This window comes from Macadamia integrifolia, chromosome 14, assembly GCF_013358625.1.
Source record: "Macadamia integrifolia cultivar HAES 741 chromosome 14, SCU_Mint_v3, whole genome shotgun sequence".
Lineage (NCBI taxonomy): Eukaryota > Viridiplantae > Streptophyta > Magnoliopsida > Proteales > Proteaceae > Macadamia > Macadamia integrifolia.
The window spans coordinates 18,050,931-18,116,034 of record NC_056570.1 but is presented as its reverse complement, the minus strand read 5'-3'; the positions used below and the strand labels follow the sequence as shown (position 1 = coordinate 18,116,034).

The 65,104-nt window shown below is 41.1% G+C and overlaps 2 protein-coding genes across 3 annotated transcripts; one reads left to right on the top strand and one right to left on the bottom strand.

The window, feature by feature from the left end:
* The first annotated feature begins 5,664 nt into the window (after positions 1-5,664).
* On the top strand, positions 5,665-33,993 carry LOC122060388. Its single transcript, XM_042623468.1, has 4 exons — positions 5,665-5,729; positions 5,814-5,879; positions 33,432-33,588; positions 33,701-33,993. Exons 3-4 carry the CDS (start codon positions 33,433-33,435, stop codon positions 33,746-33,748), a joined length of 204 nt encoding a protein of 67 aa, XP_042479402.1. The 5' UTR covers positions 5,665-5,729; positions 5,814-5,879; position 33,432; the 3' UTR covers positions 33,749-33,993.
* Positions 33,994-39,888: 5,895 nt separating this feature from the next.
* Positions 39,889-56,197, bottom strand: LOC122061683 (phosphopantetheine adenylyltransferase-like). Of its 2 annotated transcripts, XM_042625098.1 has the most exons (8): positions 55,273-56,190; positions 55,119-55,183; positions 48,632-48,764; positions 48,451-48,522; positions 43,424-43,483; positions 41,900-41,994; positions 41,092-41,161; positions 39,889-40,419 (listed from the first exon to the last, which is right to left on the bottom strand). In XM_042625098.1, exons 3-8 carry the CDS (start codon positions 48,761-48,763, stop codon positions 40,279-40,281), a joined length of 570 nt encoding a protein of 189 aa, XP_042481032.1. In that variant the 5' UTR covers position 48,764; positions 55,119-55,183; positions 55,273-56,190; the 3' UTR covers positions 39,889-40,278. The 2 variants fall into 2 exon arrangements, with proteins under 2 accessions (XP_042481032.1, XP_042481033.1); XM_042625099.1 differs by lacking the exon at positions 43,424-43,483 and having other exon boundaries at positions 55,273-56,197.
* Positions 56,198-65,104: the final 8,907 nt, after the last annotated feature.

Genomic DNA, 65,104 nt, shown 5'->3' with positions numbered 1-65,104 from the left:
ACCGTGAGTACTCAGAAAAGTAAAGACAATGCCGTCCACCGGCTCTCAACAGAAATGTAAATGACTGAAAATAAAGGTGCTGACTCCAGCAATTTAAAAGCAGTACGATTGGCCCTCTTGAATATACCACCGGGGTTGCCGACTGTCCTACATGACTTGTCGGGCGTAATGCCTAACCGCCACAGTGTCCGACAACTGCGACCCCTGCTTCCCCCCAAATGGCAACCCAACACCTTAACCCCTGTTGGGAAGGGTCGTAGCACGGGATGGTGAGAATCCTAATACCGCATGCTCCTATATGACAATAGTACGACTGCATAGTGCCTCCGTGTCCCATTCCACGGGCCACCAATGCATTCGTTTCCAAGCCGACTACGGCATCTAGTCTATCAATGCATTATGCACCATGATGTCCACATTCAACATATAAACATCTCATTCAATTGGCATTTGAAAAATAAACATAGCATATATGCGCATCAATGTGTGGAATGACTAATCTATATAGCATATTCATGATGACATGACTAGATTAGATATAATTAAATGAATGCCAAACAAATGTCTTGAAACAAGGCCAAACGTCCTCTCCCCACTTACCTGTAGCGTACAAGGATTCCCGTTCGGTACGGGTGAGATCCGGAGCGAATCGGGTAGGATTTGGTGAACCTAACATAATTGAGCGGGGTTAGTACTTCACCATTTTAGAATCAAAATTAATGAAATCCGATGTCAAAATCGTGTTTATAACATCAAAAGAAGGTCACACGTCCGATTTGGGTTCGATCGGACATAAGGATCACCTTCGGGGCCACATGGGTGGGTCAGACAGGTGGGCTGTCTACCCACCGGTTTTACCCGCCGGTTATGACCGGCGGGTAAGAGCCCACCGGTAGTACCTACCGGTTGTACCCGTCGGTTGGGCCAGAAGGCCCCTGCCCTCTCAGGTGGGTACCACAGGCGGGTAGGGGCCCACCGGTTGTACCCACCGGTCTTGGCGGAAAAGACACTGTTTCTTCCCCATTTTCTCCATTCTTTGGGGAATCAAATGGGGCTTTTCCCCACCCATTCTTCACACCCTCAAGGTCCTATAGGATGGTTCTAACCTAGATCTAGGTTAGATTCAAGTGAGGGAAAACCACCTTACCTTCTTTGCTCAAGAACGACTTCAAACCCTCCAAATCACTTCAAACTCACAATGCTTCTTCTACCTTATCAATATCTCTTCAAAACCTTCAAGATCAACACATAAATCATCTATTAAACCTTAGATTCATCATTTCAAAGGGGTTTTACAAGATCTCAAGAAACCATACTCGAATCAAGGGTTTAGAGCTTGGGTATGGTGAATGTTCACAAAACCCAACTTTTCTTACCTCCAACTGTAGATCTAGAGTTGAAGATCACTCTCCCAGCACCGGAATGGGAAGACCGAGCTTCGGCGCCGCTGAAATCCCCCTTTTCTTCCTCTTCCTTCTCTTCCTTTCTTCTTCCCTTTCTTTTCTCTCTCCTCTTTACTTTTCTCACCAACGTACGAGGGTAATAAATGGAAAGAAAAGAAAATCATAAAGCCTTATATACCATTCCTAATTAAGTGAATAGTCTTGGATGGGTCACTCAGGTGGGTGGGTGTACCCACCTGTCCTACCCACCTGAGAGCCAAAACTTGGGATTTTGATCGGGTTCGGACCTCGGCGCGAACCCCACCCTAAGCATACGATGTAGCATACGTATATACCTTAAAATACGGATCTAATACCTGTTTTATCCGTACATAGCCTTATGGTAGGTGCACGTACACGGTTTGGGCACTCCCGTCTCTTCTGGCACTGGCTCGGACTTGTCGGGCCAGCCGGTGTTTAAGGTCACCCGTGCCATCATAGCCCACAAGGAACCTGCTCTAATTTCCTCTGGCTCGGCTCCTGTATAGTTAAACCGGTTCAACCGCGAAATCAGACCGGGTTTAAGAAGCGGGGATTACACTTAAGGTCCAACAAGTGATATCAGAGTAGGTCACGAGTTCGAGTCTTCCTAGGTGTAGGCTTAGGACTCTTTGGGGGGGATTGTTGGTGCCCATATCGACTGTATGGAGAAGGCCCAAAGTCTCTGCCCAGATCCTGCCTCAACTCGTGAGTGTTCAGTTGCAAAGGGGATGCTATAAGTAATAAAGTGCACACCTTCTCTCAAGGCATCTTTTAGGGGATTAGTAGCAGCTTTACACTTAAGGTCCAATAGTGATAATGTTTATGGTGTTAGTCTTTGCCCTTATACCAAATAGGGAAAGCATATGAGCTAGGTGGATTAAGTGTCTTGGTCGTTCTATTCGAGTCATCCTGGTCAAATTTTTTGATAAGTTCATAATGTTCCATAAAATAGTAAAGCATTCCCAAGGCCAATGCGGTTGCACTCCTTCCTTTTGGTTGAACCAGTCAACCATGTTATGGGAGTCTGGCCAAATCTCTCTCTAAATTTCCTAGTGAAATTGCCCTGATGATGCCTTATTAGATCCCTCTTGCTTTTGATTTATGTGTTCTTCTTGTATAACCAAAATCAATATTTGTCAGTTTGAACTTAATGTTTTTGCAAACCAAATATGTTTTGTAAGCCTTTTTTTTTTTTTTTGTTATTGGAGTTCTTTTTCTGCAATTTGATCAAGCACACCATCTGGTTCTTGAGTGGGGATCTCTCGTTGATGGATAAGATTTTTAACTTTTGGGATAAGAAATTGTTGGAGTGGAATCTAGATAAGCTTCAAAAGTACGGCATACTCTAGCTCCCACCCGAACCCGACCTATGGCATCGTTGCAACTCCCACTTCCCTTTGTAGAAGAAGCCATATGCTTCTATTCTTCTTTGTCTAAGTATCATTTTTTAAGCTAATCGTAGTGGCTAACAACATTTCCTAGACTCATTCATTGTCGCCTCCTTGGATTGCATCGACAATCTTATGCAACAAATGATTGCCTTCTCCACAAGGGAGGAAAGGGTATGGGGAAGAACATGGGCCGACAAGGTAGCAAGGAGGTAGTGGTGGTTGGGTTCGGGAGGGAGGAGAGGGGTGGCAAGGGATTGATAAAGGGAAAAGAGAGCGGAGGTACGAAGTTGGGGCAGAGCTAAGGTGGGAGAAAGATCAGTTGGGAGATAGATGCAGAGGAGGGGGGGTGTGTGGGGAGAGAGGGAACGAGAAAGAGAGAGTATAATGGCGGTGGAGAGAATAAATTGTAACTATTGATAGGTTGAATTGACTAAGATGCAAAGACTAGCATGCAACATTCCATTACACTCCACTAGTGTATAGATCCCTCTCCCAAATCTTTTTTAATGGCAAAGATGTAACAATTTTTTTTTATGAGAAAAGAAAACTTTGTTAATTGATATAGTTGAGAACATTAACAATTAGTCCTATATCCAGAATTTTGACTTTCCTATGCATAGCTAAAGCAGCAATGTGCTTAAATAATAGCACACATTCGTTTGACAACTTGATACACAAATTGAATTGAGACACTGATTTATAAAGGCCATGATATAATCATGAATCAAGTTGTACAATTCCTTTTAATCACTTCAAACTTGTGTCATGTTCCACCCTTCCTCATTGGATTCCTTTAGACTGCAAAGAATGCTTCGAGACACTGCATCAGAATGTTTTTTTTTAGTCATTAGATAATCTACACAGAGCAAGACAATTTTTCCTCTAAGCATTATTCCACAAGCCTATCCAAAGTAATTTTGAGATCTATTAGAAACACATGTACACAAAAAAAAAAAAAAAAAAAAGAAGTCATGAAAAGGTGGGGGTGATTTAAGAGAAAATGTTTCATTTGGTTGCTCTAACTCTAAAGGTTCATGATCATTGTCAATGTCAAAAGAAACTGCCGTCCATCGGTTTATATTAGAAACAACCACCATAGGATTCGACTTAACCTTGGAATATACAATCTAATTATTGAGAATATAATTATAACACAAAAAAAATTGGTTTTATCAGATTCAGGATTACGACCAGAATTAAAAAAAAAAAAAGACATAATAAAAGGCTGAAAATATATGCTAGTTAGATTCTCAATACATAATACCAACAAACTAGAAACTGAAAAGCTTTTGACTGAAAATATATGCTAGTTAGATTCTCAATACATAATACCAACAAACTAGAAACCCAAAAGCTTTTGGAGAAATCGCATGAAGAGAAAATATGCCAAATAGAAATTGGAATGGTAGAGATGACAAGTACAATCAATGTGTATCCATTTCCCAATAATATCCTTATTTGGGATGCCATCTAGGACAAGTTTCCAAAAAAAGATCATCAATTTTAGATGAAGTTTCAACTTCCAAAAGAATCCCCATTAATGCACTCAAATAGAAGAGCATGAACACCTATTGGATAGTCCAACAGGGTTAGTAGAGTTGATCGATATAAATAATTTAGCAGCTAACTTTGTAGTGAGTGATCCTTTCCTAGAAAGAGAACACCACCATTTATCAAGCAAAGAGGAAACATGAATTTTAATGATTTTATCAACTATATTCATGGGCAAAGATGTAACAATTGTTTGTGACAATTGAATTTTATCACATTTCCCATATTTAAGAAACATGGATGGGTCCAAATGATCAAGGACCCACAACTACATTGATCAAGATTTAAGCTCAAAACTATGTGATGGACATGTAAATGTAAAATTAGAATTAAAAATAAAAATATTTTTAATAAAATTGAGATTTAATTAACTACAACAAAGCGGGTTACATGAATAGATTGGAGATCCAAACGCAAAGTAGATACAGTGAAAGGAGGGGGATCTATATCCCATATAAAAAATGGTCAACAATTGTTATACCAAAAGAGGCCAACAAATCTGCCACTGATTTCCTTTCACGATATATATGTACAAATTGAACTTGAACGAAAAAAGTAGTTGAGCTAGAAGCATTCTTCGATAATGCTAGAGACATGCCAAGGATAGTCAACATGATGGTGGTTGAGAAGATTAATAACTAGCGGATCATCTACCTCGATAAAGAGCACGATGTAGTGCTAATGCCTTAGCAATATAAGCATATAAAAGACCAACGTAATCAACAAAGTTGACAAGAAACCTTCCTTCATCATTGCAAAATACTCCACTAATACCAGAGGGACCTAGAGGGCGAGGACATGAACCATCCACATTTTTTTTTAATGAAATCCAAGGGAGGAGGGATCCATGAAAGAAGAATAGCCCACTTCAAAGGTTTAGAAGATGCGGGAAAAATTGTGCTATTCTTTTGCAGAACTAAAACTTGAAGAACCAATAGATGTAGCAAGAAAACCAAAAATAATAAGATGAGGCCTCTAGTATATAGAGAAGAGAATGAAGTTGGGAATTGATTATTAGCATGTTCTAGTGTAAAGGGTATAATTGTCTTTTTATCTTTTAACTTCACACCGTCAATTGTAAGGTATACAGTGTAATTGTTAATTCTATCGGAGATAATTATAACATTAGGATAACTTGCAAAGGAGGTTCCTACCAAAAAAAAAGAAAAAAAAAACTTGCAAAAGAGGCCACTGTAATTATCCCTTCTATTTTTTATTTGGTTAACTGTGATGATTTTGGTTCATGAGCAGATTTTTCAGGAACATCTGTTATGTTCAAAAAATAAGGGTAAATGGGTAACTTCCACTTACCCTATATTCCTGCTCTCTCGCTTTCTCCCACCGATCTGCCAATGTCTTCGCAGTAAGCGAACGAATCTCCGGCAGACCCTATTTTCTCAGGGGCGTTCTCTCTATCTGTTAATTGATTTCTCCTTTCTGGTTTCAGGATTTAAAGAAATATCGTCTCCTGGGTAAGCATACCAAGAATCTCTCGTAGACCCTATTTTATCAGGTGCGTTCTCTCTCTCTCAATCGATTTCTCCATTCTGGTTTCACGCGTAAGTTCTTTAATTTTTTTTCTTTTAGTTACATCGCCATTTATAACCCCTTGTTAATCTCTAAGTGTTTTGAATCCCATGGATTATACAACAGTTTGAACGGTTCAATATCAGGAAATTTTCTCTTGGATAGGTTGTAATTTAGATTCAAGGTCTTGTTTTCTATTAGGTTTGAATGCATTTCCCTGTTTCTTTCGTGATGTTGAAAGGGTTGAATGTATGACATTACTACATAAGTGGTAACAACTTCAAGATCAAGATTCCTAATAATGTCCATGTTTTCTTGCTATGAACTTGCTGTTCTTCTTTTGCAATTCACTCAATCAAATCGATGATATGTTTAGAATGATATCTTTTCCGGAGGATACAGGATTGTGTCTAATAATTCAATGTTAATGGTGTTGCTTCACCTTGCTTTGCTAAAATGTGCTTTTGAACCCTTTTGTTGATTTTATTGTCTCCAGCACAATTTGAATAGCTTCCTTATATTTGAGCTTCTAACTGTGTAATTGATGGAGCATTGTCACAAGCTAATGCTTGCAGTACTCATATATTCAATATTTGAGATTGAAGGTGCAATTTGTGTAGGAATGAGTTTGAACTCTACTGATCTACACAATTTCCAGTGAGGATCATGAGGCATTTTATAAATCATTAGAATTGGTTGTCTACTGGTGGTGGTATGACACAACAGAAAATTTTTTATTACTGATTTTTGGTGAATGGTCCACATGATTATCATAGTATTCTCTTCAGGGAAATTGTAAAATTTATATATTTCAAAATATTTGCTCTTCCCAGACTTATAGCAGCAAAACTCAGCTTTGTTACTCCCTTCTCTGCTACATCTAAGAACATTCTTTCCCTCTTGATCTGGCTTTTTATGAAATTCCTCCATATATCTGTTGCCTTCCCTGCAAATATGTCCTCATCCGAGAGACCTGCTTGTGGTAGATAGACTCTCACTCTTCTTGCACTGAAGCAAGGAAAATTGTAAGAATTATTAGAAAAGGTCAGGCGGTTCTTTGAGGCCATCGAACCAACTAGTTAAACTTTTCAGATGGTAACCAGATTGAATTAATATTGAGGACAACAGTATGTTTTTAAGTATTTCATAAGAATTAGTATAAGATTGGTCAGATCACACCAATCCTTCTCGGTAATGAAGGGAACCGATCCAATCTATCTATCATTTATGGTAGTTTGGCCAATTCAGTAGCAATGTCAAGATTTTTCTCACAGGATCTTCCAAACCTGGCAAAAATCCAGATTCCAATATTATCAATCCTCAAATCTTTGCTCCTTAGACAAGAGAATGTGAGAAACTAAACTCCACTACTAATCCCCACCCAAAAAAAGAAAAGAAAAAACTTATCTTGACAGGATGATGATATGACAATTTACTCTCAATTCATAATTTAACCACTTTCTACTAAAACTTGATTGGAAAGATGGGCATAAGGTCTTCTATCATGTGCACCCCATGCAACTGTCCAAGTCTAACAGGTAAAAGAAAAGTTGTGATCTTATGACATGTTTAAGGGGACTGGGTTTTGTGGGTGGCTGGTTAGATTTGCTACATGGAAGATCACGTGGGGTTGAAATTTTATAGACAAGGAGACCCGAACCTTGTTCACATATCAATTTTGTGCCCAATTGAAATTGGCCATGTGACAAGATAAATCATGGAAAAATCCAGGACTACCAAGAGGGTGCATAAGACTACATTTTGCCCACGTTACCTATATACTTGCTTTGTTCAACCCTCATTTAGAGGGTAAAGGTAATATGGTTTTATTACGTTAAGGTTAAGCAGGTTGAGTAATGGTGCCCCAAAAGTTCCATTACTCATCTTGACACCACATGAGGTAGATAATATATATATATATATATATATAGACACGCACAATTAGGGTGTTTAAAGTAAAAGAAGCCATAAGAAAGATGAAAGTAGGCAAGGCACAAGGCTCAGATGGAGTCTTGATTGAAGGGCGGAAGAGCTTAGGATTTTGTAGTGTATGAGTGTATCGTAGCGAACCGAATTGTTTAAGAAGATTATGGCCATAAATAAATTTTCTAGATGATTGGAGGAGAAGCACTGTGGTCTCGATTTTCAAAAATAAAGGGGATATTCGAAGTTACAATAACTATAGAGGCATAAAATTAATGAGTCATATGATGAAGTTGTGAGAGAGTTATTGAAATCCACCTAAGGTTGGGAACTATTATTTTGGAGAACTAATTTGGTTTTATTGCAGGAAGATCCACGATGGAGGATATTTTCTTACTGAGAAAACTCATGGAAAGATACAGAGGGTAAAAAGGATCCTTATGGTCTGTTATTGACATAGAAAACGATAGAGCCCCAAGCGAGTTAATCTGGCATATCCTAGAGAAGAGAAGGGTGCCATGTAAATATGTGGATATAATTAAAGATATGTACTATGGTGTGGTGACTGGCGTAAGAACTGTGGGGGGTCTAGGTTGTGAATTCACCATTACAGTTGGGTCATATCAAAGATCAGTCTTAAGCTCTTATTTCTTTGCGCTTTTCATTGATGATGTAACAAAGGCAGATTAGCCTTAAGCTCTTATTTCTTTGCTCTTTTCATGGATGATGTAACAAAGGCATTCAAAATGAGTTTCCTTGCTGTATGATTTTTGCTAACGATATTGTTTTGGTGGGTGAAACAAAATCAAAGGTTAACCTACGAATCAAAAGGTTTTGAGATAAGTAGATCTAAGATGGAATATATGGTGTGCAACTTTAGTAACACTAAGAAGGTTGATGAGGTGGTGAATATTAATAGGAGAGAGATTCCTCATAGCAATTATTTTAGATATTTGAGCTCAATCATAAATAAAGAAGGTGATATAGAGGATAATGTTGCCAAGAGATCTAAAATGGGATGAATGAAGTGGAGAGGTGTGTCTGGAGTGTTGTGTGATCTGCGTATTCCTGTAAAGCTTAAAGGAAGGTTATAGAGGACTATCATACTATCATACTATCAATTATAAATTTCGGTGCGGAATGTTGGGCAATTAAGAAGCATCATATAGATAAACTAAGTGTAGTGAAGATGAGGTTGTTGAGATGGATGTGGCAAAATGAGGATAGATAAAGTAAGGAATGACCATATTAGGGATGAGTTGGGTTGGGTGTAGCTCCGATATATGATAAGCTTCGAGAGAGTTTGATGCAAATTAGTTTCCTAAATATGCTTGTTTTATTAGGAATAAACCTAAGGTTGGATTCCATACATGTTGGGCCTTTGATCCCATGTGTTTTGAGTGTAATAGACCACTTTTATGGGTCTAAAAGGGGGGCTCTAAGATTGATTACGGGATTACAAGTTAGTTTCCTTTTTAGTTGGGTTTGATTTGAGTTATATTTGTTTCCTTAGGAGTCAAGTTATTAAAGGAGTCAAGTCATTAGTAGTTAGTTTCCCTTTTCAATTAGTTTCTAATTTCAGTTAGTTTTTAATTTCAGTTTTTAGTAACTATTGTATTAGGAGAATATTTGGTTTCCTTTTTGAGGAACCTTCTATTTTATAATTCCCTCCCCCATTATCATTATAAATAAAGAAGAGGGCTCTTTTATAAGCCACGATTTGACAATTAATCAAAAGAATTTCATGCTGTTGCCGCTGGGTGATCTCCATGGTTGTTCCTTGTGTTTGATCGAGGAAGAAGGGTTTGGTGTCTGATCCAAACGACTCCTTGCGGCGTGAAGTCCAGGAGGGCTCTACAAGTATCTTCATACTGCTCTTTAATTACTCGCAAGTTTTGTTTTCATAGATCTGCTACTGCACAGAACAGGTATGTTAATTTTTTTCTGCCCAGAAATTCTGAAAGTACCTCTCGGCCTCTTTTGCTGGAGCTAGTTCCAGCCCTTGTTTAGGCCTCAAATTGAGGTCGATTGTTCCCTTGACCTTCCTTGTGGATCGACTGGTTCTGAGTTGTCGTTTGGAAGATATTCAAAATCTTCGGATTTTTGTCCTGTAGTGCTTCTGTCAGAAATTTTGACCGAATCGATATTCTGAACTGTTCATTCTGTTATACTGTTTTCTGCTATTGTTTTTTGGACTGCTGCCTTTATTAATACTCTTGGATATTAGTCCTTTGGATCTACTGAAATCTGGGTTAGATAGTGTTGAACACTGTGATCGATAGTTGCTAATATTCTTAAACCTGTGGTCTGATTTTTCATTGCTAGAATATAAATCTGCCTTGGATTATTGTGGATATTATTTGGTTGTTCTTTGGTTCAAAAGTTCCTGCAGATTGAGACTTGGTTAGACCCCTACCCTAGTCTACATTAGAGTTGTTTGAGGTGGCATTACCACGCTCAAAAAAGGCCTTGGGATGCTTCAGTACGGAGGAATAATTTGATTCAGATTGGAGGAACTAAAAGAGCCAGGGGTAGGCCTACAATAACCATAGGAGAAGCGATGAGAAATGACAATTTTTTTTTTGCTAATGACGGGTATACAGGCCTTTGGCTTGACTAGTCTCACGGGCCCATACTGAACCGACAACCGCATGGACCGGGTCATATTGGGGTTGAGTGAACCATATAACTTTCACCTAAAGCAGTCGAAGAGCACTAAACAACCCCGTGTGAGTGGCCCCAAGGAGATAAGAGGGGTCGAACTCAGAACTAAACAGTGGTGAGGAGGGACATGCTTAGCTTAGGCCTCGTATCAGCTATGTCTTTGAATAGAGGTGATTGGAGAGCAAGTATCCATGTGGCCAACCCCATTTAGCTGGGATAAGGCTATGTTTTTGTTGTTATTTGCTCTGAATGGGAAGAAGGAATCGTGGAAATATATCTCTGCCCATGGGGTTATACTAGGGTTATACTACAAATTGAACCTGGTTGGATTATGTTGAAGGCTTCATGGTAGGTTTTGAAGAAAACATACTTGATTCCAAACAGTGGGGGTATACATACATATTGTGCCTATATGGATTAAGTTGAAGGTTTCATGGTAGGTGTTTATGAAGAAAGCCGATATTGTTTCCAAACAATGGTAGCTGCAATTGTGAGAATAGCTGTTATGCCACATCATAAGTATTGCCTAGATCCTATTGGTGTCAAAAGGAATAGATGTGTAGTTACTTCACTAGGATTCTTGCTTTTTGGGTTGTTTTTTATCAGGTCATATTATCATTTTTCAATACTAAACCATTAAAATATTTTATTTGGCTATAAAAGTGCAATATGGCAATACTGGTTAAAGATTTATATATGGATGGTGTTATTTGCATGCTACCTTTATGATATTTCTGGATGCATATCAGTATGGCATCATGACAACGTGTTTTTTATTATGCTTTAGTGTTCCTTTTCTTTTAGGAGGGCAAGAATTCTTGTACTCGACCCTATTTAGTTTGGATAAGGCTGAGTTGTTTTTATTGTTGTAGGCTAAGCAGGTAGAGTAAGGGTAAGGATTTTACTCTGACAGGCTTACTAGTTTACCTACCTACTTTAATATTATATAGGAAATGACATACAAAATATATAATATATACAATATGGGAAAAGATCCCCACGACACTAGTGTGAGGATTCCTTCCTACGCCCTCTCACATATTGACTAGTGGACCCCACATTGACACTCTCCTCTCCCACACCAAATGGGCTACCATGTATACGAAACCTTCTCCTATGCGCCTATTGGGTAGCCCTCCACACTGGCCTCATAGGAAGCCTCTACCCATATAATATTTTACAGTGAGAAGTGGTTCTCTGTCTGGGAGTGCGGCCTATGCCAACGTTCCCAGTGTCTATCACTCTCCTCCCAAAAATTAGGGGCAAAGATGTCTTTCACATGGGGAGGAGAGAGACAGACACATGGGAGCACTGGTATAGGCCACGCTCCCGGACATGGTTCTTTTTTCCATATACAATTTAGCCCATTCATGAGAGGTGACTATTTAGACAATTTCCTAGATATTTAACAACCAGAATTGCTTGTATCAATTCTCCACGTGATATAACCACACCCACCAACTGATTTTGTCATACATTGTCGACCACACAAACTTTCACCTTTAATACTCCTCTTTAAGGGAAAGATTTATTCAGAACACCAGAGTGCAATTTCCATCTCATGGTGTGTGTGTGTGTGAGAGAGAGAGAGATACCTTTTTAAGACAACCATTGGTGTGGCGTGTATATTCCTTCCCATACTGGCATCGTGGAGAACTCTCTCACTGTCTTCAAATATGAGGGTTGTGTTTGGTATGGATTTTTGGAATAGATTTTAGGTCTAGAACACATTTCAAAACAAGATAATAGAGAAGAATCAGGTTTTAGAATGCATTCTAAACCCAAAATCTATTCCAAGAATGCATACCAAACATAGTCTAAGAGTTGAACTGAATTTTTCCGTATATAATAAAAGTACAGCCGTCCTAATGTGCCTAATTCTCTAGCCTGCACTCACCCACGGCGAACTGACCAGAAAAACTGGTCCAAGCCCATTTCTTGAATGGACACCCACATGGCCGCCTGGTGCAGCAAAGAAGTTTTTCACCTTAGAGTAGGGGAAGCGCTAAGTCCACATGCCATTGTAATTCCTTATAGATTATAGACTACACTGCTGAGCTTCCACAGTGGGCTCCATAAGGATTATAAAGAGGGTTGCAGATGAATGGAAGATACTGAGAGATTTTGAAAATTAAAATTGAAATGGCATTGGCTAAGGGAAAGGTGGGTCTTCTATGGTTATCTTTGCTCATTCGGTTCCATTGAGATTCATGGAATTTGTGTATCCTTCAATAGTTATTTGTGTTGTGGTAATTTGTGTGAAGCTTAGGTTGCTGAGTATATTTTGTTGAATCTGTGGCCTCGAATGTTTGGGAATCACTTTGGTGTAGAAGCGGAGAATGAAACTAGTTCTTGCACCAGTTTGTGTCTTAAATTGTCAGTTTCACAGAACCATAAATTAATTCCTTTTTCGGTGGTAATTTGGAAGAGGTTGGGTTTTGGTAGTCTGAGACCAGTAGACATTTTTTTTTATTCTTCATAGAAGAGATATTTAGAACAGTTGGATTGAAGCGATTTGTGTAGGATGTGTTGATTCTGAACTGGCTGGATCAAGTTTGAGTGAGCCATGCATGTTTTTAGTTTTTGGTGTAATTGCTTGGTGTTGTCAAGGAGGTTAACAATAATTAATTGTGTTTACCTGAAGTCAGTATTAATGTTTGGTTTTAAGAGATTGTTGCCTTTTTCTCTGGAGCCATAATATCATGGTTCGATGCTTGACGATGGTGTAACAAACTATTTCAGTTTCTTTATTTTTATTAATAAAAAAAAAATCAGTTTTGGTCTCTTCAGTAGCCTGAAATATCAGTTACAGATTTTCCACTCCCTTGGCTCCTATGTTTTTGTACTTTTAGGGATGTTTTATAGGTTTGCCTTTTTGTGATATGCAATGCACTTTATCTCATATTGTTGTAATGAATTTGCATGGCTCAACTTGGGAAGTCATGTAAATAAATTGTTTGATTGATATAAATTACTCTTCTTGGTGTGTTGACATTATTGTGATTTGTAAGTTTATAAGAGAAAGAGGAAAGTGGTTTGGAGTTACTTGAAGTTTGAGTTAAAAAAAAAAAAAAAAATTGAGTCCTTGTTACAAAATTTAGTTGTTTGACACAATAAAGAAGTATTTCTTAACAAGACTTCTATTGTTGTTTGATGGTTGGGATCTTCACATTTGTATGGGATAACCATGTTATAGTCACATAAACCACATATTTCTATGAAAATCACAATCCGTTGGCTAGGCCTACTCGCCCAATTCATTACCCATTCGTTGAGTTGACTCACCGTCATACATACATTAGTCAAATTTTAGACCCTACTGTTGTCTGCGGGTTGACTCGAGTACATGCTTGTGAATTGCTGGCCTTGCCAGAGCATCCCTTGATTTATCAATGCCCTAGTCACAAAAAATACCTATTGTGTATGAGGAATTATCAAGGATCCTTGTAACATCCTGGCATTAGAATCTAAACAAATTCAACTAATTTCAAACCCCACAAATCTTAGTCTTTCAAAGCCTCCCTCATTCCGTATCTTGGCCATTGAAATTCTATAGGAGAGTTCTTGAGATGCATTTCTATGGTCTATGGTACTCTTAATACAGGATCATCCATTACTGCGAACACCAAGAATATTCAAGATGATCTATAGGATCACAATCCACGTAATCCTAAATTCTTTTTCGTTGCTTATTCAAAGCAAGTAGCACTACTGCAACATGTTGGTCACATGTTTTCACGAGTCAAGAAAAATCATACAACAAATTAAAAAGTTCCCAAGGCCATCCTACTATCCTAGTACTTGACAATCCATCCAGTCTACAGCATGCGTCCACCCCTGTTCTTTTGCTCCTTGCAGTCACCTAGTATACTCCCTGAATTTCTGATTCTTGAGAATTCCTAACAAAGCCATTAACCATGTAGGCTACAACAAAAAATGAGAGTGAAACAACAACATAGCAGTCCATCCTGCAGCTCCAGATGATGTCTCGTAAGTCATAACTGCCATCACAAATGACAAGGCATGAAATCCTTACTGATAAGATTTGGTACACATCATGGTTCCATACGACACTATACTGGTTTTGAGAAGTCGACTGGTGAGGATATATTAGGGAATGAGCTTTAGGTCCTAACCCATTGATGAGGCAAAATATGTCCCCTTCCTCAGCACGGCTGAAGTGTGTATGCAAACCTGAACAGGGCTGACTCACTACCTCGGCCCTCCATCAAGCCGTGTTGCCACCTTGGCATCTCATTAGGCAGTGCTGCCACCTCGGCCCTCCATCAGGCCGTGCTACCACCTCGGCCCTCCATCAGTCCGTGCTGCCACCTCGGCACTCCATCAGGCCATGCTGCCACCTCGGCATCTCATCAGGCCGTGCTATCACCTAGGCCCTCCATCAGGCCGTGTTGCCACCTCAGCATCTCATCAGGCCGTGCTACCACCTCGGCCCTCCATCAAGCCGTGCTGCCACCTCGGCTCTCCATCAGGTCTTGCTACCACCTCGTCCCTCCATCAGGTCGTGCTGCCACCTCGGCGCTCCATCAGGCTGTGCTGCCACCTCGGTGCTCCATCAGGCCGTGTTGCCACCTTGGCCCTCCATCAGGCCGTGCTGCCACCTCTACTCTCCATCAGGTCATGCTAACACCTTGGTCCTCCATCAGGCCGTGCTTCCACCTCGGCCCTCCATCAGGCCGTGCTACCAGTCACCTCGGCTCGGCTGACCTATCACCTCGGCTCGGCTGACCTATCACCTCGGCTCGGCTGACCTATCAAGTAAGGCACTCAGAAACGTGCACACATCCACTCCTACATTCAAGGGACGTGATCCTTGATCACGGGGGCAAGACTCTATCCACTACATGTCATCAGAGGCATCCACCCCTCTCACGATTTGCACCTCCGGTATTAATGGGGAATATTCCCAGAATATGCCCTGAAACCCGGAATATTTCCAGAATCACAGAGCCACTCCCCTCAAGGACTCTACGCCTGAACCGGGCTCTCCACAAACGCCCCTCCTCTCTCCATCAGCAGTCTATAAATACCAAGGTTTGCTATGTCTATAATAATTTTGATGAAACTATTAGTTTGCACACTTTTTCTTTTTCTATGAAAAAGATTACTAAACTACTAGGCAAATAAAATAGTTTCAAAATCCGATTTTAGAGAAGTCGAGAGATTATCGACTCTTGCTTCACTGTCCATTTATGAGTAATAGATACATCTTTCTTGGATCTCTTAACAAAACATACAGACTTAAAATTTTTCACGAGTCAAGAAAAATCATTCAACAAATTAAAAAGTTCCCAAGGCCATCCTACTATCCTAGTACTTGACAATCCATCCAGTCTACAACATGCGTCCACCCCTGTTCTTTTGCTCCTTGCAGTCACCTAGTATACTCCCTGAATTTGTGATTCTTGAGAATTCCTAACAAGGCCATTAACCACGTAGGCTACAACAAAAAATGAGAGTGAAACAACAACATAGCAGCCCATCCTGCAGCTCTAGATGATGTCTCGTAAGTCATAACTGCCATCACAAATGACAAGGCATGAAATCCCTGCTGATAAGATTTGGTACACATCATAGTTCCATACGACACTATATTGGTTTTGAGAAGTCAACTAGTGAGGATATATTAGGGAATGAGCTTTAGGTCATAAACCCATTGATGAGGCAAAATATGTCCCCTTCCTCAACACGGCTGAAGCGTGTATGCAAACCTGAACACGGCTGACCCACTACCTCGGCCCTCCATCAAGCCGTGCTGCCACCTCGGCATCTCATCAGGCAGTGCTGCCACCTCGGCCCTCCATCAGGCCGTGCTACCACCTCGGCCCTCCATCAGTCCGTGCTGCCACCTCGGCACTCCATCAGGCCATGCTGCCACCTCGGCCTCTCCATCAGGCCGTGCTACCACCTCGGCCCTCCATCAGGCCATGCTGCCACCTCGGCATCTCCATCAGGCCATGCTGCCACCTCGGCATCTCATCAGTCCGTGCTGCCACCTCGGCGCTCCATCAAGCCATGCTGCCACCTCGGCATCTCATCAGGCCGTGCTATCACCTCAACCCTCCATCAGGCCGTGCTGCCACCTTAGCATCTCATCAGGCCGTGCTACCACCTCGGCCCTCCATTAAGCCGTGCTGCCACCTCGGCTCTCCATCAGGTCGTGCTACCACCTTGTCCCTCCATCAGGCCGTGCTACCACCTCGGCCCTCCATCAGGCCGTGCTGCCAGTCATCTCGGCTCAACTGACCTATCACCTCGGCTCGGCACAGTCAAGTAAGGCACCCAGAAACGTGCACACATCCACTCCTACATTCAAGGGATGTGATCCCTGATCACGGGGGCAGGACTATCCACTACACGTCATCAGAGGCGACCACCCCTCTCACGACTTGCACCTTCGGTATCAATGGGGAATATTCCCAGAATATGCCTTGAAACCCAGAATATTCCCAGAATCACAGAGCCACTCCCCTTAAGGACTTTACGCCTGAACCGGGCTCTTCACAAACGCCCCTCCTCTCTCCATCAGCAGCCTATAAATACCAAGGTAAGCCTCCATCATGGGGGAGCGATCACTCACTTCTCTTACTGGAAAAGCTCTCTTGAGCATCTGCTGTGGAAAGATCTGACTTAGGCATCGGGGAGTCCCTCGTTGGATCAACCCGGCTCTCCCCTGTCATCTCTCCTGTGCAGGTCGGCCAAAGCACCAAGAACTGTAGGGAAGATCGTCCGGTCAATTTTTACTGTGTCAGATTGGCGCCGTCCGTGGGAACCAGTTACAAAAAGTCATCTGACCAATGCAATTAAGGAGTGAGAAGGTCGTTTCTTCTACGACAACACGAGTAAGATCCATCAGCGAATTACCACTTGGACATCCCCCTTCACCACCAATGGCAGAGCAGGAAAATGTCCCAACAGAGACCCCTCCACGAGGACCCCAGCAAACCAGGCCTGATGCGTAAGTTGTCCAGGGAGAGGGGGATCAGCGCGAGCAAAACCCATAGCTATCTCGCCATGTCCCATCATCCCAGGTAACTCACCCGAACATGGAAGAGCAGATGCAGAGCTTGCAGCTGCAGGTGTTAGCTACAAACACACTGGTGCGGGGTTTCATTCGCCAGTTCAGCTCGGGACTTCCTGTGCCACGTACTAGTTCAGCTCAGCCGCCTAGGCCGGTTACGGGCAAACAACTCAACGATGAATCTCCTGACCACAGTGTCACCCCTCAATCAACGGCAAGGAGGGGGTCGGCCAGAACGTCACGTATTGTTCACTCGGTAACACCCCGCTCTCCTACCGAGGGCTATAGGCAAGGTCTCGTTCCAGCTCAGGATAGGAGAGCTCGTCGTTTCATGCGTCACTGGAGCCCAGAGACACATAATGACCGTAGATCCCCTCCCCAGGTAGGAAGACGCCAGTTGTCGCCTCAAAGACTCACTAGAGGTGTGTGTCCGCACAGAAAAGAGCGAGAGAATTCTCAAAGGATAGCTCGGCGAGATCAACCACAAGGGGGTCAGGACTCGCCCACCAGGCCGACCAGAGGTGCACCGCGGCAAGGTCAGGGTCGGCCCGGTTGTCACCAAGGCCGAGGAAGAAGCCCCGAAGTGGTGAGAGGGCAGGTCGATATCCGAATCACCGAGCCGAGGAGAGAGGGGACGACCTGGAGAACCGCATCCAGCGACTCACTGAGCGAGTAGAAGGAATGCAGTGGCAAGGACACTCGGCCAACATAACTATAACTCCGGCCCATAATGCACTATCCGACGAACTGATAGACGCTGAGCTGCCCTCAAATTTCGTGATACCCGCCTTTAATGGATATGATGGCACCACAAATCTCTATGATCATCTGCTATACTACAGGTCGGCCATGGCGGTTCATGGGAGGTCAGACGCCGTTCTCTGCCGAGCTTTCGCAGCCTCGTTAAAAGGAGCAGTGCTGGTATGGATGTCGAACTTGCGGCCACAGTCCATCCGCAGCTATGAAGAGTTGACAAGAGCATTCCTCACACGTTTCCAAGCGAGTATGAAGCAAAAGCAAACTACGCAAAACGTGATGAACATGAGGCAAGGAGTGAGAGAGACTATAAGGCAGTTCCTTGCCCGATTCACTAAGGTGACACTGGAGGTAAAAAACCTACCGAAAGGAGTGACGTATAGCACGTTGTGCAACGGGGTAATGCCCCCTGATCTGGTCTAGTCTCTGGCCCTCGACTTACAAGAAACAATGCCCGAACTGTTGAGACGGTGCAATCAATATGCCAACATGAAGGAAGTTCTGGCTGCTCGAGGTATAGCTGACAGGTGTGATCAGGCAGAGAAGGAGAAGAAAAGGACTCTGAGACCTAGGGACGACTCTCACGAGCCGAAGAAAAATAGAACAGATTAGCCGCTTGACACTGATGAACCCGAACATTATGAACTTGATCTTTCCCGAACAAACCTGCTCTTAGAGATCCAAAATCAGAAGTATTTTCGCTGGCCCAGGCTAATGACAGCTAAACCAGAGGGGAGGAACCCCAACCGGTACTGTTGATACCACTGAGACCATGGGCATAACACTGAAGACTGCAATTCTCTAAAAAGGGAAATTGATGAGCTCATCAAGGCTGGATACCTTAATAAGTATTTGAAGCAGAAATATGGAGGGAATTGGCCCGAGCCGAGAGATGATGCAAGGCCGAGCCGAGATAGGACTGAGCCGTCGAAGGAACCAATCACTGATCGAGCTGACGCGTATTATAACCAGCCGGTGGGTCCAGCCATTCTAACAATCATGGGCGGACCCACGACGGAATTAGTCAGAAAAGCCAAAGCACACGTGCGGTTCGTATGCACCACGGAGCAGCCTGTTTAGCCTTGTAGATTTTATATTGTCAGCACCTTAGCTTCCATATCTCAGTTATTCAATTTTATTCACTGAGCGTATTAGATTCTATTTTGAAGCAATGTATTTGTCCCAAGTGCATACCACACATCAATATACTATGAAGCTTCTCCCAAATATCTGGCTCTTCTAAGGAAACAAAGACCTTAACAACTAAGGCATAAAGGTAGGCTATAGCTCGACAACATCTAAGACCGAGCTACAACTTGGCATCATCTAAGACCGAGGTACAAGCTCGGCAGCATCTTGACAGTGCTCAAGCTCGGCACTATCAAGACCAGACCCTAGTTTGGCAACTCAAGCCCTTACGCATTAAGGCATGCAAGTCCGAGTCCCGGCTTTATACCTCAAGCCCTTACACATTAAGGCACGTAAGCCCGAGCCCTGGCTTGGCACATCAAGCCCCTACGTATTAAGGCATTCAAGCCCAAGCCCTGGTGTTCGGCACCTCAAGCCCTTACGCATTAAGGCATTCAAGATCGAGCCCCGGCTCGGCACATCAAGCCCCTACGTATTAAGGCATTCAAGCCCGAGCCTCGGTTCGGCACCTCAAGCCCTTACGCATTAAGGCATTCAAGACCGAGCCCCCGCTCGGCACATCAAGCCCTTACGCATTAAGGCATTCAATCCTGAGCCTCGGTTGGGCACCTCAAGCCCTTACGCAGTAAGGCATGCAAGCCCGAGCCCCAGCTCGACACATCAAGCCCTTACGCATTAAGGCATTAAAGATTGAGCCTCGGCTCGGCACATCAAGCCCTTACGCATTAATTCATTAAAGACCGAGCCTCGGCTCGGCACATCAAGCCCTTACGCATTAAGGCATTCAAGATCGAGCCCCGGCTTGGCACATCAAGCCCTTAGCAGTAAGGCATGCAACCTCGAGCCTTGGCTTGGCACATCAAGCCCTTACACATTAAGGCATTCAAGCCCGAGCCCCGATTCAGCACCTCAAGCCCTTACGCATTAAGGCATTCAAGCCCGAGCCCCAGTTCAGCACCTCAAGCCCTTACGCATTAAGGCATTCAAGACCGAGCCCGGCTCGGCACATCAAGCCCTTACGCATTAAGGCATTCAAGCCTGAGCCCCAGTTCAGCACCTCAAGCCCTTACGCATGAAGGCACGTAAGCCAGAGTACGGCTCAACACCTCAAGCCCTTAGCACTAAGGCATGCAAGCCCAAGCACGAGCACGACTCAGCACCTCAAGCCCTTACTAAGGCATGCAAGCCAGAGCCCCTGCTCGGCACCTCAAGCCCTTAGCACTAAGGCGTGCAAGCCCGAGCACGGCTCGGCACCTCAAGCCCTTACGCATTGAGGTATGCAAGCCATAGCACGGCTCAACACTTTAAGACCTTACTTATTAAGGCATGTAAGCCCCAACACGGCTTGGCACCTCAAGACCTTACGCAATAAAGCATGCAAGCCCCAACCACGACTCGGCACCACAAAAGACCTTAACGCAGGGCACATCAAAAGATCGAGCCCCAGCTCGACATCCCTATGGCTAGTCCCAGGCTTGGCACCTCAAGAGCTCACAAGCTAGATATAGAAGATCAATTCCGAGCTCAGATAGGGAACAGAGCCACACTTAGACAGCTGTACTGGTCCTTATTCTTCTAAAAGTTACTCATTTCGAGCCGGCTCAAAGTACAAGAAAATAAAGAAAGAAGCACAAGAATGCTGAGAGATGACACCAAAACGAAGGGGAAAAAGCCCTCAAAGTACATCACTCCCGAAGAAGACATCTACATAAAAAAAATGTACATATATATATATACAAGGCTAATCTCGGGGGCTAATCCATGGGCATAGCTCTTCATTTGTCTATCCTTCGAGTCGGATCACCTCTTCACCAACGTCGATCGAGCCGCAGAGCTGCACCAAAGTGGTAGGGATGGGAATGCGCTACTCATAGTCCGTCAGATCGTAGCTTGGCATCTTACTCGGGATGAACCGGGTGGCATCGTCAGAGCTGACCTAAAACGAAGCAATGTTAATGTTAGTCAGCTTCTGACAGGCCTAGGGGTCCGGCCACCTCTTTGACCTCCAGCTTAACCCGGTGTTGCCTTTCTAGCTCGCCAACCCTAGCTGCGAGCTCCTCCTCCTTGCGAGCGCCCTGAGTCTCGGACAACTCATCTTAGAGAGCATCATTCTCCTTCATCAAGTTACTGTTGGCATCGAGCTGCTTAGCAACCTCCTGTTCGAGCTCTCCAGTTATCAACCCGACATAATTGGCACGGACCTCCTCAGATTGGGCCATTTTCTTCTCAACCTCCAGTTGGCCTATGATCGTGTGCGGCTCCCCATGAAGGTGCTTTGCCTCTTTCGCCTTTGAACAAGCGACAACCATGTCCTCGAATCGTTGAGCAGCCTCGGCTGAGAAAGTGAAGCAGCGCGTCTTGCATCGAATTAAATGCTCTAGCAGATCGATTCAAACTGCTAGAGCGGGGGGGCTGTTGATGAGACAAAATATGTCCCCTTCCTCAGCACGGCTGAAGCGTGTATGCAAACCTGAACAGGGCTGACCCACTACCTCGGCCCTCCATCAAGCTGTGCTGCCACCTCGGCATCTCATCAGGCAGTGCTGCCACCTCGGCCCTCCATCAGGCCATGCTACCACCTCGGCCCTCCATCAGGCCGTGCTGCCACCTCGGCCTTCCATCAAGCCATGCTGCCACCTTAGCATCTCATTAAGCCGTGCTACCACCTCGGCCCTCCATCAGGCCGTGCTGCCACCTCGGCATCTCATCAGGCTGTGCTACCACCTCGGCCCTCCATTAGGCCGTGCTGCCACCTCGGTATCTCATTAAGCCGTGCTGCCACCTCGGCGCTCCATCAGGCCGTGCTTCCACCTCGGCCCTCCATCAAGCCGTTCTGCCACCTCGGCCCTCCATCCGGCCGTGCTAACACCTCGGCCCTCCATTAGGCCGTGCTAACACCTCGGCCCTCCATCAGGCCGTGCTACCAGTCACCTCGGCTTGGCACAGTCAAGTAAGGCACCCAGAAACGTGCACACATCCACTCCTACATTCAAGGGACGTGATCGCTGATCACAGGGGCAGGACTCTATCCACTACACGTCATCAGAGGCGTCCACTCCTCTCACGACTTGCACCTCCGGTATCAATGGAGAATATTCCCAGAATATGCCCTGAAACCCGAAATATTCCCAGAATCACAAAGCCACTCCCCTCAAGGACTCTACGCCTAAACCGGGCTCTCCACAAATGCCCCTCCTCTCTCCATCAGCAGCCTATAAATACCAAAGTAAGCCTCCATCATGGGGGAGCGATCACTCACTTCTCTTACTGGAAAAGCTCTCTTGAGCATTTGCTGTGGAAAAATCTGACTTAGGCATCGGAGAGTCCCCTGTCGGGTCAGCCTGGCTCTCCCTTGTCATCTCTCCTGTGCAGGTCGGCCAAAGCACCATGAACTGCAGGGAAGATCGTCCGGTCAATTTTTACCGCATCACCCATTAATACTTGGTTCGAACTAACGAGGTTGGGCTTGGATTTTTCTCCGAAGTATAACATTATCACACCATATCCACAGAAAAGCAGAGGTAACAACTAGTACCAAAAGTAAACCATGTTTATCAGATTTTGACAACATAGTGGGATACATGATAATTAACTCAACAAGGTCACATATACTTGGTGCAAGGAAGAACTCTGATCTTAGACCTAAAGGTCCGGCAACCAAGATCATTTTAGAGAACTCACAATGTAGGAAAAATGTCAATCCATTTCAACTTCATTTTGACAAAAACATCATAAGGGTCCACATCTACAAAAGTTAACAGTTTACTTTTAGCAGTTATAGTTCCAACCAAAACTTTCAAAAAAAAAATCCAAAAATTAGGAATTGTTTGCAAATGACAAATGAAATTCCAAAGCTTCCTGTTACGATGTAATGATCCAAATGCTTAAAAGCTCAGTACCTATAGAATAAAATTAGAAAACTTAGGATAGGTGGATCCTAGTGTAGATTGACTAAATTAACTAGACCTAAATGGTTACATATATTATGGATATTGATTTAGCCTTTGGTAACTTGAATGACCTTACTTTGGTTCACCTGGTATGTATAGACCATCTAGAAAATCTGTCCAAGTTACAGCACTGGTGGTCGATGCCACGACCGACCAGTTCATTGAGGAGCTGTGCACCTTGGTGATCAGCTGGGACATGATTCACTGGTTACCGAGAGCATCATTCGTCAGATGGACTGTTGTTCCAATGACCGGTACCATTGACCGGTGGTTACCAAGAGGGTGTTCTTCAAAGTCTACAAGCAGCGGTTGATCTTTTCTGGTTCGCGGTCAACTAGTATTCAAAAACCAGGCCGTTCAAACTCATAACGACTAGTTTTTTTACTTTTGGAATGTGCTGTATAATTATGAGAAAAGCTTGGGTTTCAAGCTAATTATCTAAGAATATTGTAAGGAAACTTTGTAGGGCTTATTTGAGATCATTCCACTGCCCACTGTGCTTAGATTCGCAAATCTATATGAGCTAAAGTGCCAAGGCTAAAGAACAAAGAGCTTACACATGCAAATCTAAAACAACCTTGAGTAAGATCTGCTGAGCTCCCCAAAAACCTTAAGCGACAAAGCGAAAGAAGTGAAGGAAGCAGCCCTTGTGTGGCCGCCCCCGTCTCCTCTCTCCCTCTCCCTTCGCCTTCTCTCTCTATCTCTTCTCTTCTCTCTCCCTCCTCCACCTTTCTTCTTCCTCTGCATCTCCCATTTCCCGGGGAACCCATTATCATTTGGAAATTTTTATTAAAAAATAAATCCAATCCTTATTCAATATTCCACTTCCCAACTCAACTTTATTTATTTACATCACAAATCATTCTATTCTGATGGATATAGCTATAGAGATAATCGCTCTATATGCTGTGATGTTTGTTGATACTGGCATATAAGTCATGTTATACTATGCAGTTCCTAATGGAATAGGGAACAAAGCGACTTTGCCGCCTACCGCTACTAAATCACCCGCCCCCCAAGTCAAAACTATCTATCATATACCTTCATTGGACATTTGATCTAACCCTTACTGTCTCCCGACTTTCCCTCTAGATCAATCAGGATACATTCTATTACCTTTTTGGCTAGGCGTTACTGAAATGATTTTTTTTTCTTTTCAATTTTTATTAAAAACCTATTATCTATCCAATCTCAATATAATATCAATGCACATACGTTCATTGATTCTTTTGATAGATCCCGGGATCCCTTCTTCCTCTTCTTCTTCTTCTCTCTCTCCCCCTTGTTCCTCCACTCCCTTTATCTTCTTCTCCCTCTGTTACTAGTGTCGGCCATCTTGATTGGTGTTGAGGTTACTGTGACCGCTCAGCTTGCCTTCCCACTGGCTGCCTACCCTTCTTGCTCAGTAGATGAGTTGGTGTTGGGCCCTTCTGGGCTAGCTGATACCGGGTTGTGATCCCGCCAGGCCCGCTACCCTTTTGAATGCCTCTCCCTCCAGGCTTGCTGTCCCTTTGGTCGTCAGCGCTCTTTGACTGTCTGCCTTTCTGATTGCCACCAAGTTCGCTTGGTCTGTCCACTGGCTCGCCTGCTCTGCCGGTCCTGTCTCTCAGTTGGCTGCTCGCCAAGCATACAGAATTCTAAACGCCACTCCTTCCAGGCATGTTGTCCCGTTGGTCGTCAACCCCTCAAGGCTGCCCTTCCTTTCGGATGCCAGGTTCGTTTGGTTTGTCCGCTTGCTTGTCACGTTAGCCTCCACCCCTGTTGTCTGCCATCCCCGTTGGGCCTGTCGGCCACTGCCAGCCTGCCTTTCGGTCTTTTGGTTGTTGGATCTTTGTCTGATCGACAACAACCTCTTGACACTAGCCTATTGGGCTGCTCTCGGTCGGCAATCACTCCACTATTGCCCTTCGAAAGTTCAGCGCCCCTCTGCTTGCACGATCCCATCCGCTAGGCCAGCTCCCACTTGGTCATGGCCCTCCACAAGGCCAGTGCTCCTCCATTGTGGCTGCCTCTTTACTGGCGGTGCTCCTTTGTCCTTACGGCTAGGAGCTATTGTTTTGAGATTAGATTGTTAGGGTTTGTGGTTCTCTTCCCGGTTTTGACTGGTTTTCTCTTCTCTTATGTTTGGGCATGTAGGTCGGGTTGTAGAAGTTTTCTTCACCCATCTAGGTCGGGTTGTAGAAGTTTTCTTCGCCCATGTGGGGCCCTAATTGGTGCCCTTTGTGGGTTTTTGTAACCCTTATTGGGTTTGTGACATCCCTTTGGGTCTATATTTTCCCTCCCCATTCTTTTAATGCATTTACTATTCACCAAAAAAGATCTGTTGATTAAAAGGGATCAAGAGAGATCACTTGCAAATCTGCCTTCTAAGAGGTAACTTGTGCTTTGGCCTTTGTGAATCACCTTTGTGTGATTGTGGTGGTGAAGGGTATGAGGCCTTGATCCTTGTGAGGTGCTACTCCCCCCCCCCCCCCCCTTTTTAAACGAAGATTGTTGGGTGCCACTCCCTCCCTAAATGGAGATTGTTGATCTAGGGTATTAAGGCCTAGATTTGTGTGTGCAGGTTTATCTTCTACCCTTAAAGAAGATTAGGAATTCCAAGTTGGCAATAGTTTTGGGAGTGGATGTAGGACGGTATTGAGGCCATGCCGAACCACTATATATTTGTGTCATCTCCTTTCTTCTTTATCTCCTTTGTTTATTTGTTTGGTTTACTGACATTCATTTGAAGATTTGAGATAACAAATTGAGGAGGGTTTCAAAAGAAATTTTAAAGTTGGTATTTTACTTCGTATTTTCCATTTCATCCCCTCGGGTTGCCTATATGGTCCTACAAGCATGGTTTAAAGTATTGGTTGTAGGACCATATAGGCAACCCAAGAGGGGATGAAATGGAAAATACAGAGTAAAATTCTGAAGCTATGTCGATGAGCTCAAGTCTCACGACCTCCGGACCAAACTCCACCCCCAATGGCTCATCAACTATGACTCCAACTCAATTTGGCAACTCGAGCAGACAAGCACATCTGGACAGACCATTTGGAGTACCCTGTTGCACCCTACCCTGGATGAGACACCAGCCAACACAACCGGCTAACCACAACCATCCCGCCTCCACCATCAAAACCTCCACCCCCATCCCCAGAAGCAAAAACAAAAAAACCCATCTAGTAACACCAGAGCTTCATATACCTCTACCACCACCCCTGTCATCGGCTACATTTGTCGGGCCCCCCTCCACTAGTCTCCCCATTACCCCTTGCTGCTCATCCAAGCGTCTGATGCACACTTCTACTAGTTCTCAATGATTTGTTGGACCATTTGGAATGTCCGACGTCTCAATTCCTTGGCTAAACAAGCAGAAATTAAAGCTGTTATTCATTTTTCTCAGTCCAATCTCTGCTGCCTTTTAGAAACCAGGGTCCTTAAGGCCAATGCGGCTCGTATTGCTTCCTCAGTCACCCCCAATTGGTCCTTCCTCTCCAATTATGCCCATAGCCCAAATGGGAGAATCTGGATTCTCTGGGACCCAGTCTTCCGTACCATAACCAACCTCTCTTCCTCGGCCCAAGTTACCCACATCTCTATCTCCCATCACTCCGGCCCTTTCATCTGCTCCCTCTCAATTGTTTATTCCCACAACCAAGCCTCCCTCCGGTCATCTCTTTGGGATGACCTTTCCTTTGCCAACACCCTTGGCCCTAGCCCTTGGGGCATTTCTGGAGACTTCAATGTTATCCAGTTCAACTATGAGAAGTAGGGAGGCAACCCCATTGATTCTCAGGTTGTTGACACCTTTAATGACTGCATTGATGACCTTAATCTTACTGATCTCAGATGGTCCGGTGTCAAGCTCACTTGGCATAACAGAAGATCTGGTAACCTTTGTGTGACTTGTAAGCTAGCTCGAGTCCTTGTAAATGAAGCCTGGCTTAACTCTTTCCCCTCTTCTCATGCCACCTTTGGTCTTCCGAGGATCTCTGATCACAGCCCTATCTCCCTCCATGTTATCCCCTTCCGCTCCTTCGGCCCTAAACCTTTCAAATTCTTTGACATGTGGATTTCCCACCTGGATTTTCACTCCCTTGTCTTTAGTGCTTGGTGTAGCCACACCCCCCATTCCTCTTCTCCTCTCCTCTCTTTTGCTTCTAGACTCAAGAGTGTGAAAATTGCTTTAAAGCTTTGGAACTCTTCCACCTTCGGGAACATCACCTCTCGGGTCTCTTCTGCTCAGGAAAAGCTTCACTCCATTCAATCCAGAATCCAACGGGATCTCCACAACCCTATTTTTGCTGAGGAAGAGAAATTTGCCTCTTCTGATTTAGCCCTGGTACTAGACCAGGAAGAAGACTTCTTGTGCCAAAAAGCCTGTATCAAATGGCTTGAGCTTGGGGATTCCAACTTGGCTTACTTCCATCGCTCTCTCAAAGCAAGGAATAATGCTAACTCCATCCCGATGCTTGTCTCCTCCTCCGAGGTTGACCTCTTCACCCCGTATCTCATCAAGACTGAAGCCATCTCTCATTTTCAGAGACTCTTCAGTCCCCACCCTTACCCTCTCACCCCCATCCCCCCGAATCTCCTTAATAAATCGGTTCCCGCTGAATTTATTTATACCTTTCCTTCAATCCATTCCCAGCAAGGAGGAAATATTCTCAGCCATCCTTTCCCACAAATCCAACAAAGCCGAAGGCCCGAATGGCTTCAATATGGGCTTCTTCTCCGCTTGTTGGAATACCATCAGAAATGACCTTATTTCTAAGGTTCGGAGCTTCTTCTTCAACCCTAATCAAATTGTGGGGATCAATCACACCTTCCTTTGTCTCATCCCTAAAAGGAAGGTGCAATCTCCATGATTGACTTCAGGTCTGTAACCTTCTCTATAAGTTTGTGGCCAAAATCCTTGCCAACAGGATTCAAAAAGTCATTGATTTCCTCGTCAGTCCTAACCAATCGGCCTTCATTGCTAGTAGGAGTATCGCTATAACACCATGCTTTGTCATGAGATAGTTCGCGGTTTCAACCGCAAGTCCCATTCCCCTGCGGCTCTCCTCAAGATTAACATCCACAAAGCTTTTGACACCATTAGCTGGGATTTCATATCTATTGTGCTTCTTCAAATGGCATTCCCTCCTTCCTTTGTCCACTGGATTCGGATTTGCATCTCCTCCCCCAGCTTCTCTATTTTGGTGAATGGGAGCTTTGTTGGACACTTCCCATCGGGTCGTGGCATCCGCCAGGGATGTCCCCTCTCCCCCCTTCTTTTCTCTCTTTCCTTGGAAGTCCTTTCCCGCTTCATCCAATCTGCAACTGACCTCCACCTCATTTCTCCCATTCCCAAATGCAAATCTCTCCTTTCTCATCTTGCATTTGCTGACGACATCATGATCTTCTCCAAACCTGATCCCTTCTCTGTTTCCACTATCATGTCCACCCTTCATTCCTTTGAATCCTTTTCGGGTCTCAGCATAAATCTCCTCAAGTCCAAGTTTTTCATTTCCGGCATCTCCCCCAAGGTCCGAGCCTCCCTCTCTGACCTCTTTGGGATTCCTCTTGGTTCCTTGCCAGTGAAATAGTTGGGTCTTCCCCTTATTACCTCTAGGCTTTCAGCCCATCATTTTTCCCCCATACTGGACAATCTCAAGAAAAGGCTCCAGCTCTAGAAAGCAAGCTTCTCTCTTTTGCTAGTCGCCTTACCTTGATCAGATTGGTCCTCCAGTCCATGTACCTCTACTGGACTGGCACCTTTGTCCTTCCAGCTTCTATCATCAATTTCTATTAAAAACTCCTTTGCACCTTCCTCCAGAAAGGCTTTGATTCCTCCAAATTCCTAAGACTTCTTAGTTGGGAAAATGTTTGCCTTCCCAAAGAAGAAAATGGTCTTAGGATTAGAAGAATCAAAACAATCAACTCTGCTGCTATTTTCAAGCTAATATGGAAGGTTGTGTCAAAGCACAAAACCATATGGGTTGACTGGATCTACTCGGGTCTGCTCAAAGCCAACTCCCTCTGGACCGCCCCCTCCTGGATCTGGAGGAAGATTCTTGACTATAGAAATGTTGCTCTCCCAAGTATCTCCTTGGTCATTGAGAATGGTCATTCGATCTCTCTCTGGAATGACCCGTGGCACCCTTTAGGCATCCTTTCTCACCTTATCTCCCCTAGAATCATCTACTCTTCTGGCCTTTCTTCTAATGCCACAGTCTCTTCCATCCTCCCCCTTCCCCTCCTCAACCTCTGGACTCTCCTCCCCCTCCCCCTCCCCCCAGGTCACAGAGGTAGGGAGGACAAATGCATTTGGCTCCCCTCCCCTACTGGAACCTTTTCTTTTTCCTCCACTTGGTCCTTCATTCGTACCCCTTCCCAATCAGTTCCCTGGCACAAGGTTGTCTGGTTCAAAAGCCACATTCCTCGCCGTAGCTTCACCCTATGGTGATGCCTAACCAATTGCCTTGCCACCCAATCTTTTTTCCTTCATCGCTATAGTCTAGTCAACCCTGCCTATTGTGTCTGTCCGAATGGCATTGAAGATATTCCCCATCTTTTCTTCTCTTGCCCCTTTTCTTCCCGCATCTAAAAAGCTTTCCTGTCCAAATATTGGCGGACCAAAATACCCATCCTCCCTTTCGACAGGGAGTGGATCTGGATCTCTGGTTCCTCCATTTGCGACACCGTTGGCAAGCTTGCTTTTTGTGCCACCATTAATCACCTCTAGATGGAGCGTAATATCCGCAGATGTACCCCCCAAATCTCGATCCCCGGATAAGATTTGGAAAGCTATCTACTTTGATGTTAGATCCAAAACCTCCTCCCTCCTGTCTCGCCCAATCAAATACACCCCCAAAAACTCCCACATCATTGATGCTTGGAACCTTCAGGTGGATATCATCCACCCCACTTAAGGTCTTTCCGGATGCTGGCTCTCCCTCCCCCCGAGGTTGCTGGCCATTGAGGATGTATGTTTCTCGGGGTTTTTTTGTTTTTGTTATGTATTTTCTATTTTGTTTTAGCTTAGCCTAGTGCTTGGCCTTTTGGCCTTGCTTTTTGCTGGCTTCGGCCTCCCCCCCCCTTTTTCCTCCCTTATATCTTCTTTTCTTCTAGTAATGAATCATTTATTCATAAAAAAAAAAGTATTGGTGCGTATCATACCATATTGACCGATACATATCGGCATTGGTCAGCATCGATATGATACCCACCGGTACAATATATGTATTTAAAAAAATTCCTATCTATCAAAGCGTATTGTACGATACACCGATGCTTTCTGAGACTCATCGATACCTTTCGATACTCTCAAAATGTACAATTGAGCCCCAAACGATTGAATTACATGTGTATCGGTTTTTATTGAACTGATACCCATCGATACTCACCAATACCCAGGATACATATCTACAAACCCATTTCACTTTTGAAACAGAGCTTGTTCTTCTCGCGGGTGATACTTAAGTTTCCAAAATTTGAAGCACAACTACACTTTTACCAAAAAAAAATCATAATCTTGATTTACCATTCATTCATGTCCTCCATGTCATGAATTATGGCGTTTTCATGTTAATCATCTTCTCCAATTTACATCTGCAGACTCCTTGCAGCCAGATAAGTGTCTTCCGTTTGATTTCTCCATTCCATTTAATTGTTAATTTCTATAAGTATCATCACAACTAATGTCATCATTTCCATTTAATGTTTTTTGTCCTTGTGATAAGGCAAGGGTGTTGATCCTTCCACAAAATTGAGCCGTGTGTCTCATGTCATGATTTCTCAAGTTACTACCATCCCTTTTGCAGTGTTCTAAGAGTTTTTTTTATAAAAAGCTGGATTGCAAGATCAAACAATTAAGTTTGTTTTACTTCTTTTTTTGCTATGTTTGAGCGGATTTAGGTAAAACAAATTAATACATTGCATTAAACATGAATTATTGCATCAAACTGTTCATAGATTATAAAACTTTTTTTTTTTAGAAAGTCTACAATACACCATTACTACACGTAAGAAACATCATCCTTTCGAACAATTTTCAATTGAATACACTTGTCTGTCAGTATGGTGTTCTATATTTTAGTGTTTATGCATGATACATGTGTATATATATATTATGCAAAAGTCTATCAGATTGTGTTTCCTATTCAGTTATGTATGCATCTTTAGTGTATCTTAGCATATCTCTGATATTATAGGATACCCTCCGACATAGTTGTCAAGGCGTTGCCTAGGCGACAGTCGCCTTGTTGTACTGCATGTTGCCTTGGGTTATGTCCCTTATTTATGCCAAATATCATTTACTTAAGATATTATTCATAAATAAACAAATACCCCCTATTTGAATCCAATAAAAGTAGCTTAAAAATTAAATTTCAAAAGGATAAAAAGTCAATCTCCCAGTCCAAGAACAAAAACTGGATTTGCTTATAAGGGCGATTTTCAACTTTTAAATGCTAGGGTTTTTCTCAATTATGAAAATTTTATTAATTCTATCAAGTTAAAGCATTGCTAAAAACCAAAAGTCCGGTAAAATAATCTTTTGTTTTGATATCCATAAAATTATTTTCATTCAGGCGATTTTAATAGCATTCGCGCACTTGAAAATAAGTTTGACTGGAGCATAACTTTGTCGTTACAACTCATACTTAAGTAATTTTAGAGTTGTTGGAAAGCTGGTTTTAGGCTATAACTAATAAAAAAAGTCTCATGTAAAAATAAATTCATTTGACCAATCAAACTTATTATATAATAAGAGCATTTCTCTAAATGTTGATTTTTTATAACTTAATATGACTTAATGTTAATTTTTTGTAATTTAATATGACTAAATGTTGATTTTTAATAACTTGATGTTGCTCAATGTTTATTTTTTATGATACAAGGTATATATAGCTTACTAAATAATGTTATAAAATTGGGAAAATAAAAATAACACTTGATTGCCTTGTTCGCCTTGAGGCGGGCACCTCCTTACCTAAGCGCTTAGACGACCCTCCACCGCCTTGGTTCGCCTTGGCGCCGTGACAACTATGCCCTCCGATACATATCTTAAATTTAACCTATTGATACGGCAATCGATACCAATATTTTAATCCTTGCCTACAAGTGGTATCATAGTAGGATCTTTTCAATAGGGCTTAAAACTCCGAAGAGAAAATTGTAACCCTTATGGATTCAAAGAATTTGAACTAGTTCCACACCTACAACATGTGAACAATACTGCAGTGAATCACTTCAACATTGAGGATCAAAGGGTAAGAGAACTTCTTGATTTTTCAAGAACTTGTTATGAGATGATAGAAAGAATTCCTCTCGAATGTTTTTATGAAGATTTCTTAAAAAATGGAAGGAATAAGTCAAGACCCCTCTCCTTCAAATGAGGCATGTGAAGACTCAACACAAGTGGAAGAAGTATGTAGTGTAAATCTTATGCATATGTCTTTTGAACCTTCCATGCAAAGATATTGATGCACAAGGATCAAAATGAGACTTCAGAATCTCAAAGTATTGATGATATTTTGGTTACTGGTGAAAATGGTTATGAGAATACTTATGTTGCTGTAAGACAAATAAATTTTATCAACATTGTTGATATTTCCAGTAAAATGGGAGAAGAATGTTCTGATGATCTTGAAAAAATTATTTATGAACCTCCTTTGCAGGAAATTTTGTCAGAGGAACAGAAAGAAGTTTCTGAGCCAAAGATCATTGATAATAATTTTAATAATGGTCATGAGAATGTTAAAATACATCTTACAAATACTTATGATGTGTCTAGTGAATTGGAAGATGAATTTTCTTATGATGTGCTATTGATAATTATGCTGACTTATTTTCAGATTTGGAAGAATTGATTGTGAAAAATAAAGATCTCAAGAGAAATTTTTCTGATCTTGAATCTGAGATTGAAGTTCCAAATATCTCAATGACAAGTTTAGTTCAAAAGTCAATGAACTATACTCGATCACTTGAGAAACTTACAAAAGTCCCAACTATCCTAAAAGGATGATGAGTAAGAGTTACGTTAACTAATGAGTTTTCCTTTTACTTTTTAAATGTATTGCAGAATGTCAGAGACACCTTTTAGACCCAGGGAGAAGCTTATGGAGAAGCAGAAGCATTTCCAAAACATTCACAAATACACATACTTTAAAGGACCCTTTGACAAGGTCACTTCAGTTGCCATTCCTCTTGCTTTGGCAACTACCTCTGTGTTTCTCATTGTGAGTTTGTTTCCCAACCTATTACATAATGAACATCAGAATTCTACTGTGGCAATGTTTACTTTGTTATTGCCATGATTTATTCATTAGAGAAGTGTTATTCTTCGTCCAGGTACGTGGAGTCTACAATATGTCTCATGGGATAGGAAAGAAGGAATAAGAGCTCGCTCCAAGTTTTATGAGGGCCCCATAAGTTGGCCACCTTGGATCTGATCATTTTATTCATATGGTTTTAAATGGAAGTTGTTGAAGGTTTTCTATTTCAATTTTAATAATGGCAGTCTCAAATTGACACATTTGAACTTAAAATTTTCAAACTTCCAGGTTTTTGGAATCTGTGGTAAAGAATGGTTCATTCTAATTACCATCGCATTCTTAATATGATTTTGCTTTTTTGTCGCTTTACTTTCATGTAAATGCTCACTGAAATTTTTTGAATATTATTATTTCATCCAAAAAAAAAAAGGTAAAATTTTGGAACATTTGCTGGGGTGTAGAAGATTTTCACTTGGTTTTGTAGGTGCTACTGCTTACAGCCTAATTATATACACATAAAGAGGAAGACCTTGATGCATGGTGGGCCATCAAGTTGGGTCCCCATTTACCTTATAGTGAGAATGACCAAACCATCATTCCAGATGGCAAAAATAACTTCGTTAGAGCCTCTATGCTCTTCTTGCATTTTTTTTTTTCAAAGGAATCATGATAGATGTACGCATTAGTGTTTTGTAATGGAATATTATACTCTAGCATTATACTGATCGTCAGATCCCCATCTCTGCATCTTTGTTATTCAACCTCTCCGGTGTTGCATCCTATTGTCTAATGCTTCTACACCTCTCTCTATAGCAACTCATTGGGACATCACTCGCCTCTCTTTCTCTCTCTCCAAACCAACTTTGTAGGAAACAAGATCCTCTCAAGTACACCAGTCTCCCCCCCCACCCCCACCCCCACCCCCACCCCCACCCCCAGCACACATGATGTATCAATCTTGTTGTCAGTCATTCATTTCAACTTGTGTAGTATTTCATCCATAAATAGCTAATCGAAATGAAACCTACTTAAATTATTAATCCAGACCATTCATAAAGTCTAACATCAAGTAAATAATAAGGTAAACATAAGAATTTTTTTGCACACCATTTTTTATTGAATAGTTGGGATCACATCGATTGCATCAGAAAGACTATCTGCTGACCTTTGGACTCACTTGCAATTAGATGATCAATGTGGAAAGCTATTGCCTTCAAAGGACTTGATATCGTATCAGCTCCCCCCTTCTTTCTCTTCTCTTTGCCATTGCCACTGCCACAAGCATCAACTGATCTAGCCCAACCTTGGACATGAATAGAACTTTCTGGATGAACTGAGGGAGCACTTTCTTTGGTATGAAATTTTCCATCATTAGTAACATACATGTTTTTCAGTCCATCAAGATTGACGATGTAATAATTCTGCCAATCAGTAGTTGCCTCTAATGGATATGATGAATCATAACACCTGGTTATCTCATTGCCTGACCATATACCTACTTCAATGTGTATCGGAAGCATGTTCTTTCCAATAACTTTATTCTTTATTTTGCAAAATGTGATAAAAGATAAAATTAATGAATATCACTCAGAGAAATGATTACAAATTTTGGTTAGGTAGAGGTTTTAAAATAAAGTACCTTAAATTCATTTCAAACATGTTGCGGTGCATCAAAGCGTATGTCTATTGAATTCCAACCCATGCCATTATTCTTCTAGAGGTCACTTAAAGCTCTTAACATTTGCTTCCATATTCGATAATGATTGCGGCATTGCTCCCGTTCGTAGGTCATACCCAATATCTCCTTTAGGCTTTTGGCAGCCATTGGTCTTTCATAAGGTCATTGTCACCAGTCCTTTCTTTACAATGGTGACTCAATAAACACTCCAGCCAAAATTGTGACATATCATTTGGCCATTGACAGTTTTGTCCTGATCAGTCCTTTCTTTACAATGGTGACTCAATAAACACCCCAGCCAAAATTGTGACTTCTCATTTGGCCATGAACAGTTTTGTCCTGTCTTTGCCCTGTGCTTGGGTTTTCGAACTTATGACCTCTATCTTTGTTCCCTTTGGTGAAAACAAGAAAATTGATTCCATGACCTTTCAGAACTACTGCATTCTAGTTCTAATAGTAGTGCAGGGTATCAACATGAATCAGAGAGAGAGAGAGAGAGAGAGAGAGAGAGCCATGGTTTAGGTATTTTGATAAGAAAAACAAATTAACAAAAATCCCAGGTAGGAGAGGACTCAGAGAAGGAGAGGAAGAACAAGAGTTGAGAGAGAGTGAGACATGCTGAGAAGTTCACCTTCGTTCACTTTAACCTCCGCAGCTTCTCTTTCAACCTCGATGAAAGCTTCAGATGTAACGAAGGAGAGACTCAGCCCAATAAACTGGCCTCTCCCAAGAAGCGTCCTCTTTTATACCTGGTAAAGAATCATGTGCTCTTATCTGAGAACTCCTCAATATGAATCACTTTATGTGTAAAAAATTGAAAACCTAGAATTGCCTGACTTTTAATGGAAATGATTTCTTGTGGTACCAAACACCATTAATATGTAAGAATCACGATTCTACGGAATTAAGCAATCGAGCATGCCCTTACATTTCCTTAATTGGTTGCAGCTGCTCTTCTCTACTCTAAAACCAAAACAAAAGAATAAATTAAATTCATGTATATAATAAAAACAAAAGAAAAAAAAGAACTCTAAATATTCAGTTGGAATAATATCTGAGTTAAAGAGATACATTATTAAAGCTATAAAGGAATAGCTATATAATATTTCAATTCTGAGGCCCGAAGAACCTACAACCTAAATCCTTTTTTATAAACTCACATGAGAGGAGTATGCTATGTAATCTCTACATGGGAATGGCACAAGCCATAGAGTGGGTCAATATCCTCCTATTTTCTCAGGATGTCTTTTGTAGGAGTTCTTTCATGTGCTAATTTCCAAAAGAAGAGCTTAAATTTTGGATATGTTTTGAGTTTCCAAAAATAAAGCCGCTAGTGTGAACATAGATATAAGCAAGTACACTTGTTTGAGAGCCCAGTTGAGTAAGTAAGTATTAATATTAGATCTGAGAAATTTGACCGCTACTTTAGTTGAAAGAGACCCATTGTTTGTAAGTTGGCACCACCATTTTTCATAATCAGAGGTAATGGGTATTTGAATCTCAGAAGTACAATGAAAATAGTTTGTAATTGCTTATTAGTAGAGTGTTATGGTAGCTATACTAAACTCATATCTGGATAGGCATGTCTGGCGATAGGGTTGGGCTGGCCATTAGATCTCATTCAAAACCATTGAGGTAAAATTGAATTTGTATAATTATAAATTCCATTTATGTGGGGTGGATTTTATATGGCTCCATTTGGTTGCAATGAGAATTTAAAGGGAGGGGAAATGAAATTTTTATACTTAAAAAAGAAATGTTTATAATCATTACCCCATGTGATTGTATAAACTATTTAATTTTTTAACCATATTTAGTAATGATATATTTTATATATTATAGCAAAGGGTTTTGGATGCAGAGTAAAGTGCAATTTTATAACCAAATATGAAATGATTTGAAGTTAATGTTAAAGTCACATGGGTAATGATTATATATATTTCTTTTTTAAGTATGAAAATTTCACTTCCCTTCCCTTTAATTCTCCTTACAACCAAACATAACCTCTATTTTTTTTTGATATCTCAAAACCTCAAATACATTTTTGTATTGTTTTGGTTTTAACTCTACATTGTCTCCAAGTTATATGTATAGTTACTATAGGAAAATATTAAGATCTCGACTGCCTATTCTTGGATATTTGTGTTCAATAAAGCCAATTTAAATACATTAAATAAATATTAATTTTTATAGATTTGATTTGGCAATTGGTTGACCTAAGGTTAGACCTTAAGTTATTAGCAAGTCGCAACTAAGGATAGCCTAGGCATTTTGTTCATTAGGTTGTCACATTGTATATTATAGGATGTAATTGCAAACTAAAAAAATGTGAGTATTCATATTACGTGATTGTGTGTGTGTATCGAACAAGTTCAGTTGAGAATCTTGTATGGATTATTAGAAGATGTTAGAAAAACAAGATTCTCTATAATAGTTCATTGTGGTCCCCAAACTTGAAAGGCTATTACTAGGGGTGCAACAGGGTCGGGCTTCTTAAAACCCTAGCCCAACCCTGAGTCCCCTTAACTGGGCCCAAACCTGCCCTGACCCTGACTCAAGACCACAAAACTTTAATCCAAGCCCAACCCTTCAAGGTTCAACCCAACCCTTACTTGCCCTGATTGGCACTGATTTTTCAATGTTGAGCCGGGATAACCCTGATTGACCCTGACCCTGACCTTGATTGACCCTGGTTTGCTATCAAGGGCCAGGTATACCCTAATCCTAACCCTACAAAATATGAAATAACTAATATATATATATATATATATTCATAATAGAAAAAAAACAAAGTCACAAATTACTTGTCATGAAGAGAACATCCTAAAGCAAACATTTAAACAAATAACTCCAATTATTATGATAAACAAAGAGGAGATCATCCTTAGAAAGCAAATAATCTAAAAATTTCAAATATTTGTCTTGAGAAACAAAGAGATCATCCTAATAAGGCAAATAATCCAAAGATCTAAAAACTCTTGTCATGTTAAATGAAGAGGAGAACATCCTAAGAAAACAAAAAATCCAAAGTCAACATCAAGGGAACCAGGGCCGGGTCAAGCCAAAATCAGGGCCAAAAGTAAGGGTAAAAAAATCAGGGCAGGCTGGATGGGTTGGGCGGGCCAAAGACATCAAACCTTATCCACCTTGACTCAAGGTTAGAAATTTCAGGGACAGGCTGGCCCTCAAGGCCAAAATTTTTGGGTCGGTACTTGTTTGGGATCAGGTGGGTCTTGGCTATCAGTGCCAAACTTGCATCCCTAACTATTACCATTGTAGTAAAATATTGTGCATTTTGGTTTAATAATGGTCGATGCCACGTGGGCTATATGTCAATACATTGCATTGACCATGTTTGTCTGTGAATGGAAGAGTTACTTTCTATAATTATTACAGCTCCGAATGTCATATTTATTTTTATAAATCAGAACAATACTTCTCTTCTATTCATCTAAAATTTCTTTTTGCTTATAATCTTATTAAAACAACTTGATTAACCAAGATAAACCACATATTCTTAAGCTCTTTCACACTTCTATTGAGACCTTATCTGGACCTTGTGCCTTGCCTATTATCCATCCTCAAAGTTTGAAATTGGAACTTAAAATTAATAGGACTATCAAGAACATGAAGGTGATGAGATAGACAGACTTGGTGGAATGGTGTTGTCAGCACCTATAAAAATGCCTATGAATGATTGAGGGCTTTCGCAAGTGAGCGCTTTTGTTCACTGAACAATTTCAAAATATCTTATGGCATAATTATTTTTGCTTCCCGCCTGTTCTTTAGTCAACCACTTCATCGAAGGCCCGAATCTGTAACTCAAAAAAAATCAAGACTCTTTTGAGGACTTGACAATGGCAGACTTTGATCATCGCCTGCTCGCCGAGAACTGACTGAGACGAGCACAAACCAAGCTACATTGGCCAAAAATGATCTTCTAGAGCTAGTTTTCAGACAAGAGGGGGAATAAATCCAAGCGAAACCGTCGAAAAGATCAAAGTTCATTAAAGCCATCGATATCGCAGGACGTCTTCGTTACTGCTGGTCCTCCTTCGTCGGCTACATGGAGGATGCTCTGGACTATTGAAAAGAGCACTTTAGCTTTTTTATCATGAGGAATGCTTACCTCGTCAGGACTTGAATATGGATGTTTTGTAGCTTAAGAACTTGGATTTCTCATACCCATCTAAACCCCATGTACAGATCCTCTGCAATATCTCCCTGAATGTCTTCTCTAGTGAAGACCGTAGCCTTAGTTGAGAGAGAGCTCTGAAGTCTCAACAACATGAAAACAGTCAAGAACAAAAACATGGAATGTATTTTTTTTTTTTTCCATTCCAGAATAAGGTCCATTATCGAGAACATTCCAAGATTCTAGTACGAGAATGTATAACATACTGTGTTCTTGATGTTCTAGAACACATTCTACCTTCTGAACACGTTCTAAGAACGCATACCAAACATAGCCTTTATTGTGGCTGCTGTTGTATACCATGCATTGACTATTATGCTCATCCTCTAGTACAATTTGTTTGTTAATTATACAATGAGGAGGAGGAGGAGGAGGAGGGGGGCACAGAAAATGAGTTACTATAATTTCTTTTATCCAAATGCTTCTGGCGTATATTGCAAGTACATTCTTTCATGTATTTTTGAAAGGTCACAAAGAAAATAATAAAAAGAAGGAACACCAATATATTGTAAATTCAATCTCAAACAAAAGATAACTTACGTGGAACATATTTCTGAATAATCATTCAGTACCCTGCGACCATCATCTTTGCCCTGTTGCAGTAATGGCATAACATATTCTGTAAATACTTCTGTTGCTCCTCCCAAACTCCATCCTATTAGAAGCAGCCAACAGAACTTCCTGTTTATTATAGTCAGTATTAAGGAGCTTAAGTGATTCAGCATGCTTCTCACCACCCTGCCGCCCCTAGCTTCTCTTTCCGCTTCAACATAGATCGGGTTTATCTGTTTGTCATTGATTCTCCCTGACCGTGCACCATGTTGGTCTGCAACTTGGATTTCTCAGCATCAAGTCTCCTCAAAGCAGTCGAACTTAGTTTTTCACCACTATTTTCTTCAGGTAAAAGATCCACTACCTCAATCTGGTTGTGAAAAAGAAAAAACCAATGGAAGTGAGGGAGATCCAAGTCCATTAAATTCTAACTTCATATAGACTATAGGAATTCCATGGGAATTAGATGAGCTAGCCTGTTAAGTTAAAATCATGCATGGGACACAACTACTGTCCTGCTTCAAAATGAGAATATTATATAAAAAGTGAAAGCTTGTCCAAGACAAGGTAAAATATGGTGTGAACGATGCAGTAAACAATAGTCGAAACCAGTTTCTCTCTTTTTCTTTTCTTCAGACAAAGGTCTTGCTTCCTCAATCTGTGAGCGTATCCAAAAGAAATAGAGGGACCACGTCAACCAATTTCTGATCCACATTGACATTGAAAGATGTTGGGATCAAATTTCTAAAACATTTGCATAATCTTACACATCCTAATTAATTTTCTCTTATCCTGCGCAGAATTGCACCCCCACTTTGAAATAAGACACCATCTTGGAAAGTGGAAGTTTCAGTATAAGCAAGGTTGAAAGGCACAAAAAGGCATGAAATATAACATTTTCCAATGTATATAAGGTAACCACAAGGATATGATCATAATATACCCATTAAATTTAGTGTTCTATTTATTCATTCAAAAATGATTGTGTGTGTGTGTGTGTGTGAGAGAGAGAGAGAGAGAGAGAGAGAGCTCCAAAACTAACCTTCAATTGTGGCAGACCTTTCTCAGCTCTTCGCTTGTTAACAGAGATTCCTCCAGCCCAAGTTTCTTTGCTGGAAGAACAGAACACTGACAAATAAAGTGTATGGAGAAAATTCAAAACTGTAAATTAACTGGTAAGGGCATAAATATTTAAGAAGAAACCTAATCCCTTTTATATACCATCAAGCATATATCACCAGTGAACACAAAACAGCTCAACTTTTCAAGGGACCATAGCCTCAGGAAAGGCAATCCAGATCATCTCATTTAACTTCTAGTGTAGTCAGGCAGGATTGTCCAAGTCAGTATAAGATGAATACACAAATGAGTACTACTTCCATATAACCGTAGTCAATTGCAAATATTAGTATATTATAGAAATGGAACATGTGCAATCAGCCAATCACATGGAAAGGGTCAGCGAACGGTCTTTTCAAGGCCGTGCTGAGACCACATCATGTTTAAATTAGCATCAATCTGACACAGTAAATCCAGAGAAACAAACACACAAGTTGAATGCATGCCTGTATCCACAGAAGTATGTCTTCTCAATCTCTACAAGATGTACAAGTTTAGGCTGAACTTTCAAAGTCTAATGCGTGTATTTTGTTTAATTTATCCACACTGTTTCATAATTTTTAACATACTCATTAGCATTTAATGGTTATTAATATAAGCAAGTGGACAATGCAATAAAATCATGCTTCAAATTTAAATAATGAAATTCAAGTATGATAAAGTGAATGAATCATCAACCTATAAAGAGAAAATACAATTACATCATTATGCCATGGACATATTAAATGTACCTGACAATAATAGCATCCAAGTTGTCATCAACAATTGATAGGCCATAAGGTTCCACTATAGCTTCCGTTTTCACATTCAATCCTGGTTTAATGGACTGCAATCAAGTCCAAAGGTAAGCATTTATCCAGGTAACAAGAATACATCAGATATGTTTTTATAACAATATCATCTTTCCATTTGTATAAGAGGTGTCTACTTTTGTAGAGTTCATAAAAAGCCTAACCATTGGTTCTATATACCAAATTAGTTTAAGCAGAAGTGAAATAAACATTTATAATATCTATAACTAATCAATTTAAGGAATGATGTTGATGGATAGCATAACTACCATAACATGCAACAGTCTATAATAAAACAGTGGGCAAAGTATCCCTGAATTGTTGGGGCACTCAGATTTTAATATTCATTCTCTCTCTCTTAATAAAAATGAATGTAAAAATCATTGTGAAGGGCCATAGGGTACCCTGGCGGCTCAGAGAACCCTTGCCTCAAAAACATAGTTGTTAAGGTGTTGCCCAGGCATCCAGGAGCCTTAGTTGCTGTGGTCAACTAATGGTGTCGCCTTTTGTCTAGGCCCCCCAACGCATTAGGTCGCATAAATGCCGTGACAGATATACCTAAATAATTCAGAAAAATTAAAGTTTCAAGTGACGTATGACAATACCTTCCGAATTAGCTAAAAAAGGGCATTAAATGGAATGAAGTGATTTTGTGATTATACCTTCCTAGAAAGATCTTGATATTATATGCTGTCACAATTGCCAAAAGTGATTATATAGAGGCAGAACTTAGATATATAATTATATGGCTTGAAATTGCTGCAAAAATATACAGATGTACAGATTATTAGGGGATATTTGAGTGATACAGTGTAGTTTCAAGTTCGTTTAGGGTCCTTGAATCTTTGTCATAGTTGTCTAGGTGACTAGGCGATCCCATACGGAGTAGGGGCCTGGACAACTAAACGACACCAAAAAGGTGCTTAGGCGGTGCCTAAAAACCCCAAGGTGTTGTCCAGCAAGGGGCACCTAGACAACTATAATCTTCATAGTCTCATTTTGCAAAGGTGGAGCCTGATCGCCCAACACATCTTGTTCAAAATGGATTCTGAGATCAAGTAATGCATCAGCGATGGCTTAGATAAAGAAGCTGCAGAGGGCTTTTTGTCACATTGGGCCTACTAATCCCCTTCCCGAGTCATAGCCTGTGTTTTCAATTGGTGGAGTGCACTATAATTGTTATTATCCACCAAGAAAGTGGAGGACTAGTTACAGGATGAATTAACCAAAAGTCATCCTGAGTCCTGACATTCCCTATATCTAAACAAAATTGTGCGATGCGAAGAAATTTTCAGTTTTAAGTTTCCTAAACCTTTTGACCAATCTGATTTCTTGCAAAATTTTATTTTTTGACATAATTGAGAGGTAACAAGAAGATTAATGACTTTAAACAACGTATACAATAAAACCTCATAATGATGCAGAAAACTAGAAAATGCAATGATAAAGATTTTTCTATCTTACCTTGATGAAATACTCAACAGCTTTCATCCTCATCTCGATGGGCTCAATTAGGTATGCCAACTGAGAAAACAAATCATCCATTTAAACTACTTATTGATTATTGATGAGCATAGTTATGTGTGAAATCTTAGGTAGTAAAGCATGCATTTTTACATATATAGAATGGAACTACCTTGAGTTTTTCTATCTTTTTGCAGATTTGTATTTTAAAGGCCTTAGGGACTATCGGGCGACATATCTCCAATTTTAAACATAAAGAGGTCCCGTTTCTTTTCATGGCTACAAAGAGGGCGAAATTCTAGCAAGATGGACATGTTGCATTAAAAGTACACATTCATTTTGGGACATGTACACGTAATTATTCTTTTCGGGTCACAAAAAGAATAATGGACCATAACATAACCGAGATGCAGGCCCAGCCCGTCTGCAGTTGTCCCAGGGACATAAGAGAATATTCCAAAAGTCAACAAAGATGGAGGAACCCACACACTTGGGCACTACACTCTCTCTCCTTCCCCTTGGGTGATTTTCTCTTTTTTGGAGATTTTGTGAAGATTTTCTCTCTCCTAATGTCCACTTAAAGACAAAGGGCATAGAAGAAAATTCCAAATCAATTAGAAGATTGTTCAAATCGGTCAAAGCAAAGAAGGAAATTCGGGCTAAGTTAGGTTGTGCGCAAGTTTGAAGAAAAGAAAAGAGAATCTTTCCTATTTTATCTCTCAATCCAAACCAAATAGGAAACCCACCAGCCAAATCCTTTTCTTTCTTTTTCTCCCCTAATTTCTCTTTTTTTTTTTTTCTCCATTCTCCTACCTCCACCTTATCACAAATTATCCAAAAGGGGCCAACACTTGGACGTTCTCTTATTCTTTCCCCTTTTTTTTCTCTTTTCTCTTTTCTCTTTTCTCTCCTATTTTCCACCTCATCAACAAAAATCTCAAAAAAATCCCCTAAACTAGGAAACTAAAATCATTGAACTACCTCCTCATTCCCTATATAAAAGAGTCGACCAAAGAGGGAGGGTGCACTTTTCTTTTTAGGGTTTTCTCTCTTCCTCTTTTCTTCTCTAGGTTTCATATGCTCTAGTTCTAGTTTTAGTTCTTCTTTGCTTTTGCTTTGAACACTTTTGTAATTCTTTTTTTTTTTATTAATGCAAGTCTTTCTCTTTGTTAATGCAAGTTTTATTTTTATTGTTTTATGCAATTGAAGTTGTAAGTTTAATTTCTAGTTCTAGACTTAGTTCTAAGTGACAAGAACCAAGTATGGAGCATCTCTTTTCAAGTTTAGATTTGCCTTCTCTAGGCCTAGCAATTTCATATTTCAATTATTCCAAATCTGGTTTTTAGGGTAGGTAGCATTTCAAATCTCAACCAATTTTTCAAGTTCAAGTATTGAAGTTATAGTCGGTAGGCTTCTTCATAAGTCTTCTTATCCCCCTCTCATTCCTTCTTCTTGCTACCCATTCATTCTTAACTTAGGCTTTTAATTTCGGATTTACTTTATTGTTTTCCCTTTCCCCCAAGGTTCATGGCTAGCCGATGCATTGGCTCTGCCCCTCCTAGCCATAGAATCATCCTTTTATTTCAGTTTTTACTTTCAGTTCTTTACTTTCAGTTATCCTTTTCCCTAAAGATAAGTAGTGAAGCCCTTGTAAGAGTTACTCTCTAGTCAACTAGGGAAGCTTGCATTAGTTGCGGTGCACCCCTCGGGCTAAGTAGAGAAACCTACTTGTGTGCCTTTCTCTAACTTTCTTCCCTTTCAATTTCAGCACTTTTAGTTTCTCTTTACTTTATTTCAGCACATTTACTTTCAGTTATTTACTTTTTATTTGTGTGATTTAAAGTATTTAAATTCCTAGATGTGTTGGTTAAGACTTTTTTAGATACATTTGTTTAGGGCGGTAATTAAAAGTAGATCACCATAATTAATCTATGCACTTTCACATCACTAGAGAAAAGCCTAAACTAAAGTGGCTGCTCTCATTGTGTTAGACCTGTTAGCTACACTAATCCGTACGCTTGCGGTTACTTTTAAGTCTCAAACAAGTTTTTGGCGTCATTGCCGGGGGAGACAGTTCCATATTATTTTTTGCTTTCTCTTGGTAAATCGGAGTGCTTTGTTTTCTTTTTCTTTCATCACTAATTGAATTTCTGAGAAGAAATTGCAATAATAGTTGTATCAGTGAAGGTTGCCAAGCCTTACAGTATGGTAAATATAGGTTTTGCCCTGTAGCAATACCTCAGGAATTGAGCAACCCCGTATCCCTGCCGGTGAGCTCACAAAAAGCAAAAAATGAATGTGTAAACAGGACCTCTTTACATGTAAAATTGGAGATATGGCGCTTGATAGTCCCCAAGGCCTTTAAAATACAAATCTACAAAAAAACAGAAAAACCCAAGGTAGCTCCAATTTTATATGTAAAGTGGTCCTATTTCTTTTTATGACTACGGAGAGGACGAAATTCTGAGCTAGATGGACGTCTTGCATTAAAAGTACACATTCATTTTGGCACCTGTACAAGTGATTATTCTTTTTAGGTCATGATGAGGGTATTTCTTCCCAACCACGGCACGGGCAGGGATCGTCCTAACCAATGTTGCACCTCGGCTATCCATCAGGCCGTGTTGCCACCTCGGCCATCCATCAAGTCGTGTTACCACCTCGGCCTCTCCCCATGCCAAGCAGACACCTCAGCCTCTCCTCATGCTGAGCAGCCACCTCGGCCTCTTCTCATGCCAACCAGTCACCTCGACTCGGCTGACCTATCACCTCGGCTCGGCACAACCAAATAAAGCACCCAAAAACGTGCACACATCCACTCCTATATTCAAGGGACGTGATCCCTGATCACGGGGATAGGACTATCGACTACACATCATCAGAGGCGTCCACCCCTCTCACGACTTGCACCTCCGAGATCAATGGGGAATATTCCCAGAACATGCCTTGGAACCTGGAATATTCCCAGAATCACAGAACCACTCCCCTCAAGGACTCTACGCCTAAACAGGACTCCACAAATGCCCCTCTTTCTCTTTCCATCAGCAGCCTATAAATACCAAGGTAAGCCTCCATCATAGGGGATCAATCACTTCCTTAACTGGAAAAGATCTCTTGAGCATCTGCTGTGGAAAGATCTGACTTAGGCATCGGAGAGTCCCCTGTCGGGTCAGCCAGGCTCTCCCCTGTCTTCTCTTCTGTGCAGGTCGGTTGGAGCATCAGGAACTGCAGGGAAGATCACCAGGTCAATTTTTACCACATCAGGTCACAAAAAGAATAATGGACCAGAACAGAACCGAGATGCAGGCCCAGCCCGTCTGCAGTTGTCCCAGGGGTATAAGAGAATATTTCACAAGTTAACAAAGATGGAAGGACCCACAAACTTGGGCACTACACTCTCTCCTTTCCCTCGGGCGATTTTCTCTTTTTTGGAGATTTTGTGAAGATTCTCTCTCCTAATTTCCACTTAAAGACAAGGGGCATAGACGAAAATTTCAAACCATTAGAAGATTGTCCAAATAGGTCAAAGCAAGAAAGGAAATTCAGCCAAGTGAGGTTGTGCGCAAGTTTGAAGGAAAGAAAAGAGAAAAAAAAAAGAGAATCTTTCCAATTTTATCTCTCAATCCAAACCAAATCCTTCTCTTTCCTTTTCTCCCCTACTTTCTCTTCTTTTTTTTTTTTTCCTCCATTCTCCTACCTCCACCTCATAAAAAACGATCCAAAAGGGGCCCACACTTGGACGTTCTCTTGTTCTTTCCCTTATTTTCTCTCTTTTCTCTTTTCTCTCCTATTTTCCACCTCATCAACGAGAATCTCAAAAAAATCCCCTAAACTAGGAAACTAAAATCGTTGGACTACCTCCCCATTCCCTATATAAGAGAGTCGACCAAAGAAGGAGGGCGCACTTTTCTTTTTAGGGTTTTCTCTCTTCCTCTTTTCTTCTTTAGCTCTAGTTCTAGTTTTAGTTCTTCTTTGCTTTTGCTTTTAACACTTTTGTAATTTTTTTTTTTTTTAATCAATGCAAGTCTTTCTCTTTGTTAATGCAAGTTTTTATTTTTATTGCTTTATGCAATTGAAGTTGTAAGTTTAATTTCTAGTTCTAGGCTTAGTTCTAAGTGATAAGAACCAAGTGTGGAGCATCTCTTTTCAAGTTCAGATTTGTCTTCTCCAGGCCTAGCAATTTCAGATTTCAATTATTCAAATTCTGGTTTTTAGGGCTGGTAGTATTTCAAATCTCAACCAATTTTTCAAGTTCAAGTATTGAAGTTCAAATCGATAGGCTTCTTCATAAGTCTTCTCACCCCCCTCTCATTCCTTCTTGCTACCCATTCATTCTTAACTTAGGCTTTTAATTTCAGTTTTACTTTATTGTTTTCCCTTTCCCCTAAGGTTCATGGAAAGCCGATGCATTGGCTTTACCCCTCCTAGCCATAGAATCATCCTTTTATTTAAGTTTTTACTTTCAGTTATCCTTTTCCCTAAAGATAAGTAGTGAAGCCCTTGTAAGAGTTACTCTCTAGTCAAGTAGGGAAACTTGCATTATTTGCGGTACACCCCTCTAGCTAAGCAGAGAAACCTACTTGTGTGCCTTTCTCTAACTTTCTTCTCTTTTAATTTCAGTTCTTTTAGTTTCAACACTTTCTTTTCCCTTCACTTTATTACTTTACTTACTTTATCTCAACCCTTTACTTCATTGCCTTTTATTTCAGCACTTTTACTTTCAATTATTTACTTTTTATCTATGGTTTGAAGTTTTTAAATTCCTAGATGTGTTGGTTAGGATGTTTTTAGATGCATTTGTTAAGGATGGTAGCTAGAAGTAGATCACCATAATTAATCTGTGCACTTTCGCATTACTAGAAGAAGCCTAAAATAAAGTGGCTGCTCTCCTTGTGTTTGACCCATTAGCTACACTGATCCGTACACTTGCGGTTACTTTTAAATCTCAAACACTCATCATCCAAGAAAGTGTGCAAAAACATTTGAATAAATGACATAATCATAAAGATTTAATAAACAAAACAAACCTCTTTGTCAGCCAGCATTGGTCCATCACAAACCCCCACAACCACCCGATCCCTGGCAAACTCCGCCGCTGCCTAATAAAAATCACTTCATGTTTTTAACAATAGCCACAAAGATTTGGTCCAAATAGACAGAATTTATAGAGGAGATGATATATTGGGAATCAAGGGTAGGAACTAAAACCTTCAGAAGAAGACGATGACCATCATGTAAACGATCAAAGGTTCCTCCAAGAACAACAGAACCGTAGGGTTCACGAACCAATCTATTCTCAAAAGCTTTCTCTAAATCAGAGACCAATTCATTACTTCCCATTCTGCATAGACCAAAAACGAAAGAAAAATAGGGCAGGAGAGAAAATAAATTGTAAGGGTTTCACAGATTAATCAAAAGAAATTAAGCCAAAAAAGCCATGAATTTAAAATCAAAGCAGAGATGAGTTGATCTTAAAGTTCCCCCATGGATTCGGCGAGCTTCTTAAGAATCTCAACACCTAATTTCTCTTAATCTAGAGATGGTCGAATTATATACAGAAGGCATTGAACCTAGTAATGATTTGAAATGGGTTCACTAAGAAGACAAATAAGCATCAACCAATAGCCAAGAAGGTGTCATATGTCAATTTCTTCCCATGGTTTCGCTGCAAAAGTATCACAGTTGAAAGTTAAAAACTAATCAAAATACTGCAATTTCAAGACAGCTGTTCCACTCCCAAGTCCCACTTGCAAGAAAGAGAAATATGATTAGGTTAACCTGAATTACCAGGGAAGTTGAAGATTGAAACTCTGACACTACCTGCTACCCCACTGATTGTGGCTGGAGAGAGATTCTCTACCTTAAATGCTTATGCTTGCACATATGCACCTGAAAATGAACCTGGGAAACGACTATAAAACTATCACATTTATTTTTTTCCTTTTTGGTGAGTATAACTATCATATTGAGGTAACGCACTAAATCTTCTCTTTGGTATCATTTTTATTTTTGTTTATGCTCTATTTAACAAAAATCATTAATTGCATGGTTTTATATCTAAATCAGACCTACCTAATAATTAATTGAGAAATGTTTTTTTGTCCGAAAGTGTGGTCTATACGCTCCATGTGTCTCTCTTTCTCCTCCCCAAGACAAAGAGTAGAGATGTCTTTTCACCTAGGAGGAGGCCTTGGACATGGACCCGGATTCTCTCCAGTCCCCTCCAGCGTGCATCGGACAGCTGCAATGGGCATGCCCCCCATTTGCCTCCCAACTGATGCAGTTGGGCGTTGGGCTTGAGATAGCCTTTGATTTGATTCATTTTTCTTTCCTTTTTAGAGTTAGAATTAGTATAGCAGATTTTTATTTGAAGAGATTTTATTTCTATCTTAATTTAGATGCAATATTTGTTCCAGTTTCAATTAGGAAAGTAGGTTTATTTTCAGTCTTTAAATAGTGTACCCAACAGATGACAGAATTGAATGAAACTGAAATTAGATTTTGGATGAAATTATGGCTGTCGTGGGCTGCTTATTTCTTGTTCTCCTTCTATGAAATTCTCTCTCTGAATTCTTCTCTTCTTTCCTTCTTATCTTCTTCTTTTCTCTGATATTTTCCCTATTCCTTTGCTCATTACTTCCCAAACCTGAGAATACCCTGTTCTGGGCGGTAGTTACAGCCCTCTTGAAGCTGATCGAACTCCCTCTCCTTTGATCTGTTTGGGCTGAGATTTGGGTCGAAGGGTGCTACCTTGAAGGCGACTCAAACCCTATAATATTAACCCCAAAGCTTGGATCTGTTGCGAGGAATCGACTTGATACCAGATCTAGTTCTGCAACTCGTGCCAAACTTGACTGCAGCAGTGTAGTTGACGTCTCAGCTCCTCCATTTGAAGATTAGAGGCTTGGATTCACCACGATTGGGGAAAACGACCTTGTTCCCAAATTTGTGAGGGTTGGAACCTTGGACATGGATCGATTTCTGGGTTACCCTAGTTCTGTTTATCGTAAGGAAGAAGCTAAGTCTTTCCTTTTTTACACTTAAACCCTTATTGCTGATTATTTACTTTTAGACCCCTTATTATCTGATATTTTCATAAATAACCTTCATTCTGGAATTTTATTTCTGTTTAACCCCACCAGTATCTTTATTTCCAGAATTGATCCTTCTCTTTGGTTTAATTCCTGTTAAGTCCTTAGTCCATTATTTCTCTCTAAAAGCTCCTAAATTATACCAGAAATTACAATATTGCCCTGGTTTGCCTAGATTGAAATATTTGTTCTCTTGTGGGCCCATAAGCGATCCGATTTCAGTCCTTGAAACTCGGATCCGCATCAAGTGGTATCAAAGCCAGGTTTCCTGCACTTTTCTAACCTTGACAGGTCACATCACTAATGCTAGAGTTGCACAAGTTGTATCGTGAGGTACTTGAGAACCAAAAGAAAACTAATGCCAAGGTTGAGAAGAATGAAGCAAAATATGACAAGTTCATAGACGAGACTCAAGATGCCCTCACTAAGATTTTTGCCTTTATGCAAAAGTCTAAAACGTGAGTCGATGAAGGACCATCTACACCACCTCCTCAATGTAATGCCCTACGGATTGAAGATACACCTCACCGAGTGCAACATGATCCTGTTATACCCCAAGATGTTACCCGACAATTTTCTGATAGAGATTATGGCATCAACGTTGAGGTTCCAGAGTTCAATGGTGAAAAGGGACCTAAGGAACTTCTTGACTGGCTTACTAAATTTGAGAAGATTTTTGCATATAAGTCTCTTCCAGACGAGAAAAAGTGTGAACTCATCCTCACCAAGTATACAGGGTATGCATACAAGGTTTGTCTGAAGACTTGAACTCGTTACCAATTGGGAGGTTATGAAACAGATTCTGACTGAAAAATTTGTTCCTCTTAATTATGAAAAGGTAATGTTCCATAAACTGCTTAACTTGCAACAAGGTAACAAGGAAGTGGATTCCTAACCCCTTGAGTTCCACAAGCTGTCTTCAATGTGTCAACTTCAAGAAACAGACCAGCTACGGGTGATGCGATATATCAGTGGGCTAAGTACTGAGATCCGACTCGAGTTGGCTAACACTGATTTCAGGTCCGTTGATGTGGCAGCGGCTCATGCCAAGACAGCTGAAGAGAAGTCCATTTATTGGAAGGGTACGCTCAAGACTTTTGCAGTTTATAGGCCTCCACCACGTATGGAGGAAAAGAAGCCCGAAGCTCGCAGAGTAAAAAAAAAAATGTCAGAGTTCAACAAGGACAGTGATGGCTTGAAGAACATCAGATGCCATAGTTGTGGCGAGAAGGGTCACTACTTCAACAAGTGTCCCAGCAGGACTCATTCTGTGAATGCAGTAAAGAAGCAACCAATTGAGAAAAGTGAGGATGAATCTACTTTATATCCTTATCCCCTCGAGAAAGATGATATGTTCGACTATGGTGATGAGGATGTAGATGCTCATTCAGCAAATCTTTCATCATTTTCAAACAGACTAGTTGACAAGGCTCCTCTCTTTAGACAGAAGGGTACTCTCATGCACTGCTCCAACCCTACTGATGTTCATGCAGTTGTTGATATTGGGACAGAAGCAAATTTTATATTTGCTGAATTTGTTCGAGCACACAACCTTCCACGGAAGCAGCTTTTCAATAAGATTCACGTGCAAGGTTTTGGACCCACAGCTCGAGAAGAGGCCACTGCAGTTGTTCGAGTACACTTACAGTTTGGGCCGTTACAGTACTATGTCACCTGTTTGGTCACCCCATTGGCGCACTGTGATATTCTTCTAGGATGACCTTAGCAGCGACATGCAGGCATTCTCTATGATGGCGCACCAAACACCATCAAAGTGAAGTAAGGAGGTCGTATTTACTTAATGAGGCCACACGTATTATCAGACATTCCACGTCGTCAACTGACTCCTGCTCTAGTGACACATCAGCCTACTCTCCCCATCGTGGAGTTGTGTTTTGTCATCTGCTTCGATATACATGCCACCTCATCGGTGAGCGAATTGCAAGGGTATCTTGGGAGCACGACCTAACTCGACGGAGTTGAGTTCTTTCAAGACCGGGAGAGCTGATGCAATTGGGTGTTGGGCTTGAGATACCCTTTGATTTGATTCCTTTTTAGAGTTAGAATTAGTATGGCAGATTTTTATTTGAAGAGATTTTATTTCTATCTTAGTTTAGATGCAATATTTGTTCCAGTTTCAATTAGGAAAGTATGTTTATTTTCAGTCTTTAAATAGTGTACCCAACAAAGGACAGAATTGAATGAAACTGAAATTATGGATGCCGTGGGCTGCTTATTTCTTGTTCTCTTTCTCTGAAGTTCTCTCTATAAACTCTTCTCTTCTTTCCTCCTTATCTTCTTCTTTTCTCTGATATTTTCCCTATTCCTTTGTTGATTACTTCCCAAACCTGAGAATACCCTGTTCTGGGTAGTAGTTACAACCCTCTTAAAGCTGATCGAACTCCCTCACCTTTGATCTGTTTGGGCTGAGATTTAGGTCAAAGGGTGCTACCTTGAAGGTGACTCAAACCCTATAATATTAACCCCAAAGCTTGGATCTGCTGCGAGGAATCGACTCGAAACCAGATCTAGTTCTGCAACTTGCGCCAGACTTGACTGCAGTAGCGTAGCTGACATTTCAGCTCCTCCATTTGAAGATTGGAGGCTTGGATTCACCACAGTTGGGGAAAACAACCTTGTTCCCAGATTTTTGTGAGAGTTGGAACCTTGGACATGCAGCTGGATCAATTTCTGGGTTACCCTAGTTCTGTTTATCGTGAGGAAGAAGAAGCTAAGTCTTTCCTTTTTTACACTTAAACCCTTATTACTACTTATTTACTTTTAGACCCCTATTATCTGATATTTTCATAAATAACCTTCATTCTGGAATTTTATTTCTGTTTAACCCCACTACTATCTTTATTTCCAGAAGTGATCCTTCTCTTTGGTTTAATTCCTGTTAAGTCCTTAGTCCATTATTTCTCTCTAAAAGCTCATATATTGTACTAGAAATTATAATATTGCCTCTGATTTACCTAGTTTGAAATATTTGTTCTCTTGTGGGCCCATAAGAGATCCGATTTCAGTCCTTGGAACTCGGATCTACATCACCAACAAACCAATTTGGTCTGGAGAGGCTAGCACACTTAAAGAGGATCTCGTTCCACTCAACATATAGAAATGCATTACCAGGTCCACCCAGCCGTCGGATGGCTCCTTGGGCATCAAGGATCCAGGTCTGAAGCGGAAATAGGATGCATCCCACGAAAAGCTTGTGATATAATTGAAAATGAAAACAAAAATAGTTTACCACACAAATGGAAATGTCATAATGCTATTCACTAGGGCTGCAACAAGGCTGGGCTTTTTAAGACTAGCCCAAACCTGAGTCTCCTTGGCTAGGCCTAAGCCCGACCTTGAATCAAGGCCTAAAAACCATAGTTTTTAAGGTGTTGGTAAGGCGACGCCTTAGTAGCGCCTTGGCGCTGATGCGGTCTAGAGATGGTAAAGCAGTGCTCTACCTTATGTGAAGTGGCACCTGATGGGGTTTTTTTTTTTTTTTTTTAAAAAACATATTTTAAAATTACTTGATGAAGATTCCAAATATAGATTTTTTATTGGTAGATGTATGGTTTTGTTATCACTTGAGATGTATGGGATCAACTTTACTCCACCAAAAATAACCAAAACAAACAAAACAAAAACACGATTCATCAATAGGGTTTGGATTTTGTCAAGAGTTTTAAGAAAGGGCTTTGAGAAGGAATCAAGGAATAAGGAAGAACCACTGATCCAGGCGATCATTTTGCTCCGACAGCAATGAGCTTCATTCTTCTTTGACAAGAATAGAAATATAGTGAATGACCTTAGGGCTTAGGCACTCATTTTGGCATCATAAAGGTAAGTATAATAAATACTTATATTTTTTATGTCTTCTTTTCTTTATATTTATAATTTTATTTCATAATTATGTATTTATATTATATGTTAATATGATTTATGATTGATGATTGATGATTGATGAAGTTGAACTTAGTTTATTCACTTTATTGATTTGTTTTCTTAATGAATATCTTACATTGGTATAAATATGATCCTTTAATATTTATTTAACATATGAGTAATAGGATTCAACTAGGATTTGAGCCAAATAGATTGGTTTTATAAAAAAAAATTACACAGGAACGCTTTAGTCGATAAGGCGACGCTTTATGCCTACCTTATATCTAAGGCGCTCCGAAAGACCCTCAAACGCCTCCGTCGCCTTACCGCCTTAAAAACTATGCTAAAAACTCAGGCCTAACCTTGTCGTGCACAACCCAACCCCAGCCCAAGCCCACCCTGATTGGCCCTGATTGGATGGGCCATGCCAGGACTGACCCTAGGGATTCTTCAAAAATGGACCCCCCAAAAAAATTTAAACTTTACCCGTGTCAGACAACTCAAATAAGCTCAATAAAAGATTGCACTAATGGAGATAATGTAAGGTTCATGAAAACTCATAATACAATAAGATCTTGGAGTGTATTTCTCCCAAAATTTCTTTGTAGCAAATTTCCAAGTTCACTGATGTTGCTGCTACAATTAATGGAATAACTAGAGCATTGAGGGAGAAGGTGAGTCAAGGATCTATTTTGTCCTTACTTATGTACAACATTTCATACCTTTCACTAAACAGGCAATTGTTGGAGTTGAAGTTGGAGCGCGAGCTTCTAAGCACCACAGAGTTCTGAAAAAAAAAAAAAAAAACCCATTATCATATTGAATCGACCGATGAAGATATAGAAGCAGGCAGCGAAAGAGAGATGAGTGACTTACCTCTGCTATTAAAATAGATTTCAGGAGAGAATCCAATACCAATCTCAAAGAGGGAACACTCCCTGTCAAATACAACCCACTCGATTCTTCTCTGTGAAGAGAAAACTACAAATCCTCAAGACCTTCTTTTAAGAAATACAAATCCCAAATTGGGATCACAAAGAACATCCTGAGAACCACCAAGACCGAAGAGTCCTCTCTCTGAAACCTTAAAAATCAACTCCGATTTACCTTTCTTTTCTCACTTTCCCTTGTTTAAAATCGGAAACGAAGTTGAAGAAAAACTCATAGCCTCTCAAACCTGAAAAGAAATCCATCCTAGCAGAAGAAAAAGAAGCTCCCCCTCTTTCATGAAATTAAACCCTAAAACGAATAAACCTCTCCCCCAAAACCCAGAAAATTCGAATTAGGGCTTCTATTTCTAACTTTCTACCTGTACCCTACATGGTAGGAGTGGGACTTTTTCCCATAAATTACCATAGATTCCTTTAGGCCCCGTTTGTTTAGCGGGGACCTTGGGAATAGGATAGTAGGATATGCGACAGATATACACAAGCAAAGGAAAATTTTATTTTACCATTTCAAATAGCCGTTTGGTGATTCTTTGGAGGGAAAAGTTCCAGAGGGAGAGGACTAAAGAGGGCACACAGGTTGGAGAGAAAAGTGAGGAAGAAAATTATGGCAATGAAGAGGTGCCGGAGCACTTGTGAGACCATCACTTCACGACAATGAGATTACTCCGTCGATTTTGCAATTGGTTTCTCAGATAGAAGTTAGGTTTTCACCCAAAAGAAAAAAAGATAGAAGTTGGGTGGAGATCAGAGGGTTAGTGCAATGGCGGGGTAGCGGTTGAGCAAAGGTGAGTGCGAGTAGCGGCTAGGAACACTGGTTCCTTGGATGGGTGGTTAATATGCAATCAACACATTCACCTATCTCCAATTGTTTTCTTTCGTCATTATATCAAAGTCCCACTAAATCGGCGAAAAGGGTGGGGTGGGAGAAAGAAATTGGCAACCACATTGGCCGACAAGAAATGCACAGTTTTTTCTTGTTGTCTAAACAAAATCCCACCCCAATATTACCAAAGGCCCTCAAATCTTACGGGGTGGAATAGATCGTACAACAATCCGACCCCATAAATCCATCCCAAGAAAACCCCATCAAACAAACAGGCCTTAGCCACACCTCTGACTAGAAATTATTAAATCCAATATATAGAGTAAGTGGTGGGAGAAGAGATTCCCTCTTTATCCATCTTTTTTCTCATCCTCTTCCTCATCTCTATTCCCTAAACAAACTACTCCACTTAACTGAATTCCCAAAGCGTGACCTAAATAGAACTAACAAACACAAAGACCTGAATCAAAAGTTCCAAATACCAAGAGTCTCCCAAACCCAAGAAGCTACAATCTTGAACGAACCCAAGGAAACCCATTCAAGATTGTTGGTACCTAGTGGCCAGAAAGTTCCAGAGATGGAACAAATCAACTATTTGCACACAAATGATTATCTAGATCTAATGTAATGGAAAGCCGATTGTAGAAATATCAAATCATACCAAAATATTAACGACGAAGTGTCTCTCAAGTCAACATTCTGAGGGTGGCCAATGCGGGGAAGGAGGCATACTATACTCCTAGGACTGCATCGACTGAGTTCCAAAACCTGGATGTCCAAGAGGCTATGAACCTTATGCTAACAAGGGAGGGATTTGGGTGGTCACAATCCACAAACTACCATGATACTCCTAAAATATTTAATAGGATTGTGTAGTTGAACATCCTACTCACTGGCGACCACTATGATGAGGTCTCTATCCTATAGGTGTACATGACCTATTGCATCTATACGGGGAACATGGTCTTCGGCAAGCTGCTAACCTCGGTGTTCAACCACTTTGGGGTGAACTATGAAGAGGAGAAGTTTGTGGGGGCAGATGCCTCAGATTTAGACTCCAACTCCATCAGGAAGAAGAAAGTGAATCCCAATGAGGCCACCGAGGAGGATGAGTATGAGAAGTTAGGTAGTAGCAGCACCAGTAGCCACAGAATGCAGCAGGTGCCCATGGATGTCAAGGAGAACCCCGAGGATGTGCTCGGTAAGGAGGATGTCATTCCACCCATTCCTAGGGGGTTCACACCACCACCACCACTACTAGCAGGAGTGTTCGAAGCCTCTTCTTCACAGGGGCCACAGAAGTATGGGTGGGATGACGTGGTTGGTTGTCACACCCCATTCACATAGAATTGAATAGGTGATCGAGTTCTCTCCTGGTAACCTAAAACCACCAGAATCATCTGATACGGTAACCACAACACAGCAAGCCACAAGTGATCAATGGAATATAATAATATAATATAGTGAAAGTCTTGTCATAAATGATTATACTGTAATTCTCCATATACTCTTGATACCCAAATTGTTATACATATATTATTTATATGTGGTCCTGTAGGCATGATATTTACACAAGAAATAATAATTTAACTATCGAGAGCACAAAAGGAAAATAAACCAAAGAATCAAAAGAGCACAGTAGATGGAATCTGTCACTATTGCCCTGCAACACATCCCTCACACGGGCAGTCATCACCGTGTTTGAATTCTTCAAGGACCCACTAATCCCCCACTGGGGTTTCGTCAGTGGGAGCCGACATGGGTTCTTCTACAGAGTATCATACAAAATCATCTAAAAAGGTGTGTACATGAGGGGTGAGATCACTACTTGAGTAAATGGAAAGAAAGACGCATACAAACAAATGCATTTCAAATGATATTATATGCATGAGATTCAATTTAATCCTATTCCACCTAAACAATCATTATAGTTTATAGGTAACGTGCTACTCACAACCATAGTAAGGGTATGCCCTGGGTTAGAGACGTGTTCTCCATCCCACGATACGCCTATAGGGTTGTCGAAGAAAGCCCATCGTGAGCACTCAAAAAAGTAAATCGTGGCAGAACCACAGCAGAAATGTAAATCGTGTCCGAATCACAACATAAAAGTAAATCGTGGCCGAATCACAGCAAAAATTAAAAGCAGTATGATTGGCCCTCTGAATATATCACTAAGGTTTCCAATTGTCCTAATTATCAGCTAGGCATACTTCTAACCACCATAGCGGTCCACGATCGACACTTCCCCCCATTGATAACCCAACACGTAAACCCCTATTGGGAAGGGTCGTAGCACGAGGGAATATGAAATCCTAACTACATGCTCCTACAAGAGATAGGACAACTGCATAATACTTCCATGCCCCATTCTATGGTGTACCAATGCATTTGTTTCCAAGCCGACTACGACATCTAATCTAGAAATCTCACACATGATCGAAAAATATTGTCATCATCATCTATCATATGATAAATCCATGTTCAAGATTTCAAGCAAGTAATCATGCATATAGAATTTAAAATACAACATGATCAGTTCTAAATGCATTATTCATTCATCACAGGCATGGGAATGGCAATCGGAATGTCAATATAGTTCATGAATGTATAAGATGCGAAAAACACTCCAAAAATTAAGTTCAAAGTCCTCTCCCCACTTACTTATTTTTGTTGAAGAATCAGCACTCGCGGTACAGGTAACATCTGGAGTGCGAAGATGAGTTTATCGAAACCTAGCACAGATAAAGGGTTTAGAAATACATACAAATCGGGACTATAAATGACATAGGATATGGTTATGATGCGTATAACAATGTGAAGAAGTTTGTCGGTGAGTTTGAGCTCAAGCGGAGCTCATTTGGGTACAGGTGGGTAGGAGAACCAACCTGTGTAGTCTGCCTAGACCGAAGGGTCATACTGGCAGGTCAGGCACCCGTCAGTCTTACTCGTTGGTAGAACCAGAGGGGGTAGGGGTGACTGGTAGGTCACACTGGCGGGTCAGGCACCCGTCGATTCTCTCGGATTTTACTATTTTCCTTTTTCCTTCTATTCCAACTCTTGGAACCCTATTAGGGTGGTTCCCACTTCATTTCACACACATTCTAAGCCTCATCTACTTGATTATACCATGGATCTAAGCCATTAATAAGATTTGGGGAAAGAAATCATACCTTGGCTTGAAAACCCCAATCTTGAGATTTGTCTTCCCAAACTCAAATGTCACTCCAATAACTCCCAAATACTTGTTTCCCTTCTCAAAACCTTCAAGGAAATCACACATTGGTTTTATTATCCCTTAGATTCAACCACATACACAAAGGGTTTCATCATACCTAAAGGGTTTATGGCGTTGCTTACCTTAGAGTGTAGATATCAAGATACTAGACACTATTCAGGCGACAGAAAGGTGAATCACGGCTCTGAAATCCAAGGGGGAAACTTCCTTCCTCTTCCTTCTCTCCTTCTTCCTCTATTCTCCCTCTTCTTTACTGCCTTCACCAACTTTGCTAAAATCATAAATGAGAGAAAGAAAAGGGGGGTTTATGTGCTATTTATACTTTGGTTCATGAATATCTTGTAGGGCCTGTTTGGTTTTGCCCATTCATGGACCAAAACACACTAATTTGTGTTTCCAGCGATGTAGCCGACATCATTGGGCATATAAGACCTCATTGCGACGAGAAAGTCAAAATACACGTGCTCATCCAAGTTGGGTTTGCAAAGGCCCACATTAACCACATAGGTGGGTCACACTGGTGGGTTTTACACCTACCAATGACACCCCCAGTTGGCCAAACAATCCCACTTTACTATATTTTGAAGAAAAACGGAGTCTTAACATGTATTTCGCTCTTGCCATATGTTGTGGACCAAGTTCCTATCATTTAGATACAATAGCATACCTTTCCTATTCATACATGGCCTTGTGATATGTGCATGGGCACGGCTTAGGTGTGCGGATCATCTTGGGTACCAGCTCCATCTTATCCGGCCACCTCACATTTAACGTCACCCTTGCAGTCATATACCACAAGGCACTGACATCAACCGGTTCCGGTTCTAACCCTGTAAGACCAAACCAAACCGACCAGTTAATAAACCGGGTTTAAAGAGCAGGGCTCTACATCTACCCCCCTCTTTAAAAAATTTGTCCTCGAAATTGAAGTTACCTGGTAGTCCGAAAAAGATGAGGATATTTGGCCTGGATATCATCTTCTTTCTCCTAGGATGCCTCCTCAAGTGAACGATTGGCCCATCGCACCTTTACAAAAGCAATGGATTGATTGCGAAGAGTCTTTATCTTCCAGTCCAGAATTTCAACAAACTGCTCCTCATAAGTCATATCAGCCTCTAAGTACTCTGGTTCCACGGTTAGCATGTGTGATGGATCACTTACATACCACTTCAGCATTGAAACATGGAATACATTGTGCACGTTGCTGAAAGATGGCGAAAGGGCTAGTATATATGCTACTGAGCTAACCCGTTTTAAGATTTCAAACAGGCAAACATATCTTGGACTCAACTTACCCTTCCTGTGAAACCTGTGTAAGCCATTGGTATGAGAGATTTTCAGAAATACTTTCTCCCCTTCTTGGAATTTAGTATCTTTTTTATGGTTATCCACATAGCTTTTTTGTCAGGACTGGGTGGCCTTGATTTTCTCGCGAATAACATCAACTATATCGTAAGTCATCTATATCATCTCCGCCCCAAGCATTCACTGATCTCCTACATCATCCCAATGTAAGGGAGTTCTACACCTTCTACCAGACAATGCCTCATATGGAGCCATTCCGATCGTGGCTTGATAACTATTATTATATGCAAACTCCATAAGAGGTATGTTTTCTTCCCAACTGCCACTCATTTCCATTGCACATGCTCTGAGCATATCTTCTAGTATTTGTATTTCAGATAGCCCGTTAGCCTGTGGATGAAAAGTAGTGCTTAGATTCACCTGTGTTCCCATAGCACACTGGAGGCTCTTCTAGAATTTAGATATGAATCTTGGATCTCTGTCCGACACTATATTGACTGGTACTCCATGTAAGTGAACAATATTCTCCATGTAAAGTTGTGCTAGCTTATCCATAGGGTAGGTAGTCTTGATTGGAATGAAATGGGAAATCTTAATAAGCCTGTCGACTATCACCCAATTTACATTCATTCGCTTAGGTGAACGGGTTATCCCGGTGACAAAATTCATAATAATCATGTCCCATTTCCAGTTTGGTACTAGAAGTGGCTGAAGAGTGCCATATAGTCGGTGCCATTTTGCCTTGACCTTCTAACACGTAAGGCACTGTGTAACATATAAGGCTACTGTAATCTTCATCCCTGGCCACCAATAACTTTGCTTAAGATCTTTGTACATCTTGGTGCTTCCGGGGTGAAGCGTGTACTCAGAACTATGTGCTTCCTTAATTATCTTGTCTTGAATCCCCTTGTCATTGGTTACACACAATCTGCCCCGAAACAATAAGGCTTCATCATTGGCTATTGTGAAATCAGGATCATCCATCCTTTGCTCTTGGATTTTAACTCTGATTTTCTACAAGTCAGGATCTATGGGTTGTTTCATGAACATTTCATACCTAATGGATGGTTGTACTTGTAGGGTCGCCAAAGATATGGTTAACTACTTATTATCCTCAGGCTGCTGATCAAGTTTTAAGGTAGACCCTTCATTCAAAATGATTTCATCCATTAACATGGCTTCTGACTTAAGCCGTGGGCTGGTGGCTAAATAAGCAAGTGATATAGTTTGAGCTTTTCGGCTCAACGCATCAGCCACCACATTAGCCTTACCTAGATGGTGCTGTATGTCACAGATATAATCTTTCATGAGTTCTAACCATCTCCTCTTCTCATGTTCAAATCCCTCTGGGTGAAGAAGTACTTGAGACTTTTGTGATCATTGAATTTCTTGCACTTTTCCCTATACAAATAATGGTGCTATATCTTCAAGGCAAAGATAACTGCCTCTAACTCCAGATCATAAGTGTGATAGTTTTCTAATATTCTTTCAACTGTCTAGATGCATACGCCACTACCTTGCCATGTTGCATAAGAACGCAACCCAGCCCAACTCTGGAGGCATCCGTATAGACTATCATCCCACCAGTACCTTCTGATATCATCAGTACTGGGGCTGACACCAATTGTTTCTTTATTTCCTAAAAATTGTCTTCACACTCCTTTGACCATTCAAATTTTACTCATTTTCTGGTCAACTTGGTCATTAAGGCGGCGTTTTGGGAAAAATTCTCAATGAATCGCCCGTAGTAGCCTGCTAATCCCAAGAAACTTTTGATTTTTGTGGCATTCTTAGGGGCTTCCCACTCTGCAACTACTTTTGTCTTCCCCAGGTCATCTTTGATCCCATTCTCAGACACTATGTGCCCTAGGAATCCAACTTGTTTCAACCAAAATTCACACTTGCTGAATTTTGTATATAATTGTTCTCTCAATCTTTGAAGCACCATTTGCAAGTGTTGTGCATGCTCTTCTTCTGTTTTCGAGTATATTAAGATGCCATCGATGAAAACGATGACCCATTTATAGAGAACATCATAAAATACTCGATTCATTAGATCCATAAAGGCTGCTAGTGCATTGGTTAAACCAAAAGACAACATTAGAAATTCATAATGACCATATCAGGTCCTAAAAGCCGTCTTAGGTATATCACTGCTCTTTATCTTGAGCTAGTAATAACCGGATCTAAGATCGATCTTTGAGAATACTTTAGCACCTTGCAACTGATTGAAAAGATCATCTATACGCGACAACAGATACCGGTTCTTGATGGTCAACTTGTTCAATTCTCAGTAATCGATGCACATATGCAAACTCCTATCCTTCTTCTTGACAAATAGAACTGGGGCACCTCAAGGAGAAACACTTGGGCTTATGAACCCTTTCTCTAACAAATCCTATAACTGAGTTTGTAACTCCTTTAATTTGGGTGATGCCATTCTGTACGGAGCTTTAAACACTAGTGCCGCTCCGGAAACCAAATCAATGGCAAACTCTAACTCCCTGTCAGGCAGAAGCCGGGTTAGATCATCTGGAAAGACATCAGGGAACTCCCTAACTACATTCAATTCCTTTAATGGTGTGACCTTTGCTTCCACATCTTCTACTAAAGCTAGGTAGCCCATACATCCATCTTCTAATAACTTTACCACATGTAATGTAGAGATAAGAACCTTTCTAGGTCTTTTTATCTTATCCACTTGATACACAAGCTCTTCGCCATCATCACTCACCACTTTAATTTGTTTTTTGGCACACATGACATTTGCCTGGTGAGTAGATAACCAATCCATGCCCAATATAACATCATAATTCTGCATATTAAATTTGATAAGTTGGGCATCTAGCTTCTTCCCACCTATTTAAACGGAACATGACCCATACACTTCATTCAACTGTGCTACCTTACCTGTAAGTGTGCTAACAATCAATTTCCTTTCTAAGGCCCTGGGTGTCACATCAATCTTAATAGCAAATCTTTTAGATATAAAAGAATGTGATGCACTAGAATTAAATAATACATAAGCTGATATACCCGAGATAGGTAGGGTACCTGCTACAACATCGGGGCTTACCTCAACCTCTTCAACCGATAAAGCATACATTCTTCCTTGAGGTGGACCATCTTGAGTCAAGGCGGGTCTATGAACAGGAGGCTGACTCTGCACCATAGCTGGCTTGTATGGGCAATCCTTTGCAAAATACCCAAGTGAATGGCAAACATAGCACCTGTTCTAAGAGGCTAGCATTGGTACTGGGGCCCTCTGTATCTGGCCCTATGTGGTAGGAGGATAAGGTGGCCGTGGAGTCATAGGCACCGTGCTAGTGGTAGGGCAAAAAGAAGTAGTACCTGGTCTACTGGCTGGTCGGGGCATGTAACCCCGATGACCTATAGGGCTACTGATATGATGGACCATAATCATATGGCCCACAAAAAATTTTGTTCGGATTTCCTGGATCTGCATAGGGATTGGATCTCTTCCAAAGCCCAGGTGTAGTGGAAGATTCTCCCTTCTGCTTATCTTCTATAGTCTTGGCCTTCTGTACAATTTGGGAAAAATCAGTTAAATCCATAGCCCCCAAAATTGTGCCAATAGATACTTTTAGCCCTTTCAAAAATTTCTATGCCTTTTCCTCTGCTATTTTTATGTGTAGAGGGGCAAAGTAGAATAATTCCTCAAACTGCTGTTGGTACTCAAGGACAGAGTTATTTCCCTGAGTTGAAGCTAAGAATTCAGTTTCCTTTCAATCTCTAAAGCTGGTGGGGTAATAGTTTGATAAGAACAGTTCCTTAAACTGTTCCCAAGTCAGTTCTGGATGAGTTGCCACCAACCATAAATCAGCTTCATTTCTTAACTGTAACCTAGCATAGATGAGTTTTGAGGTTCTGTACATTCTACCACCTCAAATATCTTTTCCATTTCTTGGATCCACTGATTCGGCTCCAGAGGATTACTCCCCACCTTGGTGAAGATAGGTGGCAAGTGTCTCTTAAATGATTCCACCAGCCTTGCAGTGGTGGCTACTGGTGGATAGTATGGAGGATAAGCAGGGTAATACTGGTACAGGGGGAGGCACCATATAAGGAGGAGTGCCATGAGGAGGAAACCATGGAGTTACCCCAAGTGGAATACCTCCTGGTTGGTCCTGTGGTGGTACTGCAGGCAATACACTCCCCTGTGTCTCAATGGGTGGTGCCCGAGGAGAAACACCCCCCGACTGAACTCTAACACCTGGTTCAATAAGAGGATCTTGTGGGAAGGATACCCCACGAGGATGTTGACCCATATGCATAAGGTGCAATTGCTATTGCACAGCATTCATGAAAATTTGTTATTGTTGGAGTAATTGTTATTGGAATGTTTGTTGCGGCTGTTGAATAAAAGCCGCA

Coding starts and splice junctions, on each gene's coding strand:
- LOC122060388 (XM_042623468.1), top strand. CDS start 33,433: ATGTCAGAGACACCTTTTAGACCCAGGGAGAAGCTTATGGAGAAGCAG. Junction 33,589..33,700: donor CTACCTCTGTGTTTCTCATT/GTGAGTTTGTTT, acceptor TTCTTCGTCCAG/GTACGTGGAGTCTACAATAT.
- LOC122061683 (XM_042625098.1), bottom strand. CDS start 48,763: ATGGGAAGTAATGAATTGGTCTCTGATTTAGAGAAAGCTTTTGAGAAT. Junction 43,484..48,450: donor CAATGCTGGCTGACAAAGAG/GTTTGTTTTGTT, acceptor TTGTTTTCTCAG/TTGGCATACCTAATTGAGCC. Junction 40,420..41,091: donor AAGGTCTGCCACAATTGAAG/GTTAGTTTTGGA, acceptor TTTCACAACCAG/ATTGAGGTAGTGGATCTTTT.